We start from the raw sequence: 56,408 nt of genomic DNA on the forward strand, positions 1-56,408 counted from the left end.
TTCAAGATATTTGCAACTCTTGACTTATATATATGCAACTCTCGCCTATATATATATATATATATATATATATATATATATATATATATATATATATATAATCACAAAATACAAAAGTTCAAAAAAAAAGTGATAAAGTGCATATGAACCCATTTAAACAGAAAGCTAAATGAAAAAAAAAAAAAAAAAAAAAAAAAAAAAAAAAAATACATATATATATATATATATATATATATATATATATACATACACACACACATATATATATATATATATATATATATATTGCTATATTCTTGTTTAGAATTGTGCTTTTTGACTTTGAGGACTTTATCCTCATTATTTTTCAATGCGGAAGTAGCCTAAGTTATTTTCCATGACTGTGCGAGATTTCCAATTCGCTAGCCTCCAGCTAAACTACACTACAAACCAGTGTGTTTATAATTACGACAATACATTAAATTATAGGATAAGATATCACAGAATATTTGCTATTCCTAACAATGCCGGTGTTGTGCCCATTTTTGACCCCTGCCAAATTGTTACCCACTCTCGTTGAAATCGCTACCTGATTGCCTAATCCTAACCCCACCCCTAATCCTAACCCCTCCCCCAGACCTAACCGTAAACCTACCAATACTAGGGGGTAGTAATCTGGCGGGGGTCAGAACTCAGCATAACACCAATTCTTCAGCACTTTTTTTCAGTCATATTAAATTGCATAGACCAGAAAAACTATACCAACATAACAAAAACAGATTGCTTTTTTTTTTTTCTTTTTTATACATACATATTTTAAATAGACATTAGGCTATCACTTAAACATAACATAATTTTAATACATCATTAAAGAACTGGCTTTTGGTGCCTTCAGATTTAGTTGTCATGAGACTAATACGTTACATTTAGGAATATTCTGTTTGTTAAGCCATTAATATAGGAACTTTAAGTTGAATTCATAACATTTCAACACCGCTGTCGCCTCTGGCTTGCTTAGATGGGAACACTTTTTCTTCAAACGATATCGTATACTATTTGAACTGAACTGAGCTAGATGATGGCATCATTGAATCCAATGATGAACTGCCTTTTACTGTTGCCTTTTTGCATTATTGATGCACTATTTCCTATTTAATACTGTACAACCGCTTTGTCACAATTCTGTATTGTTAAAAGCGGTATATATATAAACATGACTTGACTTGACCATCTTTACAATATGGTGAATTGTACTAATTGTTTGCTGAATTCAAATATAACATTTCCAGGAGAAGTTGCTTTGGGTAAAAGCATTTGCCAAATGCAGACATGAATGTAAGTAATAAAGGGTTTCGGGCTCTATATGAGCCCCTGCTGGACTACTTGATTAAAAAAAAGAAATGGATAGATAATGTGAACTCATGGAATTGATTTTGGCTTCACATTGTGCGATGACCAGGATTATTGTGAATATTTATAATGAGCTGAGCACATAGCCTGCATTTGTTGGGACTTTGTGTTCTTTGGGTTCAGTCTGCAGTGTCATCATGACAGGGACCAGATCTGCTGTTTCGAAGACACATTAGGCGTTTGTCCGACACTGTGACTGCACATTAATTCTTCATGGTTGTGTCGGTGCATATTTAGGGATTTCCAGGGCTCTTCCTGATTCACATATCAATTTCAAAAGCAGTACACCGCATGAATATGCAGAGAGAAATTAAAAGGTCCGTTTTGTTGAGTCCGTGTGACGTGATCACGACGAGCTTTGCACTTCAAACACTTTCCCATCTGCTTCTCTCATTAATACCATTCTTTCAAAAGCATCAAAAACCTTAGGAAGGCTTGGACAGCTTTTATTTCCCTTTATTAAAAAGGAGGAGCATCAAACCTTAATCCCTAAACCTTCAGAAGTGTTTATTAAACCATTCATCTCCTCACATCTCCCTTTATTGCTAGTTAGTGCGGTATTAATGATTGTTTAATGTATTCTGTCTCTCTCGGGCTCCGTGCTGCTCGTGTCTCTCCCCGCGGCCTTGATCTGTGCGAGCTGTGACTGAATAAACAGTGTTTTAACACCCTGGACAAAAACTGCTTAATCTGAGGATGCATCTACAAAACAACAAAGTCAAGCTGACATTGATTGAACCTGAGAGGAGAGACTGAACCAAGTGCATCCACCGTATTTGTGCATTTGACAAAAAGGCTTTTTACATTTACATTTGGTAACCCTGGGTCATTCTAAACCCTGGATTGACAGAATCTTGAGTTATTTTTTTTCTGTGTTTCACACTGTTTATCAATCTTGGGTATTCAGGATTCACACTGTACCACTGAAAAGACTTTTCAGACCATAACTGTAAGAACAAATCTGTTCTGCACTTCAGTTAACACTTACGAAAGTTTCTGTGATTGTAGAAAGAACATGAATGCATAATGAGGCAAGTGGTGTTAAGTTTACAGTTTGTTGTTTGCTTCTAAACAACTGCTGGTTACATTTTAAGGAGCTGTTCACACAGAATGTGTTTTTCCATTTCAATGTGCTACTTTTTGATGTTTTTCTATGTAAACATAGAACATTTCTATGTTAACATAATTTCAGCTGAAACAGAAAGATAGGACGGGACATATCAAGCTGTCCCACCCCCTTTTTAAAATAGCCAATAGTGTTTCGTTTATATCCCAGCTTGGGCTAAAGCCTCTAAGCTTCGTAAAGCTGCATTTGACAGCCACAATCTCATCCATATCGCTATAAAATATACCATTCTGTGTAGAATTCAGATGTGTCCGATATGTTTTATGTCTCGCGCATATGATCAGCTCCAAGACATCGTGTCTTTGGACCGTGTTTGTGTGACACAAAGTAAAACCAGACTTCATTGGCCCCAAAGGAAGCCTTATTTGCATCTGAATCGTTCCCTATCCCCTATATAGTGCACTAAGTGCCATTCACCGTACAGAAAATACAAATTCTGTGAACAAATGACCAGTTTCAGAAGCAGCTTCAGCGTCTGTTTATAATGTAGGGAATGGGACGCTTCGGATTCTAGAGAGCATTTGATTGGACAGAAGGTTTGGTGAGAAGCTGAAGTGCAGGGTGATGTCATCAAAACCTTTAATCCATATTGGCAGAAGTTAGAGATTGTACGTTTTGACTGCTTATATCTTCTAAACGCAAATTTTGTCACTGTTTTGAAACACTAGCTTATAGTTCACCTTAAGGCTAACATACTCATACTAAAAGCCAAAAAACTTCAATTTTGATTTCATGGGGACTTTAAGACACCATGTCAAGGTAAAAGAATTTCAACTTTTACACGCAGAACCAGTCATTAATGTCAGTTTCAAAATAGTGGACCAGTCAGAAGACCCCAGAAGTGGGGCAAATGTTGCAAGGTTTTGTTTACAGTAGCAAGTTGGTATGGCAGCTGTTTTATTTGATGGCAACATGGTGGAAGGAGGCATTCTGTGCTTTTTAAAACCATTCCTAAATGCTGTGTCTCACGTTATTAGACGTACATACACTTTATACTGCAGTATTTTACACTGTATACCTTTGGCACTGCAATTTGGGGTTAAAGTCCCAAAAACAAGGGTTAAAAATAATGACAACCCAAATCTGAAAAAAAATTGATTGAAACGTTGCTTTATCTGAAGTTCAAAAACAAACAAATGCAAAATTTGTTGTCACTTTGTATTTGTGAAACAATAGTAAGAGGGTTGCCAGGTCTGCGAAACAAAACCATTCCAACTGCTAATCAAAACTAGCCCAATCACACTTTCTCCCTCTGTCAGAATAACATACCAGGGCTGAGGAGATCTCTTTGACCCACAGACTATAAAACAACCCACTGCAAAAGTATCCCAAATCCCAAAGAAAACTGCAGACTTGGCAACACTAGTTAGTAAAACTTTCATAGCTGATGTAATGAAAATCTGTAAATTAGATCTCTGAGGCAAATATTATCTCTAAATCCACATTATCCCTTAATTACAAGCTGTATTTGCATTCATCTTAAACTAATCTCTTCTCTCACTTCTTCTATTTGCCATTGTCTTTCACATCAGATTGTCTGGTTTAATGGTGTTCAGGCGAGGCATTTAAGAGGTCAGAGCCGCAAGGTTATAGAAGCAGCTTTGTTTACTTTTCAGAGCTCTCCTCTGATTATATCAGATTTTCTAACCCTTAAGCTTGATCTCTCTAGGTTTGGATGGTCAGATTGCCTCAGAATGAAACGGCTGGATGATTTACTGCTTGCTATTGCTACTTGCTCCTTGAGGATCGTTCTAGAGAGTATTTGATGCAGACATGCCCATATTTTTAGTACATTTTCCAGTGCGTTCTTAGTCACATTTTAGAGTACATTAGAATATAGAGGGTTTCAATAATATACATGAACTAAAACCTACCTGATCTCCTGACGAAAACGCAATATGCGAAATACGTACCAATAAGTATATATCACTGCAGTTTCCAACAGAAATGTCCTCTAGCGGCGGTAAAACAGTGAGCACTTGTAATCATTTTCGTACACAGTTACACAGTGGATGTGATGACATTGCTCAGTGGCTCAGCCGGAACAGAATTGGATTTCGAATGCGTCCTTGGGTACGAATCCCGCAAGAACATGACTCACGATGAAAGAGTTGGAAGATCTAAAAACAAGCTAAAACAGCATGCTTGCAATTATGTTTTTATATCACATTCGTACATCACATTCGATCATACTATCAGGTAGGTTTAGGTGTAGTATACATGGTAAGTTATTTTAAAACGTTATAGCGCCACTCAATTTCAAGTCAGAACTGAGGTGACGTACAAAACCAACGTCACGTGTACTTTAATCTGTTCTGGGGAAAAAAAGGACACTCTTTTAGTGCCACTCAGTGGACATTTCTGTTGGAAACTGCAGTCATATGTACTTACTGGTACGTATATCACGTCTCGCGAAAACATTCCCACAGGTACGCTTTCGTCATGAGACCAGGTTGACTAAATCCGATAAAACTTGATTTTATTTGGGATCCTTACTAGAAGCTTACTTCAAACTTACTTTTGCAGTTTTGCCTGGCAAATAAAAATATGGTGGGAAAATCCCACCGAATTATATTGAATGAGGTTCCTAAACCATATCTAGAGAGCCTAAAAATAGACCCTGTTGTGTTTTGGACTCTTATTTTGAAATTACGGTTTTATGATCTTTTGTAGTTTCTTTGTTAATTGGTTCCTTAAAGGAGAAGTCCACTTCCAGGACAACAATTCACAAATAATTTACTCACCCCCTTGTCATCCAAGATGTTCATGTCTTTCTGTCTTCAGTCGTAAAAAAATTATGGTTTTTGAGGAAAACATTTCAGGATTTTTCTTCATATAATGGACTTGATTGGTGCCCCGATTTTGAACTTCCAAAATGTAGTTTAAATGCAGCTTCAAAGGGCTCTGAACAATCCCAGCTGAGGAAGAAAGGTCTTATCTAGCAAAACGATCTGTTATTTTTTTCGGAAAATAAAAAATTGTATACTTTTGAAGCACAAAAAGCTTGTGTAGCACAGGTTCTGGGATGCATGTTCATGACGCTACGTACTATTAAATCACGTCGAAAGGTCACGCCGAACGTAGGCAGAACTACAGTGTTTACAAAGTGAACTGGCAAAGACTAGTGCAAGTAAGTGAAACGCTTTTTACAAACAGTAAGGTACAACGATGTCCGACGATTCTGAAGTTGTAGGAGAAAATAAGAGTTTTTCGCCATACTCAGTACACAGACGATGAACTTACATGTGATTTGTAGTAGTGATGGGAAGTTCGGATCATTTTACCGACTCTGACCTTTGAGTCTCGTTCAGCAAAATGAACAAATCGTTTTTCGAGTCATTTTGTTCATTTCGTTAATTTTGGCAAAATATAATTAAAATGGTACGTTACTTCCCTAACACATCTACTGCTTACACAAACGTTGATCACACTACAAACAAGACAAAACTGTAATGCTATGAGAAACAGAAAAGATTAATTCATTGTTTACCTGGGTCTTTAGTCTATGATTAGCTTACCTCACCTCTTATCTGACAAGTTTTCAGGTTCGAGTCGTTGATTCATCACGTGACAGCCCCATAAGCTTAACCAATGCAGTGTGAGCCGGAAAAAGAATTGATTAGTTCAGTTCGAAAAACCCGAAGACTCGAAACAAATGAACTAATTCCAGTACAGAACCTAATAGGATGTTGTGCATGCGCGACTGAACGAATCACTCCCCGAAACGACTCGTTCTTCCCGAGTCACATTAAAGATTCGTTCAAAATGAACGAATCATTCAAGAACGACCCATCACTAATTCGTAGCATCGTGAACGCACGTTCCCAGAGCCAGTGCAACACAAGCTTTTGTGCTTAAAAAGTATACAAATTTTTATTTTCCGAAAAAAATGACCGATCATTTGGAATTTGATTACGTAATCTAGATTACATGTAATCTGTAATCTGTTACTACCCAGCACTGCATCCTAGCATAATGCTGGTGAGTTTAACATTTTTTTCAGCATCTAGTATTTTATATACTTTCTGAAACACTACAATATGCATTACTTGTCATTGACATATCGTGTAAAAAGTTAGAATGAAAAATGACATGAAGAGTTGGTGTAGCGTTTTTGGTTTACATTCTGTATGTATATTAGCACAGATGGTTGGGTACAAATGTCATTTCAGTCATGCATAATATTATCTCGGTACCTGTACAGTACAGTACATGTGAAGATATTAGTAATGTGTGTGTGTGTGTGTCATCATGTGGTGGTTGTTTACAGTTGCAGGAGACCTCTGTGTTGCCCCTCATCCCTCTCTATGAAAGGAGCAAGCAAAAGGTCACCGCCTCCCACATGTGAGGATGTTACAGTTAAAACAGTGCAGCTCCGTACGCAGCGTTTCATGTCCCCCGGGGGGCTTTCTTTGAGCCGCGGGCCCCTCTGGCCACACGCGAGGCCCCGGCAATGCATTGCTTTGAGGGATGAAATGATAAGGCTTGATTATAGAGTGATTATATCTGACACTAGCCAGGCATGAAAGGCGTTTGTTTTAAAGGAACCTTGTTTTCGAGGTCCGGTTTAACATCAAAGAGCGAGGGATGGAGGAAGAAGAGGACATGTGATATTTATTAAAAGGGAAGAGAGCAGTGGCAGGTCACTTTCATTTCCTTACTGTATGCCTTTTCTGGCTCACCTCACTGTACTTTCTTATCTTATTTAGAAACAAATGCAGTCAGTACACCCAAGACTAAATACGAATATTAAACTATATAGTATAAGCAAAATAAATAAGCTCATCCATGTTAAAAGCAAGACCCCATAGGTGAATAGGGTAAAAAATGTAACTAACAGATATCAGCATTCTTCAGTTCATTAGTCACAGTACATGAAGACATTTGTTTTGTATTACCAATGTTTAAGTATGCAAATTATTCATTATTGAATTGAATATGCACTAATTTGCATTTGTTTCCAAAACAAAAATCTAAACACTGGATAAAGCCAATGTTAGGTTTTTGCACGAGGAAAAGCGAAGGCCTTTAAGGTACATTTTGTAATTGAAATCTACAGACACAAATAGATAAAAGTAAAACACTAATAAAATAAAACACTTACATTTTGTATTTTAATTTTGTACATAAGTTATGGAAGCAAAATAGCTTAAAAGCTCAAATTTGACTGGTGCATGAAATAAAATATTTCATTAAAGTGTTTTGCCTTAAAGGGAGGAAAAAACATGTCACATATTTTTTGTTGTTGACACTATTGCTTGTAAATCCAATCAGTCTTGGTACATTGGAGCAAAATGCATCATTTCAAATAGACGTGTTTAAAATCCTTAATATGAGCATTATTGATAGTGATGTTTAGCTTGGCAAACTCCACTAATGAAAGATAAATGAGCCTTTTTTGCTTTTGTCTTTGCTACAAAGTGAAGTGGTGTGGGGTTTGTCAGACAGATTTGAAGCTCTAAACAGAGCCCTGAATGTCTCCCCCTCCAGCTTTTCCTTTGATTCATTTTCTGAATCGGGGGACACAAATGGATGTTCATTGACGGGAAATCAGTCAGAAGGGCCGCCTTTCTCTCCTGTTCCCTGCAGTGAGCCTGCAGCACCTGTCTGCCGATGAACATGTGCAGCAGATGCATGGACACCTGTGAGCTCGCCGGGAAGAACGTTTATTGCCCATATGTTCACCTTTCATAGCTCAGGAGACTTAATGGTTATGATTAATTTTGGTAACTTTGCCCTTAGATGTTTCTACTAAAATCTGAACACTATGTACTAGGGATGTATCAATATTATCAATATCGTTGTATCGTGATAGCAAAACTCTCGATATTATCGTGGTCACATGACGATATGAAATGATAGGTCTAACAGGCCAAAAGTGTAGTTTTTAAAATATACTTTTAAAATAAACGTCTTATTCTAACATAAAAGTTCTTTAAAGGGGTCATGGGAAGCGAATTTTCTACAAGTTGATACGATTCTTTAGTGTCTTAATGAAAAGTCTATAATATACTTTGGTTAAAAATTCTCAATGCTTGTGTAAAACAATACCCTTTTTACCTTGTCAAAATGAGCTCTGCAAAAATCATCTCATTCTGGTCGAGGCTGCTTTAAACGCAAATGGTCTCCGCTCACCCTGCCCCTCTCTTCTCTCTGTGGAGAGACAAGCCTATTTACTTTAGCCGCGTTTAGCCGCTAAACTTGCTAACTAGCACATTATTACAAAAGGTGATCGCAAAGATTCATAAAAAAACCCCTTATACTCACTTCTGCTGTAGGTGAAGCTGGATTCGTGCGAACATAGATGGATATATGTAGATCGGGAGGCGCATTCCCTTCACAAACAAACGTAATCCACTGCATCTTCAGAAGCTCAGATGTCGGGAGTAAAAGACCACTATGTTCATTATTATATCCAGCAACACAACATCTGAACTTACTGAAAGTACAACATGGTTTAATTCTTTCAAGTCTGTTTTCGCTTCCTTCAGGTGATCAGCTTGTGATCTGGTGTTTTCCACGCCTCTGAACGGCTCAGTTCACAGCAAATGCAGTGTACTCGTTTATTGCATGTGCTGTGAGTTTAACATGCGTTTGAGAACACAACGGCAACACCAGTTACACTTTATTTTCGTGGAAGGTGATTACAATGTGTCACTAGATTTGTAGTGAAATGCATTTTTGTAAGCCTTTTTTTTTTTACTGAAGCTGGAGTTTTCTGTCAAAATAAAAGCTCTACTGTTGTTTCCGTCAAAATAAAAGCTTAGAAGTGCAATATGAATTGCTGACAACTATATAACAGATTAGATGGGTAATGTTACTGCAGGCCAAATTCAAAATATATCTTTCAAGTGTAGAAATTAGGAAAGAAGTATTGTAATTTCTCTACTGTAGTGTAAAGCAAAAATAATATATGAAATATATTTTTTTTTATTTATATTACAGTGCAGTTATTTTTTTTTATTTTTATTTATTTTTTTTTTTTTTTTTACAGTGTATGACTATAACTGTCATAGGAATAACAATAATATAAAACTGTTGTTATTATTATTATATTTTAATTAGTCTGACTTCCTTTTTTTTAAGTATTGCAGTAATATTGTATCGTGGACTTCATATTGTGATATTATCGTATTGTGAGATTTTGATATTGTTACATGCCTACTATGTACTATATATTAAAGTACATAAGTTGTAAATGAAATATTATTTGAGTATATTTTACAATAAACTGCTGTTTCCATCTTTCTACTTCAAAATTTTGAGTTCAATTTAATGTGGTGCTGTTTAAGATTATTTAAGATTATTTAAAGAAAATCCTACACCAATTGTTTTCACTGTAAAAGTAAATTTTACTAATAAATTTCACAAACAACAAGTAACACTAAACTGAATGTGAAATTTTAAAGCAGAAAGACTGAAATTGTATTTTCTTGTAAAACATATTCCAATCTTAATCTAAAAAAAAAAAAAAAAAAAAAAAGCAAGCAAAAATAGTGCACATTGTATAATAAAAGGAATTACAATTTTCTGAAATGTTGTTTAAATTAGCAAATTAAGCATTATCAAATTAAATATGCACTAATTTGGATTTATTTCCAAAACAAAGATCTGAGCATTTTGTTGACATTATTTAGAGTTTTTAGATTTCTAATGTTTTGCATAAGGTAAAACTCCTTTTGGGCCCTTAAAGATATGCATTGTAATAGAAATCAATGGACACCATTGAGCCATTATCTAAGTGAATATTTTGCATACATTTCTGTATTATTTAGGTGTTTTACCTGCATTTTGAAATTTACACTGCATTTGAGTTTTAGAGTAATGAAAATGTCCAAATTAATGAATAATGTCCTGAGCTGCCAGAACTGTTTTCTGTTATTTTACGGATTTATTTCTTACAGTCTGTAGTGCTATAAAATCAATGGACATTTGGTATCAGAAGTATTTGATGAGAAATATTAGAGTTCATGCCAAAATCTTTGAGTTCATACAAACTTTTGATACCTGACCTTGTCATCTTGACAAATCTGAACACATTTTGAAATTTCTTCTGAAAGTTTAGACCTGGCACATTAAAGTACTGGGTTTTGTATCTCAGGACAAAAAGACTTTTTAAAGCCTGTGTAGAGCAAATAAATGAAAGGGGAAAAAAATACTAGAACAAAAACCTCTGAAAATGTGAGCGGTTGCAGTTGTTTGTACACTCGAAAAAATAAAGCAACGTCAGAGAAAAACCATTTTAGTTCCCCAGAGAACCTTCCAGTAGATGGTTCTTGAAAGAACCATTTGTAATAATCTATTAATAATTTCCTCTATAAAGAAACTTTTGTGCCATGAGAAGATTTCATGGATGTTAAAGGTTCTTAATGGAACCATCAACATCAAAGAACCTTTATTTTTAAAAATACAGGTGTGTTAAATAAGTTTCAAAAAGGTATCCATCAGGAAGACATTAGAAGTCTTTGTTGTCCTCCCTTGGGGTGCGATAGCTCTTAAGTGTCATGAGGGCGTTCAACGCCTGCTTATCTGCTTTAATGCCACATGCGCTCCATCTTCAGCTCGTACGGCATCGGCCGTTGTGAGTCTGGTTCATTGGGTTCATGCGGTTCAGCAGTGTGAGTCTGCTGGCACAGTAATCTCTCTCACCTCATGCCTTTCTACACCTCTCTGCCTGACACAGTTTGATTAATTAGTATTGCAAGCGGCAGAGTGGTGGCCACCATTCCCCTTGTGGCTCAAACGCACACACAGCCTCTCCCCGCCATTTCTCTTTCACTCCTTCCATCATAACGGTTTTATGGGGCACCAAAACTGGTGATAAAATTTCCTTGTGGACTATGCGGAGCAATAATGAAAAAGAACAGTGATAATAATAAAGACGATACTTCATTTTTTGATCATTCTCATAGTTTGAAGACAGTCAGCTGGTTAAATTGAAAGCTGATGATGTGAGGCTTATCATCATTTAGCCCATACTAATACAGCTACAGAACCACATTTTTTGCAACACTACATGCATTCTGATTGTAAACCATAACAGATTGTGGTTTATTATTTAATTTCATCAAATGTGTGTGTTGAGGAAGGAAAGACACTGTTGTCTTCTACACATACATTGAGTGCATCATAGTATTTTAAAGAAATTAAGTAATTGAAAGTCTTGAGTTTGGTTCTTTTAATTTTGTTATGCTCTCTTCAGTTTTCATTTGAGTTTTAGTAATTTTATGTGCTTTTGTCATTTTATTTAGTTTAGATTATTAGTTGCATATTTCAGTAATTAATCTGATAATAATTTCAGTTAGTGATTTTTATTACTTAAGTTTTCATCTATTTTATTTCAGCTTTATTTCAGTTACCAAAACATATTTTAAATCATTTTGGTTTAAAATTACAATAACGGCATTGTAACAACAGCAAGATATGACATTACATTTTTATCAGTGCAATTAAAATCGCATTATTTCCACTCTGTGTGCAACAGAGCGACTTGCTTTTTAAAGTAGTTTACTACGCCCTCTATTGTTTATTGTATAGATTGCAGGCACACAGTTGTAGTATATACATTTTTAATATAGAATGTAAAATGATTTTAGATACTACACTGCTGACAAATTATTCTTACTGGTCATATGGTTTACAGAGCAAATGATGTACAAATTAGATTAAAGTTTACATGAATCCATGTACATGAAACAGTTGTTATGCAATTTCACACAGCCTTGTTTTTTTATACAGAGCATTTCAGTTTCTTTTGCCTCTTGAAATCAAGAAACATTTATTATTTTATTTGTGAATGTGATCAAAGTATTCACTAAGGCTGTCCCGTAAATCTCTCTTGTGAAAAGAGCTGAAATTACAGGAAATTGAACAACAGATAACTGGTCAGAATCAAAACGACTGTTGAGCTGTTAACTTCAGTAAGGTTCACTAATTCAATTTTAGGAACGATTTACTTCATTAGTTTGATTTCTTTAAACCATCTAATAAGGTTCATTTAATGACAATAATAATTGTTAACCCTAAAACCCTTAATTTAAAAGAGGATTATAATGAAATGTTGAGGCTTAGAGATGAAGATTACAGTAGAGTTGCGTGCCATAGCAATATATTACATTATGAGCATATAAATGTTAAAATTTTAACTTATATTAACAACATTGACATCAAAGCTATGTTAGTTTACTTATTTGCTATAAAAGCTCATACTTAAGTTACAATACAATCTTCAGACTCTGAGACATAGCTGTGATCTACATTTACAGCCAGAGTTGAGTGTTCAGTTCTATTTCATACAGTATTTATATTCGTACGTATTTAAATAAATATTTCATACAATGTAAACACTTACCATATAGTCTTACTACCTGTGTCATAATTGTTACATTCAGTTAATTGATGAAGGTAATTATTTGAAATCACTTTTCTTACAAACCTGTGTTGGAGTTTAACGTTGCATAGGTTAAGTGTACTGTGAAATGAAATTCAGACACATTCCTTCATCTTATACCCATTAAAATGGGACATGTTTGAATCCAGATCACAGGCGCTTGTAGAAAGACAAGATGTTGTTGCAGTTTGGGCAGCGATGCTCAACATCTTTACATGAGTCCATCCAGAAAGGTGCTAGACAGCACGGCCAGCACCTGCAGAAGATGCATGAGACTCAATCAATCACTGCTTGTCCTATTGACATCCACTAACTGCTGCTATTTTTCTCTGCTTCTGTGGTCTTGGTGTCTGCTGGCAATATTGCAAGACAAAAGCCTATGTTTTGCATAACTTTTATTCACATTGAAACTCTGCAAGCCTATGCTGAAAGAAAAAAAAAAAAAAAAAAAAAAAAAAAAAAAACTGGTGTAGAAACAATTTACACTAAGGAACTGTAAGTACATTTTGAAATTAATAACAAAGAAACAGCTAATTGGAAATAAAATCTGAAATTCTGAAGTTGAAAGATTGGTATTTTATTGTAAAAATGCACTCATATGGTGTATTCTGTCTAAAAATGTGGCACAGAAGCACTTCTGAAGTGGCATTTAGGTGTCTAATTAGACTGTTTAATGCTGCTCAGAAGGAGGCATAAATGCATTTACACAGAAATCAAAACTACAATGTACAAAAAAATAAAAATAAAAATAAGTCAGCTTAAAATAATTTGTAACCCTGCTGCCTTAAATTTTTACCTTCAGTCAACTCAAATAAGTTTAGTCAACTTGAAATGTTAAGTTGTACTAAGTGACAACTTAGATATTCAAATTGACTGAACTTAAAAGCTGTGTTTGTTACCCAGCTGCCTTAAAATTGTAAGTTGAATCAACTCACACACTGAGTTTAAGTGTAAGGTGTTCAAGTTCAACTTTTTTTGAGTTGACTGAACTTAAAATTTGAAGGCAGCGGGGTAACAAATTATTTTAAGTGGACTCAACAAATAGTTTTTTACAGTCTACATTTGGTACTAAAGCTTGAGATGCGATAATTTAGTTGCATCTTTACACTGGATTTTAAGCAGGCACAGAGCAGCTTTAGAGGATCAATTTCCTGATAATTTACTCACCCCCATGTCATTCAGGATGTTCAGGTCTTTCTTTCTTCAGTCGCAAAGAAATTATTATTATTATTATTTTTATTTTATTTATTTATTTTTTATTTTTTTGAGAAAAACATTCCAGTAATTTTCTCCATATAGTGGACTTCAATGGTGCCCAATGGTTTGAAGGTCCAAACTGCAGCTTCAAAGGGCTCTACACAATCCCAGCCAAGGAATAAGAGTCTTATCTAACCAAACGATTGGTAATTTTCTAAGAAAAATAAAAATGTACATACTTTTTAACCACAGATGCTTGATTTGCATGTAGGCGGAAGTACTGATTCAGTGTTCACAAGGCGAATGTGCAAAGAAAATCAGCCTTTTACAAAAAAAGGTAAAACAACAGTGTTGGACGATTTTGAAGTTTTAGGAGAAAATGAGATGGCGTTTTTTGCTCTACCCTACCTTTTGGAACAGAACTAACCGTGCATGACTTTTCTAACGTGATTACACAATGCTTGAAGATGCAGATATGCATTGCAGAGCTATTGCAAGATGAGCATTTGTGGTTAAAATGTATATAAATTTGTATATATATATATATATATATATATATATATATATCTATTCTAGAAAATGACTGATCGTTTTGCTAAATAAGACCCTTATTCCTCGGCTGGGATTGTGTGGAGCCCTTTGAAGCTGCATTGAAACTGCAGTTTAGACCTTCAACCTGTTGGCCACCACTGAAGTCCACTATATGGAGAAAATTCCTGTAATGTTTTCCTCCAAAAACTTGTTTTCTTTGCAGCTGAAGAAAGAAAGACATGAACATCTTGAATGACATGGGGGTGAGTAAATTATCAGAAAATTTTCATTCTGAAAGTGAACTTCTTTAATTCAACTGTGTAAAGTGTTAAATACTCCTAAAAATAAAGATTCAAAAAGTTTAGAATTTTTTTCACAGAGATGCCATAGAAGAACCATTTTTGGTTCTCGAAAGAACCTTTTAGTGAAACATTAAAGGATCTTCACAGAACCAACCCTTATTTTTAAGAGTTTGTAGTAAGTTTTATGAAATTATAAAGGTGTAAGGAGAAATTTTACCCAATGAGGGCAAGACAGCCGCAGGCCAGCCAGGCCATGAGTCCAGAGTAGTGATCTGTTATAGTGATCACTTGGTGCTTACAGTGAGGGCACATGGTTTGTGCGGGTAAATCACGCAGGCTGGGGAGCATCACTGTGGTTGTTACGGCTGCAATGCACAAAAACACAATACATGATCCTGATAAAAAGAAAAGCTGCTGAACCAGTTCTACCATTGTGTATAGCATAATTTATTGTTTGCCAGGAGAAATGGTATTGACAGTCAAACAGCTTAACAGTAGCATTGTCATTTTTCTTTCTTTATAGGTCATCATTTGAACATCAGGCTGTGGATTGGGTTTTGGAAGTTTGAGATATCAAGTTGAACTAGAGAAAAGGTTTGTCAAGACAAACTTTGAAGCTGGCTTGAGAAAGCTAAAACATTAAGTTAGAAAAAGTTTTAAAAGCTAGAAGTTTGAAGGTTTTCAGTTTGAAGTAATTTGAAGTTTAAAGTAGTTTTAAAGAGATAGATAGATAGATAGATAGATAGATAGATAGATAGATCAGCATGTTGTTAACATGTTTCTAGCATGATTGACAAGTTACTAGCATGTTGCTAACATGTTTCTAGCATGATGCATGATTAGCAAGTTACTAGCATGTTGTTAGCATGTTTCTAACATGATTAGCATTTCGTTAGCATGTTACCATGTTGTTAGCATGATTAGGATGTTACTAACATGATTATCAAGTTACCAGCATGTTTCTGGCATGATTAGCAAGCTACTAGCATGTTTCTAGAATGTTTCAAGCACGATTAGCAAGTCACTAGCATGTTGCTAGCATGTTTCTAACATGTTTAGCATGTTGCTTGCATGTTTTAGTGTGTTATTAGCATGATTTGCAAGCTACTAGCATGATTCTAGTTGCTAGACTTGGCTAGTAATAGACATGTAGATAGATTGATTAAATGAGTTTGAATGGATTAGAAATAGTACATAGAAGGGAAGCTTGACTGAGTCTCAAGGGATTCTGGGAGTTTTGACAGTTGGAGTGTGAATAGTCAAGTGTCATTTGAACATTCCGTCAATATAAATCTATGGAATTTTCCCCCAGTTTTATTCGTCATTTTTAGGAAAACTGTAAATGCGATCAGTTAGAAAAGATACAACAACTCGAGTCAGATCAGTTTGAAGATCTTGAAGATCAGTTTGAAGTTTGGAGTTTGTAGAGTTAAAGCCCTAGGATAGAGTCAGAAAATTTAGTCTCAGAAGAAAAGAAGAAGAAGAAGTTTAAATAGCATTTCAGTAAGTTGGCTTTCTCAAGCCACCTTAATAACTCACATACAGCTTTGAATGGAATGTAGTAGTAGTATTATTACTCCCCCAAAAGTGAAAACTGTGTCATCATTTACTAACCCTTATGTCGTTCCAAACGCATAAAACTTAATGAAACCTAAGAGGTTCTGTCACTCCTTTAAAGGTCCAGGTAACCAAAACCTGATCCAAAAAGGTCATAAGGCCTCATAAAAGGAGACCACATGAATCGAGTGGTTTAATCCAACTTGCGTCTCTTCACAAGACTTGGATTTAATGTTTGATTCAATGTATGTATGTTCATATTTATGTTTATTTATGTAGCACCGTGGTCCTGCGAGACACGACACTTCATTCCACTGTATGTCCACACATGTAGCGGAAATAAAGTTCGACTTGACTTGACTTGATTTTACAGTGCCTTATGGCCTTTTTTTGGATCTTCTAAGCTTTGGTTACCTGGACTTTCAGAGGAGAAACAGAAACCTCTCAGGCTTCATTGAATATCTTAATGTTTTTGTGATTACCCAAAGTATTATGGGTTTGGGATTTTCTTTTTGGTTGTTTTTGAAGTTTTTGAAGAGCCTACTGAGCTAAGAGTCTGAGACTGATCAACTGTACTGTACTACTGAATACTGTAACTTACTGGTTGTTTGAGGATACATCCCAGGGTTTGGACCTTTAGAAAAGATTTTAAAAGAGTGTTATTGCACTGACATCAGTGACTCCCTAGTGAAAAATAAATATACTAAAATGTATTTAAAATAATTTTTTGTTCATGCTAGTTATACTACAAAACATTTACATATTATGCACTTAATAAAAACACCCTGCATTCGAACTTATACTAAACTGGTATACTAACAACTAATTTTGTACTTAATGCACTTTAATTGTATGGAAGTAGTGCTGAAGTCCAACTAAAGATACTTTAAGTATATTTGATTGGAACTGTTGCAAGTATACTTAAGGTACACTTAAAATATTTTGCATTTAAAGACCAATATTATTTAAAGATTGTACAATCCTCATCAGTAGTGACATTAAAACATATTTTAGGCTTAATATTAAGAAATGTACATTATGCACAAGCAGTACTCCAAATAAAGTTTAATTACAATTTTTATATCAGTAAAAATAAATGCATTTTAAATCTCTTGCTTTCTTACTAGGGCTGACAATAGATAAAACCGTATTAAGTAATTTGCGGGGCTATCTGTTGAAATAACTGTTTGAAGTTAATAATTGAAAACTTACTTGGCACTTGAGGATACATCCCAGGGTTTGGACCTTTAAAAACATTTTTAAAAGAGTTTCATTGCACTAATACCAGTCATTGGCAATAAATAAGACAGTAAGTGATAATTAATTAATACTTTTCAACTTACTGTTAACTTGAGGATACATCCCTTGGTTTGGAGCTATAGAAAAAGATTTTGAAGCAGTAAAAGCGGTCACTGACGGTACATATTTCAAGACTCAAACAGCCATAATTGATCTCAGTTGTCAACATGCCGTTGTATATCGTGATCAAAATTTTATTTTGAGTAAAAAGACATGATTATAATAATTGTACACAATGAAACCATATTTATTGCTCTCATTTTTATAAGTGCCAACATTTCAAATCTAATCTATAGATCATGAAGGTTAATGTTTGTGTGTGTCTGATATGATCAAGCAACCACTCAAGTGCTTGTGATTTAGAATGTAATGACCACGCCTTCTCATGAATAATAATGAGCTACTACAGATGTACACTACCAGTCAAAAGTTTTTAAACAGTAAGATTTCAAAGAAGTCTCTTCTGCTCTCCAAGCCTGCATTTATTTGATCCAATGTACAACAAAAACAGTAAAATTTTACTATTTAAAATAACTGTTTTCTATTTGAATATATTTTAAAATTGAATTTATTTATTTATTTATTTTTATTATGTTGAAAACAGCTGAGTAGATTCTTTTCAGCTTTCTTTGATTAATAGAAAGTCCAGAAGAACAGCATTTATCTGAAACAGAAATCTTTTGCAACAATATAAATGTCTTTATCATCATTTTTGATTAATTTAAAGCATCCTCGTATAATGTTAAAAAATCTTTTTATTTTAGATAAATGCTGATCTTTGGATTGATAATAATAATAATAATAATAATAGTAATAACTTTCTTGAACAGCAAATCAGCATATTAGAATGATTTCTGAAGGATCATGTGACTGGAGTAAAAATGCTAAAAATTCAGCTTTGAAATCACAGAAATACATTTAATTTAAAATATATTTAAATAGAAAACAGTTATTTTAAATAGTACAAATATTTCATAACTTTACTGTTTTGCTGTGCTTTTGATAACAAATAAATGCAGGCTTCGTGAGCAGAAGAGACTTTTATAAAAAAACAAAAAAAACAAATCTTACAGTTCAAAAACTTTTGACTGGTAGTGTATATGTGTGTTTAAATCCACTTCAAATCTATTATGTATACATGTATTTATTTATTTTCACAGAAGCCACAAAATATTTTCTTCTCAATAAGGGAAGAAATAATTAATTAATGTATTTATTTTTAATAGGGTGTCCTAAATAACACAATCTGTATTATCAACAAATTGTGGCATTTATATGCAATATTTTGTTGGCCAGTCAATTCTGACTAGGAACAACACAACTGTAACAAGATGGGGGAAAAAAATTGGGGGGAAATTGTAAGCTTTGTGAGCAAAGTCAGTATGTTTTAATACAATGCAATAACATTGACTACCATTTTCAGGAAATAGGAAATCCTCTCTGGGTCTGAATGAAATGAACACAACATGAGGGTTAAGAAATGCACCAACAAGCAACAAATTAAACTAGAAACATACCTCTCTGATAGTTTGGATTAACTCCTGGCTCTGGGTACGAGCTGTATGCTATATTAATATTGGGATATGGATTGTATCCTGGGTTGTGGGTCATGTCTTTTCCTGCATAGTCTGCTGGATGGCCTGGGTAGGGTGGAGCAGATTCAAGAGCTTCAATGGCTTTCGAAGCCTCTATATCTTCCATATCCTCCATATCCTCCAAATATTCCACCGTTTCCAAATCATCCAAATCGGCTTCTCCGGCCATATCCGTATTCGTAGTTCCTTAAAAAAAACAAAACAAAAAAAAAAAAATAAGAGATAACAGAAGCACACAGAAAACAAGTTGCAGGTGAGTCGTTTTAGGTTTGAGGACTACTTGAGTCCCAATGCAAATGCCAGCAGAAAAAATGTTGACATGACTCATTCAAATCTCTGCAGTCCATCCAAATTTCGTTCCGACATGGAAATGTTCTGTTTGTAAAGTACTTTTGCACTGCTTTTCCTTTTGGTCATGGAAACAGACCTTCATTTTCCACCGCATCATCAAGACCAGGAACTGAAGACGTCGCTGACGTAGCTTGTAAGATCCAAGTTGTAGAGCTTCCCTCTTCCATTTGAAAAGCAAATTGAGTTATTTCCGAGCACAGAATTTTTTTTAATTAATTTGCATTTACAAGTTGAGTGTCTAATAACAAAACTCTTATATGTGTAAGTGAAAATCAGGATTAGGCATAAAAAAAGTCTTCAGAATTAGTAATACATGTGAGAATCGGCTGAGAATTGAACAAATGGTTAAAACCTGACTTTGTTTGCTGTTGTGTTTCTGGTGAATAATCGATAATACAGACTTCTTCACCTTACAGATAGTTGTTGAAAGCAAAAATGCATTATGGAATCAACATCCCAAAATTAGTAAGAAACAAGTATTGGATTTCATTAAGCAAATATTCAACAACTACTAAGCCTAGAAAAGAAAAGAAATTAGACTTAAACCAGATGTTTTTGTGATGTAAACAAGTGACTACAGTAAACTGCTTGATAGAAAAAAAAAAAAAGAACTGAATGAAAACGTTGAGTTTTTGAGGCACCTGGCCATTGTAGAGCTCTGACGTCAGTGCAATAACGGTGGCAGACATGAAAGCTACAAAATTACTCATTACACATGTTTTGTATAGATTACCAATTCAGGAACACTGTTGCTGAGTACAGACTACTTTAAAGTTATGAATGAACTTTCATTAGACATGCCAAAGAATTCAGCAGCATGACTGTTTCGTCATTCACACAAACAATATGCAAACAGAGCAGAAAAATGAGCTCTCAGCCACAGATGGTGAATGAATTGTCAATTTTAAAGCAACATTGCGTTATGTATAATTATATAAGGAATAGTTGAATTGTTAATTTATATACTGTCATATCTGTTAACTCTTGCTCATTAGATTATATCTAATTGCCTTGGCTCAACACCACAAGGTTTCACAGATATCTCTCTTCTGTATCTTCTTTATCTCTTAATCTACTTCCAGTCCAACTTACCTACAGGAATGAGAGGTCAGAAGTTTGAGGTTGGATGTTGTATTCCCTTGGAGACCAGATGAAACTGAGTTCAGGAAAAGGAGAAAAGGGTGTGTATGAGTTTGAGAGGAGTGTGAAGAAAGGAAGCAAAAAGGGAGGAGGTTTTAAACCGAGCCAAAGCCAAATGTGACCATGGACCACAAAACCAGTCATAAGGGTCAATTTTTCGAAACTGAGATGTAAACATCTTCAGAAAGCTGAATATGTAAGCTTTCCACTGATGTATGGTTTGTTAGGATAGAACAATATTTGGCTGAGATACAACTATTTCAGTATATGGAATCTGAGGATGCAAAAAAATCAAAATATTGAGAAAATCGTCTTTAAAGTTGTCCAAATGAAGTTCTTAGCAATGCACATTACTAATCAAAAATTAAGTTTTGATATATTTACAGTGGGAATTTAACAAAATATCTTCATGGAACTTGAACTTTACTTAATTTCCTAATGATTTTTGGCATAAAAGAAAAATCAATAATTTTGACCCATACAATGTATTTTTGGCTATTGCTACAAATATACCCCAGCGACTTAAGACTGGTTTTGTGGTCCAGGGTCACAAATATGCTTCCGATGACGACTTCAACCTCTAAAAGTGTTATGTGGTGGCTAAATAGATTAATTCATTCAATCATACTTGATCTAGTTTAACCGTGTTAGGCACAGAAATGCCTATAGTAGTGAATTTCATACAGAAGGATTCTATCACATGTCTATACATATTCTTGTGCATCATCTGCTTTTTGGCTTTTATGCTGTTTAATTTGTTTCGTAAGTGATTCTTCTGTCCTACTACAGACCACTGACTTTAAATGACCTGCCTACACTCTAAAAAACGCTGGGTTGTTTTTTCAACCCAAATGCTGGGTTGAGACCGCTGGGTAGGAAAGTTGGGTTAATTTAACCCAATTTTGGGTTAAAACTGGTCTTAATTTATAACCCAGCGGTGCTGGGTTAGGAACGCGGACTCGAGAGAGAGCAGGCACGTCGTGTCCACCGTACGTCAAAAAGTGCGAGAAGCGGCCATTTTCTCAGCGTCTGCAGATGGAAGCGAGTGAAGGACGATTTTCGGTAAGTAAAGATTAAAAAATGTAAAGTCATCATTCATTATGTGTGTCCGGGAGTATTTTAAGACTTGGAACGCGGGAAAAGTCGGAAAAAGCTTTTATTGTAAAATACGCTGACGCGGTTTTCGCCTCAGAAATAGTCTTAACGATGTCTTTGTAGATGTTGAAAGCCGAAGACATAGGAAAGCTTCATTCTCAGGATTGATGTAAGTTATTTTTGAAAATACATGTTTCTGTTGTCTTCTGCCTGTTTGCTTCACATTTTGAACCATATGATGACTTGTTCACATTTTATTTAAACCATTGGTGTCCGTGTTTTTCATTGCAGAACTCAAACCAACTTTGGAGTTAATGACACAGAATCCTACTTGTGTGAGGAGGTGATCTTCCCAGCTTCTTCATAAGAGAGGGAAAGGCGGTTTAAGGCAAGTAAAGGTCATAATGTCATGTTATCAGTTTTTTTTGTCTAAGAACAAAAAACATTTTATGTAGGTGAGCCAGAGACATCATGTAGAAAGCCAGAGACATAGGTGAGCACTTAATTCTTTTGAGATTGATGCAGGTTATTTGTAGAAAATACATGTTTCTGTTGTCTCCTGTTTGTTTGCTTCACATTTTGAACCGTATGATGACATTTTAATTAAACCACTGATGTCTGTGTTTTTAATTGCAGAACCTAAACCAACTTTGGAGTTAATGACACAGAATCCTGCTTATGTGAGGAGGTGATATTTTCAGCTCGTTCATAAGAAAGGGAAAGGTGGTTTAAGGCAAGTAAAGGTCATATTTTTTTTTTTTGTTTTGTTTGACTAAGGGTAAAAAAAAATATGTAGAGGTTAAAAGGGCAGAGACATAAGAGAGCTTCATTCTTTTAAGATTGATGGGAATTATGTTTTAGAAAATAAATGTTACCGTTGTCTGCTACTGTAGTATTCTAAAGCACTGTGGTAGACAAAGACAATAAACAACCACACAATATGGTTGAAATTATAAAACAGTCTAGTTACCCATCCTTACAGAATTGGATGCACCTCTGTTTGAAAATGGTTACATTTGAACTAAATGTTTTCTTTTTTAAATGTTTTTCTCTTTTAGGCCACTGATGAAGAGCAAGTGGTGACTGGGATGAATGCTGGACAAAGAGGAGAAATGATCTTTCCCCCAAACTGATGCAACAGTGGTTTTAAAGGAGGAGGCCACCCCGGATAATGTCAAAGATGTTGCACGCCTTTGCTGAGCTGATGGGACTTCATGACCACATCAGTTATCTTAAAGAGATAATGAAAATTGGCAGTGATGCATTTTCTGTATGTGATCATGGACTATGAAACAAGCCGTAAGTGTATAGTCTGTAAAAACAAAATGTCAAATGCTTGTTCTGTGTTGTTCAGTAGAAATGGAGTTCACATTCATTCATACACATGCTCACAATACTTCACACATTTGCTTGTGTTAAATGTTATAATGTCAGTGTTAATGTTGTGGTTTTATTTTTAGTTTGTGTTTTAAAAAAAAAAAAAAAGAAAGAAACTATTAACTAATTGTACAATTATTGTAAAGTAGTGTTTTTGTACAGTAGTTTTATACAAAATACAAAATTTACCAGACAAAATAGTCAGCAGATATTCAGTGCTTCATTTATAAACTCAGTACCTGCTAATGCCACTTTTTCTGCATTTCTTTTCACATGCATGTTACTTTTGAATGTTTTCTCTTGTTGTAGTTTTTAATAAACATTTATCTTTTGATAGTCATTCTGTGTGTGTTAAAGTGACTTTATAATGATCAAGATTTGTAGATTTAATGCCTAGCTCAATTTTGGGTTCATTTTAGCCTAGCAGTGTAGTAATTTTAAACCATAAAAAAAAGCAACCCAGCATGCTGGGTCAATAATCCAACCCAACTTGCTGGGTCAAAACAACCCAGCGTTGGGTTCGTCCCTTTTTTACCCAGCGCTGGGTTGCCAAAATAACCCAAATTGGGTTGTTTTTAACCCAGCATTTTTTTAGAGTGTATGTTCTGAGGTTATGTATTCATGCTTATATGCATTAGTTTGCTTTTCTTGAGCCTTGTCGTGCCATTAGTTTTGCTGCGTGCAAGAGTTGTTTGAATATCTTTGCATTCACAAACTGGTTGATGACAAAGAATTGCCAAAAGAAGTGAATGTAGTGATTGGCATTCTTATGAAAAATATACTGTATTTTGAATCTTTTATAGCCTTCATTTGTATTAGTAATACTATTTTCACACCTAAGAGAGAGCACATAAATGTGCTCACATAAATGTGAAAATACATCTGTTAAAAAGTAACTATGCAGGAAGCAGAGGTTGCGCTAGACTAACATTGTCCGATTTCTCGATTTTTAATAGATTTTCATTTTAATTAACCAATATTGATTCTTAAATCACAGTCTGTCTTTTGGTCTATGCTGTTTTCAGTTGATGAATGAACAGTATAGTTAACACAACGGTTAACTCTGGCAGGAAGTAATATGTAGTTCTATATTAACACTAAACTTAATACTATTAACTAATACGTAAGCAGTATTAACTAAGAAGTAAATAATTTAGAACGAAGGTCCTCATTAAGTATGCAATCATTGCTAATTCAACATATACTCATTAAGAACTACTGCTAACTATGACCAATTGAAGAATAACCAGATAATTACTAAACACAACAGTAACCTGTCTAAAATGTTGTCTTTTTTTCATTACTAATAAAATGTCTTTTTAGAAGTTTGCACCTCAAATGGGTTCTTTGCGGAAACTAATTTAAGAATATTATGTTGCCCCCAAATATGTTGGCTACAGATTGAGACTGTGGCCACGTTCACATTGTCAGTTTTTGGGATTGACAACCGCATTTACTTACAGGTGTGAGTCTCGAAATGTCCCGTTCACATAGCAGCTTACAGTCGCTTTTGGAATATTGTCTGTATGAACGTGCAACAGGAGTAAAGCCCGTATTCCTTACAAGCAACACAGACCAAAGCAATATCAAATATGGCAACGTCCGTAAGACTGAAAGTATTACCAGTTTCTGACATGACATAAATCCAATCTAGCCATGAGTTCATCCATCAAATCATCATTAATTGACAGCAGCTTTTAATTTTGAGTGGGGAGCGGAGCATTTAAGCCACGCGAAGAACGCAAAACTGACGGGATGGAGCGGCTCCGGTGGAGACATGGATATAAAACTTTCAGATGACACACAGCTAATTTTTCCGTCACTCTAAGTTACCGAAACTACAAATTAAAGCACTCAGCACACGGTAGACCCACGTTTGTACGGCAGAGCGGCTCTCTCGCACTGAATAACATGACAGACATCTATAGTTGGCCAGTCATGTTTCATTCACACAGCGCATGTTTTTCCAAGAATGCGGTTGTGAGTCTTGAAAATTTACGGGCGTGAGTCCGTTTATAGAATACGGTTGTCACGCCCGTAAATAACCACACTGTGTGTGAACGTAACCTTATTAAGGACTCAAATACGGTACTGACAACCGTATATTCTGTTGCTGTGTGAACATGGGTACTACTTTTATCAAAGGGTGCATGTATGTTCTGTTTATTTCAAACTTAAACACAGAATAATAATAAAGATAACAACCCAGATAATGGACCAGTAGTTACTCCAAGCTGACAAGGTAATGCTTGAGTAATTAGTGAGGGGTTGTTAGTGAAGTAGGCTTAAGTAATTAGGGAATTAGTAACTCACACTTTTTAGCTTACTGTAAGATTATTTGATTTGTTCAAGTACAAATTTGTCAGGCTAGTTTAGCTCCCAGCATGCTTTGTCTCACACACACACACACACAATTAATATAAGGGGAGATCTGTTAGTATTTAATGTTCTGTTGTATTTAAAGGGGATTCTGTTATGTCACAAAATAGCCTTGTCTGTCACTTTCTCATTATCACAAAATGTTTTTATTTATTTATTTATTTATTTATTTATTTATTTATTTATTTATTTATTTCTGAATAGTTACATTCATCACATTTAATTCTGATTTTGTAATTTATTACAGCATTTATGACTGGAGTAGTTTAATGCCAATTTTAATTGACAGTAAGAATGCTAAAGTAGGTGTGATATATTTGTTTATAAATATTTAATATTTCGTAACCAGTTGTCTGTTCTGATTTATTATCTATTTTCATATTCCGTCATCCATGAGGTAAACTTTTACAATGTTTCTGTGAGCTTGAAAACACTGAATTTGGTTATGAGATACCAGAAGATAGTTTTGAATCATCATGAAGCAGTAATCCAGGCAGAAAAGGGTTGTGACGAAGGAGTTTGAGCAGCTCCATGGGGCACTGTCCTCCCTCCAGAGTTTAGCTCCAACCCTAATTAAAAGCACCTGGACCAAAGTAATCCAAGGTATTCAGGATTACTTGAAAACTACAAGTATGTGTGTTGGAGCAGAACTGTGACCTTCCATGAGCTGAATTTGACACTCCTGTGGACCTGCCTCATTTTGTTCTGTAACGGATACCCAACAGACAGACACCAGAGACAAGGTGAGCACTATCATCGATTTTGACCATACGTTAAATGTCACTTTCAGTGTGTACTGTTTTTTTATATGTATTTACACATTTTACAACATTTATTTTATAGTTCTCTTTTACATTGTTTAAATTGGCCACAACAACTACACAATCACTTTATTTTCTAAACTTTAACTCTAGTAGAGAGTTTGTTCATTTTAGACTGCCACTTAGACTTTATTCATAAGTCATAAATGAAGTGCAAACCGCACTCTAAAATGAACGCATTCTCTAGTAGCCTAGAGTGAATCATGAGCCACGCGAGCCTGGATATATTTGCAATGCTAATCTTTTACGTAAACAAACCGTTTCAGTTCACACCCATTGTAGGCTATAGGTCGTAAACGACTCTATTTTTTGATGAATCATGTGAGTCAATGATCCATTGATTTGCTTATATAAAATAGGGCTCATTTGTCACCTATTGGTTAAATTAAATAATACATATTAGCGAGTAAAGTGCCTTGTGTCTTTTTTTAATCAACATGTGTCCTCTCATTTGTTTATTTTCAACGCATTTTGTTCACATTAGCCTGATAAAAATCCTGATGTTTCTGATCTGCTTACCAACATAACCAAAGATGATCAGAAACTCCACCCTTTTACAAGACTTTTTTTTTTACTCCTTTCTGCCATACAGACCCATATGTCTTGACTAAAGCAAAAAATATAGGTGATCAGTTGAAAAGAAAGTGAAACTCTTTAAAAAGGATTTTTTTAAGAAGACTTTTTTCCTGAACAGACTTGTGAGTCTCGTGGCTATTCATCATTAATTGCATCATTCCGAAAGTGAAAGTAAAGTTTATGGTTGGAGCTCAAACGGTGAAGATGGATTCACTATTTGAAGAAGAACTTAATTGTCCAGTGTGTTATGAAATCTTCAAGGATCCTGTTGTTTTATCATGTAGTCACAGTTTTTGTAAAGGGTGTCTTGAGCAGTTCTGGAGAACCAAGGAAATTCAGGAGTGTCCTATCTGCATGAGAAGATCCTCCAAAGATGATCCTCCAACGAATCTTGTGTTAAAAAACTTGTGTGAGTCGTTCCTGAAGGAGAGGAATGAGAGCCCTTCATCAACGTCTGAGGAGATCTGCAGTTTACACAGTGAGAAACTCAAACTCTTCTGTCTGGACGACGAACAGCCTGTGTGTTTAGTGTGCAGAGATTCACAAACACACGACAATCACAAATTCAGACCCATCACTGAAGTGGTTCCATCATATAAGGTAATAGAAATTAAAATTCCTCTATGTATTTTTGCTTCATTATCACTTGTATGATGTTATATCATGCACTTTTTCAGCACCTGGTATTTTATGTGTATGTATTTTAATTTTGGTGAATTCTAGGAGAAGCTAGATACAGCACTAAAATCCTTACACGCGGAACTTAAACACAAAGAAAATATTAAAGGGGAATTTGAGAAAACAGTTCAACACATCAAGGTGAGGAAACGGTCCCATTAATTATTTGAAAGGGGAGTGGGGTATCACTATGTATACATAAATTAATAAACATATAAATTAGAAAACTGCCTTTTTCGTTTTTTCCCCAAAACCCAAATTAAACAGAATTCGGCTCGATTGAAAAAAAAAAAATCTAGAAACGCCCTTTTCCGCCGATTGTGCAAACAAATATTAAACCGCGCAGTCATCAGTTGTTTCCCAGTTTAAACAACAGGGATTGTGCCAAAAATGTTGGTTAGAAGGTAGTTGTGGGTGCAGAAGCGAAGCAAATCATTATTTATGAGATAAACGAATATTTCTCTCGTAGTTTGCCGAATTTATGCGTACCGTTACTATTACTGAAAGTCAAAACGACGCACTGTTATTTAGGAATTTGCTACGTAATTCACTCTAAAAGCATTAGCAGCAAGCCAAAGAGGGCAGCTGTGCATTTTGAACACTTGCATGATGTTTTTTTGCTCGGACCATACAATAAATTCACATTCTTGAATGAGCATAGTTTCATTGAAAGGGAAATCTGTACTTTTTTCTGTCAAAACATATGTGAGCGGAAGATATAAAGACACATTAACCCTTTCACGCGTACGATCACACCAGTGTGATCATTCTTGGCTGGTCCCTGGAGCGTACGATCACACCGGTGTGATTCGAACGTTCAGCGCGTCACGTGATCAGCTGCTGAATTCAAATCTGCTTTGGCGCTTTGGCTGGCTCTGAGCCAGATCGGACGCGCTGAGTGCTTGTCATATTATCGCAACTATTCAGTGTTTTCAACCATATAATGCTTATTTTAGGTTCCAGACATTTACATACACATACGTCCTAGTAAAACGATGCATTTATAGTTAGCAAAATACAGGCTGATGTCTATGGAAGCGGCAATAATGATCCTTACAAATGTAATCTGACGACATGTTTTATTGATATCATATATACATTGTGTAGGTAACTATAAAGTTTACTCTGCTCTTCTCCAAGCTCACCAGAGACTTACTTTAATGTTTTTCGGGAGGAGAGGATGATTTGCGTTTTGTAAATCACACAGCTCGGATTCAGCGCGAACTAACATGGCGGCGCCCATCACTCGGCATAGATCAACTAACACGCTCATTATAAAAGTGTTTAAACCTCCAAATACATTTACTTGCACATATTTCAGAATCAGAATATCAGATATTTCATAATACAGTCGGCACGTTTGTGAATATTAATAATAAAAAGGGGAAAACTATATAAAAGTGATACATGTGTCATACAGCGCTATTGTGGCTGCGGTGTGTCAGGTGACAAACACGACGCGTCGCCATGGAAACAATAAGGCTATACGTTCTAAATAACGGTCGCCTAAAAAAAAACTCACTCTGGGGGCTCAGCTAGAATATTTTAAACTCACGTGTGAAAGGGTTAAATTGTCTCTTCATTTTAAATGAACAGCAGTATATGTAATCATATATGTGAGCCTGGACCACAAAACCAATCTTAGGTTACAATGTGTGGCAATAGCCCAAAATATATTGTATGGGTCAAAATGAACAAGTTTTCTTTTATGCCAAAAATCATTAGGATATTAAGTAAAGATCATGTTCCATGAAGATAGTTTGCTATGAAGATAGCATTGCTAAGAATATCATTGAACAACTTTTTTTTTTTTTTTTTTGACCCCCAGATTCCAGATTTCCAAATAGTCCCAGCCAAATATTGTCCTATCCAAACAAACCATACATCAGTGGAAAGCTTATTTATTCAGCTTTCAGATTATGTATAATTCTCAATTGACCTATATGACTGGTTGGTCCAGGGTCACATAGAAGTTCAAAACAACAACAACAAATGTTTAACGATCTATAGGCATGTCACAGATTTCTTTGTAAAACAATTTTGTAAACTAAGCGGTGCTTGCGAAGAAAAGCGTTCATACATATTTCTGCATCAAAATTTTTTGTTATTTTATTATTGAGACAGGACAGTGAAGAGATGACAGGAAAGTACTGGGTAGAGAGGGGAGCGGGATCAGCATAGGGCCTTGAGACAGGAATCAAGCTCGGGTCACCATAAGTGCAGTTGCGCTATATATGTTGGCGCACCAGATTCACACAGGGTTGGACTCTTTTTGATTTGGCATATATTCTATAAATTTACACTCAATATACTGTATAGTCAAATCCTAGCAACCATATAGAGCACGCTAGCAACTTCACAAAAACACGAATAGGCTATATCTCCACATCAGAACATCATGGAGACAGGGATGCCATTTTTTTTACCATTTTAAATAAACTGTGTAGCCACACCCTAGCAACCATATAGCAACATGAAGCTGTATCTCAGCACCAGAACACTGTTCAGACATGGAGGTTGTCTCTTGTATTTACTGTTTGCCCCCTAAGCATAAGAAATTCAGTAAACTAAGCATGTTAACTCAAAATGACATGTAACAAAAAATGTGTTGATTGAGATAATTGAAGTGAATGTGGTATGATTTCAGTTTCAAGCTGAGCACACAGAGCATCAGATTAAACAGCAGTTTGAGAAGCTTCATCAGTTTCTCAGAGATGAAGAAGAAGCTACAATCACTGCACTGAGGAAAGAAGAGGAGCAAAAGAAGCTGATGATGCAGGAGAAAATGGAGGAGATCAACAGACACATCTCAGCTCTTTCACACAAAATCAAAGAAACAGAGGAGATAATGAAAGACAATGATGTCTGCTTTCTAAAGGTCTGATTTCAGATAATGGATTGATTGACTGGTTAATGATTGACTGAGTTGTTGTTGTTGATAAATTGTGTGTTTGTTCTGCAGAAGTTTCCAGTCACAATGGAAAGGTGAGTGTCTCTGGTCTCGCTGCTTCTAAAGCCAAAGCCACTGCAGTTCTGACTCCTGAATGTTCTTCCAGAGTTCAGATCTCACAGCCGGATCCACAGACGCCTTCTGGAGCTTCAATTCATGTGCCACGTTACTTGGGCAACCTGCCGTTCAGAGTCTGGACACATTTGTTGGACAGGCTCCAATACAGTGAGTCTGAAGAAGATCTGTGCTCTTAAACATACACTGGAAATGACACATTCTGTAATCTTTAGAACATTTAGGAGAAGTGTCATAATTAATAATCATTGTACGGTTCACTCTTGATCCATTATATGAACATTAGAATAAAAGCACCGGTTGATTGTGTCTCAACAGCTCCTGTGATTCTGGATCCAAACACGGCTCATCCAGGGCTCGTCCTGTCTGATGATCTGACCAGTGTGAGAGACCGCTGGAACAAACAACCACTTCCTGATAATCCGGAGAGATTTGATCAGTGTTTCTGTGTTCTGGGTTCAGAGGGATATAACTCAGGAATACACTGCTGGGATGTGGAGGTTAAAGGGAATTCATACTGGATTCTTGGAGTAACTACAGCATCGAACCAAAGGAAGGGACTCAAGTTCTTTGACACCGGAATCTGGAGTGTGCAGTATGGACTGTTCAAACGGTCTGGTTTTCCTGTTAAACAGGAGCTTGAGTGTGTGAGAGTTGATCTGGACTATGACATGGGTATGGTGTCATTCTTTGATCTTGTAACTAAAACACATCTACACACATTCAAAACTACATTCACTGACACTGTCTTTCCTTTCTTTGAAGCCGCTTCCTCTTTGAAGATTTTGCCACACAAAATGTATTAAATGTTACACCTGGATCTTTTCCAGTCGTCATGTTTCCAATATTTTATATTTGATCTGAATAGAGCATTTGCACTTACATCACGATTTGGTCAGTTACTCAGATGTGCAGCAATACTCAGATGTAAACAAGATATTGCTGTATTGCACTCTTAATGTACTACTGAATATGTTGTTCTGCTAATGTATGCTGTCTAAACCACAGAAATAAAAAACATATGGAAGCTTCTAAATCATAGAGAAAGCAGAAAAGCTTAGTAAGTAGGAAAGGGCACAATATTTTGACAAACTACAGTTAATAGGTGGTAAAGATACGTACGAGCAATAATAATTAAGATATTAGCCTAATATTTCACCTACCTGACTGGAGAGGATGATCACAAACACAAATGTTATCAAGATTCTTGCCCTGGAAATCCTGGTTCAGTTTGGCCAACCCAAAATGCCTTTTGTTCCTCAGACAGTTTTTTACACTCTTCTCCTTGATTTGTTATAACTTTTGGCAGTCTATAGTACTCCAAATATTTTCCTGGTGCGACTGATTAGTACAGCCAAAAAGATAACAATAATTGACCATTTCAGCAACAATAATCAGCAAAATATGCGAGTTTCGTTTGGCTCAGTGGCATTGTCTACATTCAGTGCCACCAATATAGCCAACTAATGAAGCGTCGTGAAAACACTCTATATCAGCACTAGATATGATGTATTTTAAAATGTTTATGTATTTAATATGACTTTCATACATGTATGTGGTATAATGTTCTTATAATAACTCCAGTCCAGATGTGTCTGTAGAACACATTACTTGTCCACCAAACTTGTCTAACTACTTGCTGTTAACTAATAATTACGTAACACTGTGTTTTCCTGCCCCCTAGTGTCCTTTAACATAGCATTACAATTAAACACTACAACATTAACGCAACAGTAAACGTTACATGTGGTATGAGAATAATCAGTCTAGATATTCAGTTTCACAGAAACTCACACTGAGGCAAACGTCTTCCGTCAATTCTTTGAAACAAACTGAATGTGTATAGCAGTTATTGTTCAATTAATAGGCTATGTTGTGAAGTCAGAGATAAGAATTAATTGGCCATCTGACACCTTTTACTGTCTCTAATCCCTTAACTGTTAATTGCGTATTTGACATTTATAATTCTTCATCTTCCCTAAAGTTCCCAATAAAAACCACCACCACCACCACCACCACCAACAACAAAAAAAAAAAAAAACATATTTGCATTGACCGATTACGTATCCACTTTAATCTTCTGATGGCCACTAGATGTCACTGTCAGATAATTACTGTGAGCTGCTAAGGTTTATTTTTTATTACATATGCAGTTTACAGTGCTCACTTTAAATTAAATTAAATTAAATTCAGAGTTATTAATTATATATACAGCTTTCAATTCTCATTTGAAATGCTTAAATTCAATTCAGTGTAATTAATTGCACATTTAGTTTACAGTGTTAAAGTGAAAAAATAAAATAATAAAATGAATTTAAATTAAATTAAATTAAAATAGTAAAGGGCACACAACAAAACCACATAACTGTTATAATAATTTTATATTGATTAAAAAGTTTTTTTTTTTTTTTTGTCTTTATTTTTCTGCATCTAAAACTCACATATAAGACATCACTTTTCTTACAAGCACAACAAACATAAAATCAACAGATACTGCACGTTCAGGTCCATGAAAAGATAGTTATGTTTACATACAACACATTTTTCTGCTTACATTTATATAGGCTCCATTACAGTGTAAATAGTAAGTGTGGTAAACAGACAAGTGTTTTGACTTGCAGTTGGATGTTAACACATTTGCTTGCTTGAATACATTTTATTTGGGGAAAAGCAGTAGCATATTATCTTTCAGTACTTGCTGAAATGGAAAAGAAATGTGACCCTTGACCATAAAATCAGTCATTAGGGTCAATTTTCTGAAATTAAGATATATCATCTGAAAGCTGAATAGATAATTAGGATTGTTAGGATATGACAATATTTGGCTGAGATACAATTATTTGCAAATCTAGAATATGAGGGTGTAAAAAATCAAAGTACTGAGAAAATCACCTTTAAAGTACGCCAAATGAAGTTCTGCTAATCAAAAATTAAGTTTTGGTATATTTATGGTAGGAAATTTGCTAAATATCTTCATGGATCATGATCTTTACTTAATATCCTAATGATTTTAGGCATAAAAGAAAAACTGCTACAATGTATTTTGGCTATTGCTACAAATACACCCGTGTTACTTATGACTGGTTTTATGGCCCAGGGTCACAAATGATCAAAAGCGTTCCTTTCCTGTTTTCCATGTCAGACCATTTACTTCAGAAATAAATATGAAGTCTCTTTGTTTGAAGTGGATGCACCTCTTGTTGCAGCTGATAATTTAGTTCTTTTTTTACCTCTCTAATGCTCTATTTCAAACCCCTCCAACCCTGAACGTGCAGTAGTCATTTTTCATAACAATTTAATCACTTGTATGTAGACCTTAATGCACTGGCCAAATAGTGCAGGATGAAGTGTAATGGGATTATTTCCTAAAGGGGAAAATTGTTTCCAGGAAGTGCCATGGCTTTCGAAGGACATGCTTATTGATGTATGACTTCATACACCACTTTGTTATTAATGGGTTTGAGTTCTGCTCGGAAAACAGCAAAGTTTTCTCAGAACGATTTGCATAAATGTTTTTAAACAATAAACAATTTTTCTTTGATCCTTTGCTTTGATTAGTAGAGTCAAAAACGCATATATCAGATATTCTGTACAAATACTGAAACAGAAACCTGAGACACATACAGCCTTCTGACCTTTAGGTAAAGTTCACCGTGAATCCGACAGCATGAGAACGAATGCCAAATGTGATTTTGGTAAAGGCCAGTTGTAAGACGGCTCAACTGGTTTACCGATTCAATCCATTCAGGCAAACGCAATTTGCTAACAGCTTCCTGAAATTACTTACAATCCCATTTCTGTTCAAATGAAATGAAGGGAAGGTAAAATGTCTTAATTGTTGAATGGTACTTGGAATTGCATTATCAATGGGGCTTAACACATCACTAAATTAACCAGTTCAACTACAACTGGACTTGCAGGAGTCTGAGCAGCGCTGTTTTTACTTCCTTTGTGTGTAAGAGGGTTCGGATAACAAAATGCAGTTTTCTCTTGCAGGGCGTTTCCTCGTCTACTTTAAAGAGAGTTCACATTCACCAGCTTTATTACATCTGTAAGCTTTGCATTTTTCATCATTTCCTTTTTTAAGCCACTTTTTAAACTTTAAGCTATTCTTAAAGAAATAGTTCACCCAAAAAATGTACTCACCCTGAGGCCAAGATGTAGATGAGTTTGTTCCTTCATCAGAACAGATTTGGAGAAATTTAGCCTTAGACCACTTGCTCACCAGTGGATCCTCTGCAATGAATGGGTGCCGTTAGAGTGAGAGTCCAAACTGCTGATAAAAACTTCACAAGAATCCACACCACTCCAGTCCATCAATTAACTTCTTGTGAAAAGCTGCGTGTTTGTAAGGAGCACACTACCAGTCAAAAGTTTTTGAACAGTAAGATTTTTAATGTTTTTGAATAAGTTTCTTCTGCTCACCAAGCCTGCATTTATTTGATCCAAATAACAGCAAAACAGTAAATGTGAATATATTTTAAATGTAATTTATTCCTGTGATTTCAAAGCTGAATTTTTAGCATCACATGATCCTTCAGAAATAATTTAAATATTCTGATTTGCTGCTCAAAAAAAGTCTGTTATTGTTGTTATGTTGAAAACAGCTGAGTAGAATTTTTTCAGGCTTCTTTGAGGAATAGAAAGTTAAGAAGAACAGTATTTATCTGAAATAATAATAAAAAAGAAATGTTACACTATAAATGTCTTTATCATCACTTTTGATCAATTTAAAGCATCTTTGCTAAATAAAAGTATTAATTTCTATAATTCATTTCTATAAAAAGAGATCTTTGGATCTTTCTATTTATTAAAGAATCATGAAAAAAGTACTCAACTGTTTTAAATATTGATAATAATAATAATAATAATAATAATAATAATAATAACAAATGTTTCTTAATTAGAAAATCAGCATATTAGACTGATTTCTGAAAGGATCATGTGACACTGAAGACTGGAGTAATGATGTTGAAAATTTAGCTTTGATCACAGGAATAAATTACATTTTAAAATGCATTTAAACAGAAAACAGTTAAATAGTAAAATATTTTATGGTAGTTTAAACTGTTTTTATCAGCTGTTTGAACTCTCCAATTCTGACGGCATCCATTCAAAGGATCCACTGAATCTCTCCAAATCTGCTCTGATGAAGAAACAACCTATAAAAACAAATCTTAATCTTAGATGGCCTGAGGGTGAGAAAAGTTTCGGCAGATTTTCATTTTTTGATTGAACTATTTCTTAAATCTGTGTTTCACATCTGCTGTTGATGGATTGACTGTTTATTCATTTGGTAGTAAGTGATTCATTCGGCCATATAAACAACACAGTCTCTCTGTTCTGCTTCACACAGCAACACTTAATTTCACAGATTATGTCACCACAGGACTAACCAACAACAACACTTCACACAGAGATATGTAAAGGGAAAATACATCAGAGATTTGTTTTACTATGTGTACGTGATAAGTTAATGTTTTGGAGTGCTTAACTTAATCTTTTCGCATTTAGTCCACAGGACACAATTTCTGTTGGGGCTAGATGTATCATTTTGAGTTCGAACTGAAACTGAGCAGGGGATCTGTAATTCCCAGCACGCTTTGTATGGGACTCAATGGGGAGAGTGAATGTTGAATGTAAATTTAGCGTTGAATTTAAGTGTAATTTTATGTGTTTTTGAGAAAGGGGCAACATTAAACAGTATGACATTTTCTATTTTAACTGCTAGGAAATGACTGTTTGGAATGCTGCTGTGTTATTAGTTAGCAGGCTTGTGGGGGTTATGCAAAAATGATCATATGAATCATGTGAGTGCACAGAATCACTAATTTGGTCACTTAAAAATAATTTCATTACTTCTGGGAATAAATCATTTTCTGACAGAATTATTTTACTAAAAACGTAGAGGAATAATGATGTTGATGCATCTTTACTGATTTGTGGAACTGATACAGATTATATCAATTTAAAGCACTTGTTTCAGTGCATGCTGGGTACTGTCCTCTGCTTTGACATTGAGTGTTTGCAAACAGCAGGTTTGGACGTATAGAAAAAGGACAAGTGACACTTGCAACACTCTCCTGCACCCTGAGAGAGGGTTTGTCAGTAAACAACATCAACATACGGGTAGAGACGGCAAAATTGAGAGATGTGTTGACAAAGAGGTAGAGAGCAGAACGACACAGTGTTGAAACTGGTTTGTCAGGGCTGTGGCTGGTTCTAACATTGACAAATCCGCTAAACCTAGTGGTAAATGAGTGACTGAACTCAAAACAAACACTGGAAAGCATATGACCAGAAAAAAATAACGGCCAGAACCTGTTGATGGTACATCAACAATAAACAGTGATTCGGAGGAACATTAATCGGCCTAATGAAACATTTTAAGAGAGGGAAAAAATGAAAGAGTAAAAGGTGCACTTGTAAAGACGGTACGATCTATAGGTTTGCAGGAATTTGCCTGCGTGCCAGAAAGGGCACGGTATTGCATGCCTTCAGTACTGTTACAGAGTCCAAAGTGCAACAGTAACCATTTAATAGAAATGTCTTGCAGTTGTTGAACTTTCTTACAGATTGCTTTTTTTTTTTTTTAAGCATTTTGAATCATTTCAGCATAGAATTTTAGAAAAGAAGTGAAAAGGATCAGTGTGCTTTTTTAGCAAAACGCAATGAATCCTTCTGCTGACTTGGATGATGATATAACGTAAAACCAGAACTGATCATGCAGCGGAATCAGTTTCTTTATTTGGAGAAAATACAAACTCTGAGTTATTCTCAGAGAAATAGCTCATCCGAAAATGAAAATCAGCAGGAAATGTACTCACCCTCAGGCCATCTTAGATGTAGATGAGTTTTTTTCTTTTTGTCAGAACAGATTTGGTGAAATGTAGCATTACATCACTTGCTAAATAAGTCAGAATCAGAGTCCAGCTGATAAAAACATCACAATAATTCACAAGTAATGCTCATGATTCCAGTCCATCAATTAACGTCTTGTGAACAGAAAAGCGATGTTTTGTAACAAAACAAATACATCAAGATATTTTTAACTTCAAAACATTGCTTCCAGGTAAAATACAAGTCTATCCATAATATTGCTTCCTCTTTATTTATAAACTTTCAAACACAAACTTTTTATTTGTGAATTACTTGTGGATTACTGTGATGTTTTTATCAACTGTTGGGACACTCATTCTGACGGCACCCATTCGCAACCATTGGTGAGCAAGTGATGTAATGCTACATTTTTCACTTCTAAATCTGTTCTGATGAAGAAACATCATTTGCTTATGTTCACTGTCTTGTCCATGTAACATTTTGTCCGTACACTTATCTTGTGAGTATTCTCCCTTATGCGTGCCTCTTTGTTTTCCTTCATACTTTCCCAGGGGTTATAGTTGAAAATTGGCTAAACTGGCCCATATACAGAAGTGTCTATTAATGAGTACAGTCTCTGTAAATCTAAAGCCAATAAAGTACGGAAAAGTCTGCTGACCTTCTGGCCCTGAACACAAATAAGGAATCTGATGATGTAAAGGTGAATCTGGAATAAAACAAAATCTGTCTACAATTAAAAAACGAACTCAAACAAGTTATGACGTGTTAACAGATGGAGGTATTTTTTGAATCCTTGGTTATGTACTTACAGCACTGTGAACAGCGTGATTGACAGGTTTACATAAATAAGCCCCTCCTACCATTTTGCCTGGACCTCTGTTTAAAGCAGGTAACTTTACAGCTTTGTTTACTATATACAGTACATAAATCAAATAACATGCATGTCTTTTGCTACAGTAATATTACATGATCCCCATGTTTCAACTTACTGTAATCCCGTAGCTCAGGTTTATTAGGAAAGATACAAACAACATCAAGACTAAGGTAGCATAATACAGGTACACCTTAACAACCCAAACTAAAGAAAGAACATCTCGGTTTCTGCCTGTGCAGCTCCTTCCTACTCTCAGGATGACTGGGCCATTGCTTCAGCTCCAACTATGAAACATCTTCATCCATCATAAACAGGTTTGTGTAAAGACATTCTGCCTTTAATAAATAGCCTGTTTGGCATTTCCACCAAATGCTATGAAAAATGTACGTCTGGGTTTTGTGTATTACTCTGCTTTGAAATCCAGACATCCACCAAGAGAGCTTGTTCGAGAGTAAAAATGTTCAGAACCACCACCAAATTAGCAATGATCCATCAACATGTAACAGCAGATGCCACTTTCTCTCTCAACTGTCCAAACTGGTCCAAAGGTTGTGGATGAACAGTTTTCCAGTTTCATTCAGTCATGCTGAACAAAATGATGAGGCATTTGCCATTATAATACATATTTACAATCATATATAACATCACTGATATCTTCTCATTGAAGATTGATTTTTATATGGAAATGTATTGTCTTTGTTCACCATAAAGTGTTTGATCTAGAAACAGACAACAATAACTTTATAAAGCCATATGTTTTGACCACAAGTCACGTCATATTGACATAAATTGGATGACTGACTCGAACAGAACAAAAAGGGGGGAGAAAAAAAATCCAGCCAACTTTCAACTTCTATATGGACTGGCTGCTCACTTGTGGTCCATGTTGGTTGATTTCCGTTTTGGCACAGGGTTCGGCCTCCAAACCAATGGACTGAAATGGAAAAAGTTGGTGCAGGTTTTCAGAAAGCACAATAACAGAAAGAATAAAGTGTTTAGCCTCAACTATTCTAAGAATATTCTTCAAATGCAGTTCAGATGTAATCTGCATTTTCTTTTCTTTTAAGGGAATATACAAAGGCCTACAGAACAGGGTCCAAAGTGCAATAGTGACCATTTAAAAAATATATAGCTTATTAAGGTTCTAAAGTTCAAACTTCCATGTTTCTCAACATTCTAAATGTATTCTAATTAGAATGTTGGCGCTGCCTGTCACCTTGTCTACGCCGTTGGGTCGCGCTGCAACATCTAAAGGCTGTATATACTGTAACAAAACGACCCTTGCAAATAATTTAAACTTTGTGTCAGTATGTCATAAATAGAACGAGGCTTGAGTTTACTTTGTTGAGTCGAGTCGCGTCGCTCCGCGCCGCATCCAGTGTAGACAACACCACTATTTCATAATGGGTCATAATGGGGTTTGACTGTCTTTTGTCGCGTCGCGTCACACCGCTCGCGTCCGGTGTAGACACGGTGTGAGAAAGAAACATATACTTGGCTGTTTTGTGTTTATGGTTCTATATCACTATGAGGATAGTGTTTCATAAACTGATGACTAAGGTGTGATGGGTCAGACCTGTTTGATGCAAGAAGATTTAGTGATGGTCTTTTTATGATGTTCTTTGCTGTTTGCTCTGATAAGCCTGATATTTATGACCATGATTAATGAGCACCCTTCCCTGTTTAAGCCTGGAATACACTGAAAAAATTTTTGCCCCGATTTTCCGCTAATTTACTGTGGACCCGCCCTCGAAACGCGATTGGGCTACTTTTGGGCTGGTTTTAAGTAGCAATTGGGCAGGGTTTGTTTTGAAAACCTGACAACCCTGCAGTCTGTAGATTTAAGTTGACAGATTCCATAAATAATCAGGCAGTGTATGATGATAACAGCTTCTGATTTTTTAGCTTCAGACTTTGGTTCCACCCAGTTGGAGTATATTAAACATATATACTCCACATATTATTTTCATTTGTCAAACATCTTGGGCTGGTTTTAACACATTTCTGTGTGTGTTTGTTGTGAACAGAACGACTTTAAAGTCTGATAATGTGTAGTGTTAAATTGACAGATTCCATAAATAATCGCTATCGGTAAATTTATGATGCCTAAACTGCTTCTGAATTTTAAACACAGACTTTGTTCCAGTCAGCTGGAATATATTAAACATATTTAATATGTTCAGTCAACTTTAATAAGTTTATTCAACTTCAAATGTTAGCACAAAGTAACAACTTTTTGTATAAACTTGTTAAGTTGATTCAACAAATATTTAAAGTCACTGATAATTTAACATTTCAAGTTGAATAAAGTTTTTTCTAGTTACTAACTTAAAAAAGGCAGCCTGGTAAAAATGTATGATGCCTAGTGTTTTAAAAATCTGTTCAGATTTTGAAAGTGGTGTAGTGTATTCCAGCCTATAGTCATAGTGCTATCACTGAAGGCCTTAGAGAAACAAATTTCAATGCTGGTTTTAGTAAAGGTTACAAATACATTACAAAGAAGCATAAATTGTCCACAAGATGAGTGAAGATATGAAAAATCTAAGTATTAAGATTGAACATTCTCTACTATCTACAGCCTGTGCTGCTTTAAAAGATGTTAAGAAGGTGTTTTAGAAACATAATAATACTATATTAAATAAAAAGCTCTTACTTGATAGCTCTGGACATGGTCGTTGAAATCAAAGCTCCTTGGAGGAAAGAAGGCCTCATTCTGTTGGTTCCTGCTGAGGCGTGCATGACCAGGTTGACCGTCGCTGACCCCGTTGACCCTGTGGATGCACAGCACTTGCTGGAAGCTCCGCTTGAAGTTGTCCGAAAGAAAGCCGTAGAGCAGCGGATTGGCGCAGCTGTTGACGTAGGTCAGGATGACAGTGAGAAAGTAGACGCCGGTGACAAGGCCATTCTCTGGGAGGGTGCTGATCAGGTTGAGGATGTTGAGGATGAAGAACGGCAGCCAGCAAAAGACGAACACCACCACGATGATCACCACCATTCTTGTCACTTTCTTCTCAGACCTGCGGCGTTTAGAGAGTCCTGCTCGTGCACCGGCGGACTTTACCTTGATTACAATGAGCAGGTAACACAGGCAGATGACCAGAAGTGGGCAGAAGAAACCTAGTATGGCGGTGTAGAGAATGAAAGCTGTCGACCACACGTCACGCGGTTCAGGCCAGCTCAGGTTGCAGGTGTTGAGCTCCGGCTGAACGTCACAGTAAATGATGACTGGCAGTGTCAGCAGACAGGACAGTGCCCATACCATGCTATTTATCACCTTGGCAACACTGGGTCGCCGCCACCTCGTGCTGCGAATAGGATGTACCACAGCCATATAGCGATCAATGCTCATTACTGTCAGACAGAATGTGCTAGTAAATTGACTGATTGAGTCTGCCCACATCAGAATACGACAGAGGAAGTTGCCAAATGGCCAGTAGCCGAGCACATTGTGGGTGGTGAGAAATGGAAGTCCCAGGATGTACAGCTCGTCGGCCACTGCCAAGTTTAAGATGTACATGTTGGTGACCGTCTTCATTTTGGTGTAGCGCAGGACTACGAAAATGGCCAGAGAGTTGCCCGTCAAACCCACGACGAACACCACCAGGTAGACTACGGCCAGGACCTTTGTGCTGTCCTCCTCGGCCATCAAGCTACCATTCAGCTGAAGGGAAATATTGGTGATTTCATTGGACTGGTTTGCATAGTCTGAGATTGAGGTGTTGCACGAGGGCCCCTGGGTTGCCATATTTAGATACAGGGACCGATTTGGCAAGGAACCACTGGTTTTTGAGTCACCAAAGTGCTGAAAAGAACAAAATGAGAATGCAAAATAGTGGGTTATCTCAGCAGCATGATATTTAAAACGTGAAATTAAACATGCATGCTTGACTCACACACTGTAGGAAATCCATAGAGAAATGACTTCATGGGATATGTTTATTGGACATTCCTTTTACACAATGTAATGCGTAATTCAAAATCTGAGAAAATTAGTATGGAAAATTCCTTCAAACAATGCATTGGGCTCTATTTTTACATTTTTCTTACAAGCCTTAATCATGTATTTAAAACTGATTGTCATATTTAAATGAACAGAACAATTCTGAGAAAATGAAACATGGCATAAATACATTAGACTAAGAAATACCTTTCCAATTCAGAACAGATAATATATTTAAAAAACATAAAGACAGACAGTCAACCAGCTTTTTCAGTCTTAACAATAAAGATTCCTCAATGGTTCTTTGGGAAAAAAGTGTATTTCTCCCAATTAATTTATGTTTCAAAAACATGCATATTTGCATTGTCACTACATGAAGCATGTGAGCGTTGTTGTCTGAATGGATTGCATGACCTTGACTTTAAGTGGCACTCGCGTTGGATATGAGGCGTGCAAAGTGAGCAGAGCGACACAATGTATTGCACAAATAAAGCACAGCCTCAGAAATGCGCTGAACCGTAAATCGAAACAAAGGGTAACGATGTCACTATTATGAGTACAAACAGTCCAGTGGACACTAATTCATATGAACCGTCCGCGCCGGTGAATATTTAACTTGTCTTGTGCCAAACGCTCTCATTTAGCAAGTGCGTGACCGTGCCAAAAAGGCCATGTTGATGTGCCGACACATCCACTTATTTTCCATCTTCCATTTCTATTGCTTATACGACAGCTGCAATTTATACAGACGGTTTATTTAATAACGAGCCCGTGTTCTCTCTTGCTCAGCTTATGAATCATCTCCGATGAGCAGAATCTCTTTGTGCAGATTGGTCTGAATGTCTAATAATTCTCAAAAGGTCAAATTAGTTTATATGTATTCTGTTTCAAACGTTTCAGTAATTACAAAAGTTACGAATTATTCAGCATGCGAATTTTCACTTAAAATTCTAAATCGCGTTCGCTGAGCGAGTAACCATAGCAACAGTGCGCCGTTCGAGCGCTTGCGATCAGTATTCGGCGTATGACAAGGGTTTTTACTTTATTATAGTTTTACATATCATAAATACATTTTTTTTATCACAGTAATTAAGTACATAAATAAATAATCGTTGGGCCCCGAAAATTTCCCATGGAAATTCCTTATAGAATGTCTGTACAAGGAAATATAGCTTGAATCGAAACTAGTTAATTACAAAATAATATAATCATAAAATAATATCTTTATATATGGAAATGCAACTACAGAATGCGACTTTATGGGCAAATTAACAAAATGTTTTCAATATTTAAATTAGGCTAACAAAATGCAAATTTTACTGCTGTTTGCAATAAGATTCTTCATATCAAACAAAGCAGCTTACATGAAAAAAAAGTTTTCAAAAGAAAATGGCTGGAATTCATGTTGATAACACCACCATTTCCACTTAATGCAATGCAAAGTATCAACAAGACACAAAATTAAGCTGTTAATATATACCCTTATTATTTAATTAGCTATAGTACCTCAAAAGCAGTGCATAATCCTCTGGGTTTCAGGATCGCTTCCACTAATTTATCAGACTCTTCTTTCCCGTTTCAGTGATCAATAAGGATTAGATGACTGAATGTCTCTTTGTCTAAGATCCAACATCAAGAGCCAGCACATCACCTTCATCCCCATTCCAGTTTAAAAGAGTTCACAACAATTTATGTTGCGGTGCGCACAGAATCCGCATTCTTTTCCTTGAGGAAAAAAAAAACTTTGGGTGACTAAAACATCCAACCGTTTAAGCAACTAGTTGTTCTCAAGCATCTAATAAATCTCCCAAAACACTTGTAGTGTTTTTTCTCTTTGAAATAGTTGAACTGACCAGCTCGGTTGAGGCGGAGAGGTGCTGCTCTCTTCTCACGCTCGCCGTGAAGTGGGTTTGGCTGGTCATCTGCGCGCAACAGGTTCAAAGCAGAGGACTTCATACGTCACCGGCACAAACGAGTTTCTGTTTTTCAGACCTGCGCTTCTAGTCATGCTTGGATCTGCCCGTTGCACGAACTCCTAATAGTGAATTTATTGATATGGAAGTTTATTAATGTGTCGGTATCATTCCCAGCTGAAGCAAGTGACAGATCATAAAACTGTCGCGCAACGAAAACGTAGCAGTGTAAAAATTTATGGTCTTTTTACGATCCCTACGCCTTTGAAAACACACTACTGTTCATGTATGTGCCTAAACTTGCACCAGAAATGTGTTAATCTGGACAATGTGTACTGAAAATTAAAAGATGTATAGCACTGCTGGAACCCCTTGTCTGCTGCCTCCAATCGTGTAGGCTACTTATTGGATTTTAATATTTAATTTTTGTTTTTCTAAAAGTAAGTGTCTCAGATGGTTTTATTGGAGTGTTTGGAGTTCTCGTGTTCAGTATTGTAGGTTCTTCAGTGATTCGTCTTTTTTTGAAAGGATCAAATGTCTCAATTGTAAATCTTTACTGCCAGGGTGAATGGCCCAATGTGCAAAACTGCTGAAAAACTCTATTGTTTGCGTATTTTAAAGGCATATTTTACTGGTGTAAGAAATGACAAGGGTGTGTATGCCTGCATTCCAGTTTCACAATATAGACTTGCAGAGTCCTAATAGCAAATGAGGTTTACTATACAGTAAAAGAGAAATGCTTTGTTTTTTATTAGTTCACAAAGCTCTTATGTAAGTTAAGATCACAGGGAATGAACACTACCAGTCAAAGTGTAATTTATTTCTGTGATCAAAGCTACATTTTCAGCATCATTACTCCAATCTTCAATGTCACACGATCCTTCAGAAATCAATCTAATATGCTGATTTGCTGTTCAAGAAACATTTATTGTTATTGTTATTATTATTATCAATATTTAACTTTTTTTTGGGATTCTTTGATGAATAGAAAGATCCAAAGATCAACATTTATCTGAAATAAAAAAAGATTTTGTAACATTATACACTATACCATTCAATCAAAAGTGATGAAAAGGACATTTATAATGTTACAATATATTTTTATTTCAGATAAATGCTATTCTTCTGAACTTTCTAGTCATCAAAGAAACCTGAAAAAAATTCTACTCAGCATATTAATAATAATAAATGTTTTTTGAGCATCAAATCAGAACATTAGAATGATTTCTGAAGGATCATGTGACTGGAGTAATGATGCTAAAAATTCAGCTTTAAAATCACAGTTATTTTAAATAGTAAAATCCTGATCCTGTACTTTGGAACAAATAAATGCAGACTTGGTGAGCAGAAGAAACTTCTTTAAAAACTTTAAAAATCTTAAAAAATTATTAAAAAAACTTTTGACTGGTAGTGTATTTATATTTTTTAAGGTAGCACCTGGATCTCCTTTAACTTTTAGTCCAAGACCAGATCAAAACTGAATGTGTCAGTTCAACTTTGCCACTGGATTCACTGAGAATGTGTTTTTTGTAAAAAGATTTCTGTGAAAATGTCTATATTTTCCATATACTGTCATTAGTTTTGAAGCATTTTCCCTAATAATTTAGCTGCTTTTTGCAATTGATGTGGAAATTTTGGTTTTAATGAATCTAATGTTGCCTTATACATACTGAAATGCAAATGTTCTTCTCATAACTTAATATTTTTTTTTTTTTAGTTCAAAAGTGTTTCTTTCTTTAGCAACGAACAGGTTCATGTGTGCGGTATGAAACTGGCAGTCTAACTGTTCCTTACTAACATTCAATTTGAACCCCATGATGTCTCTGCGTCTGCGGGTGTGAGACTTTGGAAGCACAGTTACATCAGTGATCCTTGCAGACGCTTTCTTATCACAGTGACTTACACGAAATTGCACAAATTACATAAATGGTAGCCAGGGCAGGTAGCTAGTAATAAAAGTCACATGCTGAGCTCAAACCCCAGAAGGCAAGATACATTTGTGAGGCAGAGAACATTTTACAGCATAATGATGACTGTCAGAGGCGCTGATTGACTAAAGTGGATGCATTTGAGGATGCATATTTAGACATCTAGCAAATATCCACGTGCTGGTTCGTGTAAGAATCACTCACACAGCTTTCATGTTTTCATTTATTTAGTTTTTATTTATCTAATTTATATCAACAAGCATGGATGTACATTTCCACCGCATAAGAAAAATGGTTTGGTAAATCATAAATATGATATTAAAAAATCATATATATAAGATTAAATGTCAACATTATGAGATAAGTCAAAATTATGAGATAAAAAGACATAAATGTCATAATCATGAAATAAAAAATAAATAAATTAGGAGAAAATGTTGAAATTCTGACAAAAAATTAAAATGATGAAATTAAGAACATATAACATAACAAGTCATAACAATAATAATAAATTATTTTAAAATCATAATTTTAAAAGACTTAGTATGTCATAATTTTCACTTTTTCCACATAATCTTTAGTAAAGAATTACTAAAGCATGCTTTTCTTATAAATTATGACATACTAAATCATATTTATGAGATGTAAATAATGAGATTAAAAAGTCATAATTATAGCAAAGTTTGATTATTTCTAAGTCCACTTTCCACATGTTATGTCATTATTTCAGCTTTCTAGCTCATAGTTGTGACTTTTTATGTCATATTTATTTGCAAAGCATGCTTTGTTTTTGTATGTGTTAAGCTTCCATGAATAGTAGTTTTCTTCAGTCTAAAAGCAGAAAGTTGTATGGCAGGCAGTTAGGGAGGAAAAGGAAGTTTCATATCATGGATGTTTTGGTATTACTGTGGTTTCTAATCAGTTGGAGCTTGACTTGGGAGCGTTAAAGGCATAGTTCACCCGAAAAATGAAAATTCTCTCCTACTTTCTTAAAAAATAAAGCCAAACAAGTTTTGAAAAACATAGGTGAAATATCCCTCTCTATCAGAGCTGCATTATCAAAATGTTGATTTTATTATCTTCTCTAATAGGTGTATAAATGTCTATAGATCCGTATGAAATACAGGCAGATACATCTGTGGAGTTTCCACAGATTGATGGAGAAAGGGCATCATAAAGATGGTAAAATAAAATGCAGGATGATGGACAGAAGAAGGGAAACACAGATACAGGAAGAGGAGGAGCAGGGAATGGAGGCCGTTTCCTTCCTACCATATGTGAGGCTTTGAGAAAGGTCAAACAGACAGAGAATCCATACCTGCATCATTCTGATGGCTCTGGTATGTTAGTGTTTTGATAAATGTATAAGGTACATATATAATGCTATAGCCTATGTGTCACCTACTTTGCTTCACTCACTTTAACTGAACTTTGCTGCATGTATGATCACTAACGCAGCCTCTCAGTCAAGTCAAGTTTATTTGTATAGCGCTTGTCACAATACACAGTTTCATAGCAGCTTTAGAAAAATGTACATTTTAAATGTTGAATCAAGATGTTAATGTTTATTACTGTCTTCTAGTATTGATAAACCTCTAGTATGTTTAGTAATATTCTTCTAGCAACATTAATAGAATGTTTGTTTAATGTTCTCTGGTCTTTAATAATGTTCTCAAAACACTAGCACAAAAAATTATTTCTCCATCATTCATGAAACATATTATTTCTGAAATGTTTTAGTTGGATGTTTGTCTAGTGTTTTTAAGTGATACTATTTGTTTTAGAGAGCATTCAAAAATAACATTCCCATAATGTTTGCAAAATGATAAAATATAATTTCACAGTGCCAAAAACAAAACAAAACAACTATTCAGTTCAATCAGCACCATGGCAAAGGACTGTGAAATGCAGAATGAGGATATAAGGGAAATAAAAGAAGCTCCATTCCAGTTCTGAATCTGTCACTTATTTCTCCTCATGTCTTCCTCAGCTTTTATATTCCTGAAGTGAGCACACGTGAACACACGTAAACACACGTGAACACACACATAATTCTTCTCTGTAGACTATAACTACAACTCCAATGTGACAACAAGTTTTTGGCCATGTTGACACAAGCATAAAAACCTCATTATATCCATTCTGAGCTTATCAGGTTTTTTATGGCATATATCACGTTCCCATTGGATACTACACTGCTTTTTCATGACACCATTCCAAAATGGACTCTGACTGCTGCTAATGTTGGTTAAATGAACTCAATCCCACCTCAGAAAAGTGACATTTTATTTTTAAGTGACATTGTTATGACAGCTCACGCCTTGGCTATTCTTTTACTTCTACTGATAAGAGTATGATGCTCAGTACTGTAGCTAAAATGCACAACAACCAGAAAAAAAGAAGCCCTACAAAACAAAAATACAAAATCATCAAATTTTCATAAAGAAACCATATGAGAGAGCTCTTTGTTTGCCTCTAATAAAATACTTAAAAGTGATCATATTTAAACACAGTCATTATCTAAAGTTATTAGTGAGTTCTTCTTGTCAACTCCTCTGCAAACCACTAGATGGCTCTATTAAGAAATAAATCAATTAAAATTAAAAACAATTAAAGTAAATCAGGTCAATCTACATTATAATTTAATGTTTGTAATGCTTTATCAGTATATTAACATCACAAATATATAAACAATATCAATAATTATTAATATTTTTTTTATTAATTAATTAATTATTATAATTATGTTATTTTGTGCTAATAGCTTAAAAGTAATTTAAATCAAATTCAACACATTTTTAAGGAGATTTTAATCTTGCTAAAGTCTTAAAAATGACACATTTTGCATAAATCATTTCTCTAACATATGAAAAATGTTTTCTACCCCAATTTTGTTTAATTCTTATTAATTATAATTAATTTTCTTTTAAAATGGAATTTTGTTCTTTAATTTTTCTGAATCTTTAATCAGTCATGGTATGACAATGGAATATTTATCAGTAGTCTGTTGCATAATGAACATGGTTTGCTTTTATCATACTCAGAATTCCTTAAAAAAAAAAATTTAAAACTTCTGTGAAACCAAAAGATTATGCTGTTATTTTTGATGCATGTTACACCCCCCATTTTATGTCTAGGGAGGGAAGGTATGTAACCGAATAAAAGTTGGTGTTGTGTGTGTGATAGCACTGCGGATCAGTCAACAACCTTAATAAAGTAATTGACAACAGAGAAAACCCACTCTACAGCTTAAATGAAGAAAAACTTAGTATTTTTATTGTAAAGAGGCAAGAGGGTTTAAAGGCTTCAAGATGGGGCTCAGGCCAAAACAACAAACATAATACATCTAACTAGTAACAGAAACTAACTAACCTACCAAAAGAAAAGAAATAAAAATACATCAAACTACCCTAACTCCTTAACTAACACAAACAGGAGAAAACAAGTTCAGAAAGAAAAATGGCACCCCCTCTGTGCTTAACCCCAGTCTAAATTAACAAAAAACTTAAAGACCTCACCACAAACAGAATACAAACAAAGATGGCTTACAAACAAATACTGGGTTCTCTAGCTGTAAGGACAGATGTACAACAAGGTGAATTAACACAAGACACAAGACACTCAGCAAAAATATAGTTCACCAAAAGCAACAGAAGAATCCTCACAACAGGCCTTCACACACACACACAACCACACTGGTCTGTGTTGGCAATGCTGTTTAAATCTCAACTGCTCTCTCTCATCCTCCAATCAGTGGGCACAGCCAATCATTGGTGTCAGGTGGTGGCCATTTCTTCCTCCTTGTGAGTGGAGTGGTGGAACAGAGAGAGAGAGAGAGAGAGAGAGAGAGAGCGAGAGAGAGAGAGAGAGAGAGAGAGAGAGAGAGAGAGAGAGAGAGAGAGAGAGAGAGAGAGAGAGAGAGAGAGAGAGAGAGAACAGGAAAAGAACAAATATGTAACAAGTAAAGTTGTTTCATTATTACGGAACTCCGCACATTCCATTAATGCTGACCAACAACCATTGACTTGTGATATGAAGTTTATTGGTGATATTAAAGATAAATGCAGTAATAAGATATATTAGAAATGTGTTAAAGAAGAATTATGTGCCATGCTCAACAGTCTTTTGGTCATCTAAATATGACGACATTGAGTGGAAGAAAGTATGGTTAATAACAAATACGTTTTTCATAAGTAATAAAGTAAAAGAGGTATTGTTTAAAACAGTGGTTCTCAATCTTTTTTGGGCCAGCGCCCCCTACCCATTATCCAGGTCCCTCACCGCCCCCATCAAAGAAATCGTAGTCTAATTGTTCTCACTGAATATTAAAGTTGATTATTATTATTTTATGTTTATAATCAGGACTGATACTATATTTACAGTAATTCAAATGTATGGGGTCATTATGATTTTTAGGAAATTACTTTATTTCAAGGATGCATTGAATTGATCAAAAAATACAGTGAAGTACTTTTTTTTTTTTTACAGTAAATTATTTAAAAATAAGTATAATAAGCATGTTGGTAGTTTTCATTGCTACAGCTTCAGTGTTGTTGAGATGCGGATATATCTTGTTGCCTCAAATTTAAAAGACTAAACAAAAATTCCTGTTTAGAACATCCACAGGGACATTTTTACAGAAGAGATTTTAGTTTGTTCTTCCATTCCTGGAACTCTTGAACACCCTTTTCACTGATGTGATATGTTTAGATGTTTTCAATTAGCTTTCAGTGCAAATTAATATTTATCCCTTAGTTTTAGAAAATACCATGTTTTTGGGAATATATTGAATTCCCTGAATTTTTCTGACATAGTGGACATTGTTATTTTGGTTGGTATATACCACATTTACTCATGAAAATGGAAGAAATGTAAACCCTACTTTACTATATTTCATAGATTTTGTGACAAAAGTACAAAGAAAAGATTTCCAAAGTTTCCACTGACCAACTTAAATGTAGATTGTGAATATTAAATACATAAAATACAAATATATATATATATATATATATAATTTGTTTTTGTTTTTTTTGTCAGCGTGGTTTGCTAAAAAATGAGACACCGTCTAGTTAGGATGTGGCAGACCATTTTCTCTCGCAAGTTTCAGCTCATGCATCTTTGGTTTAAATTCGTCTTAACCAAACGCCCCCCAAGAACAGATCAGCGCTACACACAGAAAAAAAATGGTGCTTCAGCGGTTCTTCAGCGGTTCTTTGGTGTGATTGTGGTGCTATATAGCACCGTTAGTGTATAAAGAACCGGTCAAGCCCCTGTCTGGTTCTTCAGCGGTTCTTTGGGGTTGTTAAGGTGCTATATAGCACCACTGCCATACAAAGAACCTGTTAAGCCTCTGAATAAGGATCTCTAACTCTCTCTTAAACTCTTCAGTTGGGGAAAGGATTAAAAACAACATTAACATACAGTGTATTTCCTGAAGATCTTTTTGCCCCTAAGGCCCCCATAAGGAAATATTTCCCACATAAGACCTTTTGACCTTAGAAAAGCATAAAAGTGATTCAAGACATTTTGCCATTGTAGTAAATATATTTACTACTATTGTAATAATACAAGCCCCTATGATTGTTTCTATTGAGCACCATTTTTGTTGAAGTAATAAAATGCTATACACAGCAAAATCATATAAACACATATACAACATGACACATATAAACACTGAAGCAGTGTTGAAGTTAACGAGATAATTAGGTGATTAACGAAGTGATGATTGATCATTATTGAAGACACCTGATGTTAATAAGCAGAATCACCAAAGGAGAAAACCAAAATTTTTAAGCAACCATTATAGTGGTCAGTGTTTGCATTAGTTGGGCTCTTGACCCTTAAATCTTTAATACTAGATTTTGTTTGGCTGCAATTACTGAGTTATAACAGCCAGACAAGCAAAGAGCAAAAGTCAATAAGATGGCATTGACTGTGGTTAACTTAATCATCATATAGTGACTTGAGTATTTGACATAGAATTTCCTTACAGATTACAAAAAAAAAACTGAACAAAAGATCAATCAGTTTTGCCATAATCAGACAGATGATGAAAAAAAGTTTATCTTAATTTAGACACACAGACATGAAGAATCAGTGTGAGAATCACAACAACGGTGACCATCAAAAAGCACTTTGTAGCCAATCAGAACTCATCCGTGACTCCCATCATGCATTGCGGCATGAATAAATTATGAGAGTTCAGAGTTGATCTGTTTATCTGAATATGCCGTTTGTCACCATTGTTGAGATTCATGGGCTGGCTCTTGATGTCTATGTGTGCCTAGGTGAAAAACTTTTTTTTTTTTTTTTAAACAGGTTGTAAAAAAAAAAAATACCTTTTAAAATAGCGGTGGTTCCCCTGATTACGAGCCAAAGAACCACTTTTAGTGCTATATAGCACCATTTGTTTTTAGAGTGTACCCTTTCAAAAATATTGCTTGTAGTGCCCCCGATGCTCTCTGAACGCCCACTGGGGGGCGGTACCGCCCCTGTTGAGAAACACTGGTTTCAAATATTACACAGAACTGAATTTAGCCTGTCAAAGAATTATTATTATTGTTAAAACTTACATCGTTTTTTTATTTTTATTTTTTATTTATATATGTATAATATTTCAATGGATATCATATTGGTAATGAAATCCATTATTCAATTTTTTAAAAAAAAAAATATCATATTGGTAATGAAATCCATTATTCAATTAAAAAAACAACGCAATATTATTTTAACTGGCTCCTGCAGGATGCATGCACAGTTGGAGTATGACAGCCATACGATGCCTGACTGAGGTAATTTAAATTAATTGAAGAAGCAGCGTCACTGCAGCAAAACGATTAACAATGTCACAAAAAAGGACATATCTTTCTGGTGCAGAAAAAAGAAAACGGAAGAAATCAGAGGAAGAGAAAAAACAGCAAGATAAAGGTAAGTTAAAAAAAATGAGTATAAACTAAACGAGGCTAAATTGCAAGCTAACGTTAGCTGGCTAGTTAATTAAGCAAACAAGAAAGTTAATGTTTTATTTAACATCCGCAAATTTAAGATTTGCAATATTAATATATTATAATACAACATATTAGCTGGATTAAGATTCAGGTTTTTGCATTCTGTGTAAAAATAACTTTCCTAGATTATATTTTTGTAATAAAAATAAGCTTCTGTTTCATAAACTTGGTGCTAATAATAAAAAATAAGCTTCTGTTTTATAACTTTGGTACAGATAGCAGTTTAACATTACTTACATTGTCCTACGTTTGGGGTCTTATTATAACATTATGTCTTAATGTTTTAGGTGTACAGATGGCTTGCTGCGGTGCTGTGTCACATAGGTTGATGTTAAAATAACTGTTGTTATTGTTGTTGAAATAGCTTTTCTGTTAAAATAACATTCTGTTATTTTATACATTTCTGCCTCCAGAAAAGCATGAAAACACAAATTCTAAGGAAAGTGGAATATTGAGGTGGAATGTAAAGTTGAGTTAGTTTGTCTTTTCATATAAAAATACCCTGTTTGTATTTGACTAATTTGTAGTTTTTTTGTATTATTTAGCTTTATATTTTATTATTTATTATATTATTTATTTTATTTGTAGTTGATTGTATTGCACTTTTTACATGTTGCAAAATTTTCTGACCAAAAGTAATTAAAGTGGTTAACGTTAGCCTTATATTTTATTATTTATTTTATTTGTAGTTGATTGTATTGCACTTTTTACATGTTGCAAAAAAATAAATAAATAAATAAATAAAACTGGTTAAAGTGTTTACAGTAAGAGCATTGTCTACTAGTTTATTTTGCTACTTTTCAGTACACCACATTAAGTATGCCAACTGGTACTGCAAGACTTTGAATGTTAAAGTGCAAATTAACACCTGACTACTCCTGTGGGTTTGCTACTGTTACAATTAAAGATCATAGCAAGGGTAAAAACATTGGTATGATGTAAGCAACACAGCTACAAAAAAATAAAATTTATATTGGGTGTGTTAGATTTATAGTGTGTGAATAATCAAGGATTGACAATAATTAGTCATATTGGTGGCACAGAGGGGCCCCCAAATAAAATTCTGCTTAGGGCCCCCTGAAGGCTTGGGCCGGCCCAGCTTTTATGATTTTTGTGGTGTTGTTGAAGAATCTTTGATTAATCTTTTCTTTCAATGTGTATACTCAAGATTATTTTGGGTAGATATCTCTAACTTCATTTCTAGGATGTTTGGAACATTAATACAAACAGAAATGTATGATGTTATATTTTTCTTTGTGCAAGATACCATTGATTCTAAAAGTACAATTTCTTTCCTTATGCAGTTAATTATTTTACTTAGAACTTATCACATTTATGTAAAGAAATGGACCAATACTAAGCTGAATTGTGAACATTTTATTAAGAAATCAAACAATATGGTTCTACTTTGCAAAATATGAGAAACAGAAAAGCTAAAAAGACCTATGAAGCACTATGTTGTTTTAATGAAATGTTGTAATTCTTTTATCCCTGGTTCTTTCTTTTACCTATGTACATTGTTTTTGTATAGTTTTTTCTTCTTCATCTGTATACCCTTTTTCAATTTTTTTCTGTTACTGTTGTGATATGTATATATTTGTATTAATATGTACATAATTACGTAATAATAATAATAATAATAATAATAAGAAGAAGAAGAAGAAGAAGAAGAAGAAAACATATGGGCCTTTCTCACATTTCCAGGTTTCTCATAGCGGAAGTCGTCATAGTTGGGTAAAATCGTGAGCAGTGAATGAGAGAGTACCATAAATATACTTTTTTGCCCTCACATTTGCTCAAATTACAAAATAAAAACTCCACGATAGTGTTTTCACGACTTTCAATCAAAAAAAAAAAAAGAAAATTTAGATAGACTGATATCGGAAGTTAAGAGAGAACAATATCAAATTTAGCATACTTCCCACTGATCATTATATACAGGTGCATCTATATAAATTAGAATGCCGTGGAAAAGTTAATTTATTTCAGTAATTCAACTCAAATTGTGAAACTCATGTATTAAAAAAATTCAGTGCACACAGACTGAAGTAGTCAGTCTTTGGTTCTTTTAATTGTGATGATTTTGGCTCACATTTAACAAAAACCCACCAATTCACTCTCTCAACAAATTAGAATATGGTGACACGCCAATCAGCTAATCAACTCAAAACACCTGCAAAGGTTTCCTGAGCCTTCAAAATGGTCTCTCAGTTTGGTTCACTAGGCTACACAATCATGGGGAAGACTAGTGATCTGACAGTTGTCCAGAAGACAAATCAATGACACTCTTCACAAGGAGGGTAAGCCACAAAAATTCATTTCCAAAGAAGCTGGCTGTTCACAGAGTGCTGTATCCAAGCATGTAAACAGAAAGTTGAGTGGAAGGAAAAAGTGTGGAAGAAAAGATGCACAACCAACCGAGAGAACCGCAGCCTTGAGAGGCTTGTTAAGCAAAACTGATTCAAGAATTTGGGTGAACTTCACAAGGAATGGACTGAGGCTGGGGTCAAGGCATCAAGAGCCACCACACACAAACATGTCAAAGAATTTGGCTACTGTTGTCGTATTCCTCTTGTTAAGCCACTCCTGAACCACAGACAACGTCAGAGGTGTCTTACCTGGGCTAAGGAGAAGAAGAAATGGACTGTTGCCCAGTGGTCCAAAGTCCTCTTTTCAGATGAGAGCAAGTTTTGTATTTCATTTGGAAACCAAGGTCCTAGAGTCTGGAGGAAGGGTGGAGAAGCTCATAGCCCAAGTTGCTTGAAGTCCAGTGTTAAGTTTCCACAGTCTGTGATGATTTGGGGTGCAATGTCATCTGCTGGTGTTGGTCCACTGTGTTTTTTGAAAACCAAAATCACTGCACCCGTTTACCAAGAAATTTTAGAGCACTTCATGCTTCCTTCTGCTGACCAGCTTTTTAAAGATGCTGATTTCATTTTCCAGCAGGATTTGTTGAGGGGGTTGTTAAATGTGAGCCAAAATCATCACAATTAACAGAACCAAAAACTTAAACTACTTCAGTCTGTGTGCATTGAATTTATTTAATACACGAGTTTGAGTTGAATTACTGAAATAATT

General features: G+C 35.1%; 3 protein-coding genes across 6 annotated transcripts; 1 reads left to right on the plus strand and 2 right to left on the minus strand.

The window, feature by feature from the left end:
* Window positions 1–12,102: 12,102 nt before the first annotated feature.
* Window positions 12,103–24,881, minus strand: LOC127157423 (lipopolysaccharide-induced tumor necrosis factor-alpha factor homolog). 4 transcript variants are annotated; one of them, XM_051100668.1, is made up of 8 exons: window positions 24,811–24,881; window positions 20,830–20,893; window positions 19,309–19,572; window positions 17,836–17,868; window positions 17,705–17,737; window positions 17,094–17,126; window positions 15,153–15,300; window positions 12,103–13,161 (listed from the first exon to the last, which is right to left on the minus strand). In XM_051100668.1, exons 3-8 carry the CDS (start codon window positions 19,553–19,555, stop codon window positions 13,056–13,058), a joined length of 600 nt encoding a protein of 199 aa, XP_050956625.1. In that variant the 5' UTR covers window positions 19,556–19,572; window positions 20,830–20,893; window positions 24,811–24,881; the 3' UTR covers window positions 12,103–13,055. The 4 variants fall into 4 exon arrangements, with proteins under 4 accessions (XP_050956625.1, XP_050956626.1, XP_050956624.1 ...); XM_051100669.1 differs by lacking the exon at window positions 24,811–24,881 and having other exon boundaries at window positions 20,834–20,929; XM_051100667.1 differs by lacking the exon at window positions 24,811–24,881 and having other exon boundaries at window positions 20,830–20,929.
* A 2,433-nt stretch (window positions 24,882–27,314) lies between these two features.
* LOC127157424 (nuclear factor 7, ovary) lies at window positions 27,315–31,886 on the plus strand. Its single transcript, XM_051100671.1, has 6 exons — window positions 27,315–27,725; window positions 27,849–27,944; window positions 30,451–30,681; window positions 30,766–30,788; window positions 30,860–30,978; window positions 31,147–31,886. Exons 1-6 carry the CDS (start codon window positions 27,330–27,332, stop codon window positions 31,632–31,634), a joined length of 1,353 nt encoding a protein of 450 aa, XP_050956628.1. The 5' UTR covers window positions 27,315–27,329; the 3' UTR covers window positions 31,635–31,886.
* A 1,372-nt stretch (window positions 31,887–33,258) lies between these two features.
* Window positions 33,259–44,521, minus strand: sstr5 (somatostatin receptor 5). Its single transcript, XM_051100673.1, has 3 exons — window positions 43,989–44,521; window positions 41,196–42,344; window positions 33,259–39,476 (listed from the first exon to the last, which is right to left on the minus strand). The coding sequence occupies exons 2-3, from the start codon at window positions 42,285–42,287 to the stop codon at window positions 39,396–39,398; spliced, it is 1,173 nt and encodes a 390-aa protein (XP_050956630.1). The 5' UTR covers window positions 42,288–42,344; window positions 43,989–44,521; the 3' UTR covers window positions 33,259–39,395.
* Window positions 44,522–56,408: the final 11,887 nt, after the last annotated feature.

This window comes from Labeo rohita, unplaced genomic scaffold, assembly GCF_022985175.1.
Source record: "Labeo rohita strain BAU-BD-2019 unplaced genomic scaffold, IGBB_LRoh.1.0 scaffold_107, whole genome shotgun sequence".
Taxonomy (NCBI): domain Eukaryota; kingdom Metazoa; phylum Chordata; class Actinopteri; order Cypriniformes; family Cyprinidae; genus Labeo; species Labeo rohita.

Excerpts from the sequence above, each read along its gene's own strand:
- LOC127157424 (XM_051100671.1), top strand. The coding sequence starts at position 27,330 with ATGGATTCACTATTTGAAGAAGAACTTAATTGTCCAGTGTGTTATGAA. Across the intron at positions 27,945-30,450 it reads AAACAGTTCAACACATCAAG|TTTCAAGCTGAGCACACAGA; the intron begins GTGAGGAAACGG and ends GTATGATTTCAG. Across the intron at positions 30,789-30,859 it reads TTTCCAGTCACAATGGAAAG|AGTTCAGATCTCACAGCCGG; the intron begins GTGAGTGTCTCT and ends ATGTTCTTCCAG.
- LOC127157423 (XM_051100668.1), bottom strand. The coding sequence starts at position 19,555 with ATGGCCGGAGAAGCCGATTTGGATGATTTGGAAACGGTGGAATATTTG. Across the intron at positions 17,869-19,308 it reads TAATCCAAACTATCAGAGAG|CTCCAAACCAAGGGATGTAT; the intron begins GTATGTTTCTAG and ends CTTTTTCTATAG. Across the intron at positions 17,738-17,835 it reads GATGTATCCTCAAGTTAACA|GTCCAAACCCTGGGATGTAT; the intron begins GTAAGTTGAAAA and ends ATGTTTTTAAAG.
- sstr5 (XM_051100673.1), bottom strand. The coding sequence starts at position 42,287 with ATGGCAACCCAGGGGCCCTCGTGCAACACCTCAATCTCAGACTATGCA. Across the intron at positions 39,477-41,195 it reads ACCATGTCCAGAGCTATCAA|TCCATTGGTTTGGAGGCCGA; the intron begins GTAAGAGCTTTT and ends TTTCCATTTCAG.